The 72,089-nt window shown below is 35.8% G+C and overlaps 1 protein-coding gene across 2 annotated transcripts; it reads left to right on the forward strand.

Moving 5' to 3' along the window:
* The first annotated feature begins 6,757 nt into the window (after positions 1–6,757).
* Positions 6,758–54,118, forward strand: LOC150099466 (mitochondrial ribonuclease P protein 1 homolog). Of its 2 annotated transcripts, none has more exons than XM_090403973.1 (4): positions 6,758–7,698; positions 16,054–16,153; positions 42,145–42,305; positions 53,882–54,118. In XM_090403973.1, exons 1-3 carry the CDS (start codon positions 6,846–6,848, stop codon positions 42,281–42,283), a joined length of 1,092 nt encoding a protein of 363 aa, XP_090260099.1. In that variant the 5' UTR covers positions 6,758–6,845; the 3' UTR covers positions 42,284–42,305; positions 53,882–54,118. The 2 variants fall into 2 exon arrangements, with proteins under 2 accessions (XP_090260099.1, XP_090260101.1); XM_090403975.1 differs by having other exon boundaries at positions 53,906–54,118.
* Positions 54,119–72,089: the final 17,971 nt, after the last annotated feature.

Raw genomic sequence — 72,089 nt, forward strand, 5'->3', positions numbered from 1 at the left:
CTTGAACTTAAGTCTAAATTCGAACGACCAAGCACAGAGGAAGCAAGCGCTACTTCCACTGAGCTACACAGGCCTTTGCGTTGATACAAAATGAAATTGTATATATTTCAAAGCGGATATTTATAACATGAAGTAGTGACCTGCTAGGTTGACTTTAATGGTTTCTGGTATAAATAAGCTTTCTTTGGCATTGTAAGCTATGTAGGAGTGCACTCTACTTTGGTTTACTGTACCTTCTCTAGCACAGGATAAAACTGTTGCTGTTGACTCAAAGTTGTATATATCTTAGTTGTATTTAGGTTTGTTGTGTTTAGAATGTTACTGTGTTTCACAATAATGTTAAGTAAGTAACTTATAATATTAGTAATAATAAGCTAAAAACTTTTATTCCTTCATACCGAATGGTCAAAGCCTTTAAACCCTATCTAGCTTTTGGAGACTGAGTGGGCAGTTCAATCTCCACTGATAGCCAATCAGACATAGCTGGCCCATGTTTCTCACTAATTATAGGCGCACCGATGAAGAGATGAGCAAACAAGTGCTGCCATCTCTTGATGTCTAACCCTAACAGGATATGTTCCTGTCTGAAATAATGTGGGTTCTACGATAAATGCTCATAAGTTTACAGGATGAAAAATTCGAGTTTACGGGAGAAAAAAAAAAGCTTGCGAGTGCCAGGGATCAACTAACTCTGGGAACGGGTCAAAGAAAAGCTTAGAAAAAGTTCCTACAGTCAGCGACTAGACTCGAACTATAAGCGTGTCTTCGTGAGGCCAATCGCAGAGGATGCAAGCGTCACTTCTACTGAGCTACACAGAAGTAACCTTGAAATTTATTTTTTGTCATATTTCTTACTTCTTTTGACAGTTTAGGATCAGTTAAATTATAATCTGTAAATTGAATTGAATATTAGCAGTCTAACTCTCCAGTAATCAGGACTACATTTATGCTTTTCACGACCCTAAACTATAACTTTCAAGAGGCTTCTGTATTGGGTAATTTTAAGTTATCCATATTGAGGATAAGGCCCTTTTAGCGTGACACCCTTAGCTTATGCATGAATCGGACTGATGCTATAATCCGATCCCCCTTAATTACATTACACCCCCAAAGAGCACCACTATCTCTGTTTATGCATGAGACCATTCTTGTTCTCAAAAGTCATTTGATTCAATTATAATTACGGCTATTATAGCCTGTTTTTGTTACCCCCAAAGAGCACCACTATCTCTGTTTATGCATGAGACCATTCTTGTTCTCAAAAGTCATTTGATTCTTTTCTCTGCTTAGTGTGTGTGTGTGTCTTTAAACTGTTCTTGATAATGGCAGAGTGGAGATACTAAGCGTAAATTTAGTTAATAAATTTTTTTATTTCCATTCCAGTTATACACAGTTTTCGTTCTTCTGGAAATTTCAACATGAGTCATCACGATATCTACGAAAATTTAAATATGGCAAGTGAAATTTGGCTTTTTCAATCAAAAGTGGGTTAGCCGATCTCAACCAGAGGTAGCGAAGTTTTTCTCCCAGAAACTTGGGTTTTTTTTCATCCCATGTACAGACCAGGCCAGAAGAATATACACAATTCACAAACAAAAAAATGTTATTGGTTTTGCTGGTGGTGGACAGTAGATGATATTGTGTGTAGTTTAGAGTATTAAGTAAGGAAAACGGGAACCATATGCAACGGAGTAGTGGGACCTCCCACGATTAGACTTTGGGCCCCATAGAAGTGTCTACACAAAGAGACAAACAATGATCTAAGCTGCGATGGTAAGTGAGTCAACTGAAGAAATTAGTATGAATAACAATTTATTCAGTTGATTACAAGGCAGCTTCAGACAATAAACTTGTGCAAAAACACTTTAAACACGGATTTGAGAGAAGGTTTCAAAATAAACTAGTTCATCAATGGCTGTACACTACAGATATGACAAGTATGAGAAAAATAAGCAGAGAGTGCAGATGCAAAAGTTGCATCCTCATACTAAAAATGAACTTGTTGAGAAGGGAGTTGACATTGTTAACATTGAGGAATGTGTAAGCAGAACTTCTCTAAGATCTCACTGTCATTTAAACAGAATATGGGAGAAAAGATTAGCAAAGAAAAGGAGTTTGATTGCAGGACAGAACGTAAAATACTCAAAGCAAGACATAGATCCAAGTCGATTGATGCAGTGAGAAGTATTTTCATGTTGGAGGTTTAATGAACCTCCAACATGATTAACAGCACTGAGAAAGGATTAAAACTAATTTTAATACTTCCCATAATTCGTCTCTGTCATAGAGACATCTTCAGGGATTACTAAAAACTTTTTGTAACAACACTCACACAAAAAGGTTAATTTTGTAATCTCTGAAGATGTTTTGTCTTTATTGGAGACGAAATATTCCAATATTTCGTCTCCAAGTATTAAAATTAGTTTTACTCCTTTCTCAGTGCTGATAATATTCCATTAAGCCTCCAACATGAATTCTGAACAGCATTTAAGCATTTGAAATGCTTAAATGCTGTTCAGACATATGAAAAGTATCTTAGAAGACCAACATTTACGATCACACAATATTGGTGGTCCTGACAGACAACAAAGTAATCTGGAGTCCACTTGTAAAAGGAAATTTGTAAGCATTTAAAGTTTTCATGTTATACTCTCATAGCATTGTGTACATCCCTAAGCATCAGGAGTTAATTATGGTAATAAATATCTTGGTGTGTTTAGGACTACAAGAAGGCAGAGCATGTCAGCTGTATTCTCAAACTTGATTACTACAAAGTTATGGATAGCCTTGGCCTCCATTATTACTGTTGGCCAAGGATGATGATTAGTTGCCTTTGTTATTCAAAATATTAATTACGGCTCTTATAAGAATGATCTCACTTCATTCCAGTCCCCTCTTATGTTAGTCTGATATCTTCAGCCTAAAAAACTGAGTATCGTACCCAAGAGGCTAAGACACTACTTCTTATCTGTATAAAGTCTAACACTATAAAAAAATCTATATTTTTCTCTTGGTGCGGTGCACCCAAAACCACTCAAATCAGATATATCTGAGTTGTGAATCAACCATCTGAATAATAGGTAACTTCTTTTTCCAGCTTAATTTTCATTGCCAATGCTTCACCAAACTGAATGCTACTGTTTCTTAATTGATTCTTTTACATTTTAGTTTACTATTTTAATTATTTTTTGAACATGTAAGAAAACTACCAACTACTAATCACCTTTGGTATGCAGTTAAGCAAATTTGTAGAATCGAACCAGCTTCTTATCCTCCTCTTTCATTCCATCTACCTCTGTGCAGTGAAATTGCCTTTCATACAGATGTTCTCAAGAAGCAACCCTACATCTTCAAGAAACACCTTCACAGGTAGCTTCCATAATCACGTGTCCAAACACACCATTGCTGTGCTATATTTTTGTCCTATTGAGTGTGTAGCACAGATGAAATGGCGCTTCGCTTCGATCGATATTGCACGATTTTCCCAAGAAATACAGTTGTAAGTTCGACTCTAATCGCCGACTAGAGAAATTTTCTAAGCCATTCTTCGACTGGTTTCAGAGTTAGTCAATTTCTGGCAAAAGCAATTGATTCTTTATTGTTTACTTTTCTCACTAAAATTCTGATTTTAAGCATGTAACTCAAGAAAACTAACCATAAAACTAATAGTTTTTCCGACAATAATATATACTCTAATTTATGGTGCGCAAGATGATGGCAGTTATCTACTATACTCTACTCCCCAGATGCCAATTGAAATCAATCGATGAAAATCAATCAAATCTATACCTAGCCAGCTCTCTTAGTGGAGTTTATTTATTTTAATTTTTTTTCCGTAATCACTATCTTTATAATATCGCTGACTATTTTCAATTTTGACTATTTTTCAATTACAGTCTTGAGTACAGCACTTCTTTGCCCGTCTTTTCATTGGCTACCGCTTATAATTAGTGATAGACATGGGCGAGCTGTCTTTCATTGACTACCAGTGGAGATTGAACTGCCAGGTTCAGTCTCCACTGGTCTCCAGGTTCAATCCCCACTCAGTCTCCAAAAGCTAGATAGGGTTAAAAGGCCTTACCTAATACCTATAATAAGGCGATAGAAAAAGAGAGAAAAAAACGACAACAGAATTACTAGTATTTCAGGTAACAATCAGAGTATTTGGGTTTAGTTCCAAACATGAATATATATACTTCTGAAAATCTTAGATTCATTATTTATTTTCTATGACTAAAGGATAATAGAGGATGCCTTCTATGTGTTTTTGGAAACTTTGGGGATAAGGGAGTTCCATTATTTCCCTTGGGGAAGGAACAAAAGGAGTTAAATTTATTTTATGCTGCACTACATGTTTTCCAATTTAGAAATAACTATTTCTGAAGTATGCCACAAAGCATTAGTCTTTACTAGAATAACTACTTTAGAATTATATTGTGATTATACCTGATCTATTTCACAAGCCTTGATGGTTATTGGAGTTCCACGCTATCGCAAATTTCTCCACACTTCAGTTAATTCGAGATAGTCAGATGAGTAAAGTATATCGTTGTAGCAATTGCATTTGTAATTAAATATTTTATATTAATATTAACTTCAGTATTGATTTCATTTATGAATATTTGTATAATTATTAATAGGAAAAATGTTGAAATCGTTCTCTGCAGGGGACACTAGTTTGTAAATGTTTAAATATCTATAAAGCTAAAATACTTTGCGTTTTTGGTGATGCAATAGTTGGGTGTTTTAGTTGAAGTTTTGAAATGTGATTTCTTGATGGAAGAAAATGTGCAGCAGGGGAAGCTCATGCATAGGCACTGAGGAACTGCAGCACCCAATTTTTCACAATAAAAAAAATCAGCTAACGCATTTTTATTCCCGTATAGCGAGTAGGCAAGGCCGTTTTAGCCTTATCTAACTTTTGGTGACTGAGTGGGCAGTTTAATCTCCATTGGTACCCAATCAGAGATAGCTGGCCCAAGGCTATCAATAATTGAGCAGCGTGTAGTGAAGAGGCAGCTGAACAAGTGCCTTCATCTCATGGTCCCTAACCCTGACACAATATACAGTAATTTGATGTTTGAAACAGTGTGGTTCTACTGTCGATGTTCTTGAGTTTGCGGGAGAAAAAACCCGCTTGCCCGTGCCAGAGATCGATTAACTCGGGATCCGTTCGAAAAAAGGCTTAGAAATATTTCCTCTAGTCGCCGACTAGATTCGAAATACCAAATCTTCCTTCGTGCATTTCAGCGCTGTAATGTGCAAACGCCACATCCACTGAGCTACACAGGTTCTATTTTTCTTGATATCTAACTATATTTATTAATTTATTTATATTTGCTTGTAATATTTAATTTTATCATTAACAATCCTATACACTTCTATTTTGTATAAAAAATAATAAAAATCCATCTTGTAGCACTTAGGAGTGTGAAGGACGCTAGCAGCACTGTGTTTACCACAGTCATATTGCTACGCGCGCATGTATATGCACGTCATAGTGAGATGCGAGCTATTAACGTAATGCGGCACTGTCCGTCGCGCAGTTCCACTGTTGTTTATATGCAGTTTGTGCCAGTATTAGTGTTCATAGTGCTTATCATGTTTACTCTCTCTTTAAATATTTGGACATTATAATTAAAGACATAATATTTGTTATAGTTTTTATTTTATAATATTATTGGGGTTATGATAATGCGTTTTATTTTAAAGTAATTTTGAATTATACTAAACTATATAATTTTATCGATAATAAAATCGATTGCCAGCCTGGCTGACCAAGCGGTTATCATATCCGCCTTCCAGCCATAGGGCTGCGTGTTCGAATCTCGCCATAGGCATGGATGTTTATGATTGTCGCGGGAAATACCAGTAGTAGTGGTGGTCGGTAGTAGATGGCGTTGGTGTAGTTGCGGTCAGTGGTGGAGAGAGAGCTGTAGAGCAGGTGCCCACCGCCCACCTTCGATGAGTCTTTGGACTCCCTGGAGGTGTCTAATAATAATAAACAGTGTTACTGAGATAAAGAGCCAAAAAGGCTTCACTTCAGCGATGCAAAATTATACAAATTAAGTGGATATTTGTATAATTTTGTATCGCCGAAGTGAAGCCTTTTTGGCTCTTTATCTCAGTAATTCTTGGTGCACCTGTTTGCAAATCGTATGGTAAAGAATAACTTCTGCATCACTTAAACCTCAGTATTTACATCTGGGTCTAACTACTCACTGATGAAACCTCAATAAGGTCGAAACCGGTCTGGGTAGTGACTCCCCCGCCATAATGTATAGCGTCATACATGTCCGTAAAGAGATGTGCTTTATATTATAGAAAATACTAAGGATAGTGATCAGACTTACTCCACCTTTACTACGAGTCGCTCTAACATGAACCAGGTGTTGGCTTACGCTTGGATCTGCCGAAACGTTTATAGTTTCTATATATTCGACATGAAACTCTTAGAGTCTCTATCTTAGAGTTTCTATATTCTTCTTGGAAATAATGTTGTATCCACTTATTTTGTATAAATAAACAGTGTTTTTTTTTTCATGAAACAAAACAAGAATATATTTTATTTTTAAGTAATTTTGAATTATATCAAATTGTATAATTTAATCGATAATAAACAATATTTTTTCATGTTTACCATAATTGTGATATTTTATCCAAACACGTATAAACTGTACTTACGGTATGTATGTATATTTCGAAAATTGCAGCACTCCTATGATTTCAAGCCACGAGCCGCCACTGATGTGCTGTGAATATCAATAAGCCCGCTGTCTATTATTATTATTACATGACACCTCATTTAAATCATCTCAGCTGTTATATTTATGTGAAGTTCAAGTATGCATTTATATCATAAAACTTATGGGTGTTGTTTTAATGCACTAAACCGGCGTGGTTGGGATTTCTATATTTTTAGTTATAAGTGGTCTTACCGTGGAAGGCGGCAGATATCAGATCTGAAACATGTGGAATGTGATCGTTCAAGTGACAAAGATTGCGGTATAGATGTTTCACGCTTTGATGAATTGAGTATCAACGATGTTGATCGCCAAAATAAAATAAGGCAAATATATAGAGAATTTCATGAACACAAATTGACAAATAGAGGACTTCCTCCACAGTTAAAAGTTAAAGATGTGATTAAGTTGTTATCTTTCAATAGCCAAAGTTTGCGACAGCGGTATTATGCATATCTTAGCAAGATGGAATATATAAGGTTAAGGAATGAACGGCACGCTGAAAAGCGTATACGGGCAGAATTGAATAGCAAGCAAGATGAGAATGGATATAGGTTATTTCTCTCGCCATCACAGTTGCACTTTCTTAAACTCTGTGACCATAGGCTAGCAAAGGCAAAATTGTTTGGCCCAAAACTTGTAATGGATTTTGACTATGACAGATGTATGAAATTTAATGAGAAATTAGTATGTGCAATGCAAATTATAAAATTGTACACACTGAATAGACTCAATCCGTACCCATATGATATACATATATGTAATTTACATCCAAACAGCATGACGTTAAAATACTTAGAAAATAATTTTCCTGATTTTTATCACAGCAATAATTTTTTAACAATAACTGACAAAAGTTATCTGGACATCTTCCCTAACCACAATATTATTTACCTTACTCCTCATTCGTCTGAAATTTTAGAACACTATGAGCATGATGCAGTATATATAATAGGTAAGTTTTTGTTATTATTAAAATACGACTCCTACCCATGAAAGGGTGTAAACTTACTATAGTACATTAGGCTGTGGGTAGGCTAATTTTTTTTTAAATTAAATTTTTACTCCAACCTTTCATTTTAACATATGAAATTTTGAACTGTACGAGCTTTTAGGTATGTCAGGTTCCCTTTAATTACATTTAATAAATTACGGAATAGTAAGCCAAAAGCAGTGACAATTAAGAATTTTAGTCTCCCTGTTGCAAGTTTATAGTGTGTTCCCAGGTCAAGCTGGACTTCCTCAGCACTAAAGGGGATGGGAGTACAAGCAGGAGAAACCCTGTGAAACTATGCATTGTAGGGTGTCACAGTAGTCGTCATTTTTTTAATGATCTATATGCTTCTGCTTTCAATATACTAAGTACAAGCAAATGCAGTGTTGAATTTAACATGCACAGCAGCCTAAGCATTACAAGAAAGGCAACCAAGTACTAATCCATATTTTATGGATTAGTACTTGATCATAAATGTTTGTTTATTAAGAATTTCTTTTTCTTGCCACTAATGGCAGACAAGAAGTAACAGTATTATTTAATAAAGAAATTTTCTTTAGCATCAGTTTCCAACATGCATCTTCAAAAGGTATACAAAATTTCTATGATAGTACTATATAATTAAGTTCATGTAGAATAATATCATCATAACAGTTAAGAAGGTGTTTTTCAACCAACTGAATGAGTATATTTCTTCAAGTAAATTCTTTTATGGATAACACTGTACAGTACTGAAATTTGTTTAGGAAGAAGTAGGTAATTTTAACATGCATTTATATGGACTTTTTCAATTATAGATGAATTATCCAATTTCATTCAGAATTTATTTTTATTTATTCATTTTTTTTATTTTCTTTGGAAACTCAGATTTTTTTTTATCCTCCATACAGGCAGATTGGCCAGAGAATACACACAAATTAGATCTCAGGGAGATATTTCATTTATGACCATCTGGTTAGAGATATAGGCCAATAGGACAAAATGTTATTGGTTTCTGCTATAGACGTGGGAGTCCAGAGAAAGATGTTGATACTCTGCCTCAGCAGATTAAAACAATGAGTGCAAGCCAAGCAATTGTTGTAGAGGGTGGGGACACTTCATGTATGGAAATATAGATTGGAAGGAGGAAAAGACACATAGTAATATGGAAATGGAATTTATCTAAGGGGAAATTACCTGAAACAGCATATGTTAGAGGGGGATGGGGTTTGAGGATATTGAGTCTGGTAATAACATCAGAAGGTCATCTATAACTACAGTAGTAACTACCTTTCATCAAGAAAAGTGACAATGCAATTTTATAAGTAATTATCCAACATGTGGAATTCAGTCAAGAGAGGGTTTATGAGATATGGAACTACAAAGCTGTTGATTATGACAAAACTTAGGTGTTAACTTGGAGTAATGTCATGGCATAAGAAGCTACAATGAAGGAATATCAGTAGTGCATGGGAAGTGGACAGGAATTATTTGAGAGAGAGAGAGAGAGAGGTGGTATCAGACTGCATACCCAGGATCAGGAAGATAAACCAAATAGACATTAAGTGGATGAATAGCAATATAAAGCAGGAGCTGGAAAAAAAAAACATTGTATAAGGAATATAAACAAAAATGTGATCAGCATGCTCACGAACAATATAAAATGCAAGCAAGAAGAGTGACTAGTATCTAAGGATGGCTGAATTGGATTATGAGAGAAAATTAGCTAAGCAGACTAGAATAAATCTGGAAAGTTTTTTCACTATGTAACGAACAAGAGAAAGAATGATTATAGAAAGATAACTTTACCCAGTGTTAATGGCAAGAAAGTGATAGAAGCAGAAGAAATAGTTCAGCAGTAAGTGATCACTTTGGAAAGGTGTATCATCTAAATGGAGACTTTCCAGTTACTGATGTGAGAATTGAGGTAGAAGAATAGAGGTCTTTAGCATGAAAAATATCAATGAGAATACAGCATTAGGACTGGATGGCATGTTGGCCAATCTGTAAAAGAATTGGCAGTGCCTCTGACAAATTTCTTTAATCTAAGTCTCAACTCTGGCAAGGTTCCAAGGGAGTGGAAAAAGGGTAAGATAGTTCTATTATGTAAATACAGCTATAAGACAGAAGTATAAATAAAAGATGCCAAGAAATTATATTCTCTTGGTTTCATCCTTTATCCTAGTTGTTTCTGAAAATAATTCAAAAAAGAATATACAGAAAATGTGAAGACACCATCAGTGATAGCCAATTCGGCTTTAGAAATGGTTTGGGAATGAGAGAGGCTCTTTTCTTTTCTCAAATCTTATTTCAAAAATTTAGTGACCAAACAAGGAAATATTCATTTGCTTCATCAACTTCAATTAAGCATTTGACAAAGTCCAACTTACTAAAATGATTGAATTATTAAAATGAATTTGATTAGATGGTAAAGACATCAGGATCATCGAAAACATATTGGAACCAACAGGCATCTGTTCAAGTTGACGACATTATTACAGACTCCATTAACATCAAATGAGGAGTAAGGCAAGGATGTGTGCTGTCACCACTTCTTTTTAACATATACTCAGAAGCCATATTTCAAAAAATCTTAAAAGGAAGAGAGGAAGGGATTAATGTAAATGGTGAAATCATCAGTAACATCTGATATGCTGATGACACAGCTCTCCTGGCTGTGTATTCAAGATCTTCTGGAACTAGTGAATGAAGAGAGTGAAAAAAGGGGATTAAGAATAAATATCACCAAAACTAAATTCGTGGTCATAAGCAAGAAACCAATTCTTAATTCAACACTTTCTCTAAACGGGAAACAAATAGAGTGACAAAGTTTAAATATCTTGAATGATGGTTAAATGAAGAATGTAATCCAGAAATGGAAATAAAAGAATTGAAATGGCAAGAAAAAATTTTCTCCTAATGAAATCAACACTGTAATCGCAATTTAAATTTATGACTTAGAGTATACATGGTTTGTACTGCTGTACAGTGCAGTGACCTCGAAGACAACACCAATAAAATAAACTTGAAGCTTTTCAGATGTGGATATACAGACAAATGTTAAAAATCCCATGGACAGCAAAAATGTCCAATCAAGAAGTACCGAAACAAATGGAGAAATCACATGAAATTTTAGATGCCATAAAAAGAAGGAAAACTGCATATCTTGGTCATCTACTTCATAATGAAAAATAAATGATTCAATTGATTATAAAAGAAAAGATAAATGATAGAAGAGGACAAGGAAAACAAAGAAAATCTTGGCTGGCAGACGTCGGACAGTGGACTGGCACGAGTTCTCAGTGACTGTTCAGAGTGGCTGAAGAGATCGCTCAAATTTTGCCAAGGTGGTCACTGACCTTCGATAAAAGATGACACCCGAAGAAGAAGAATGTATGGAAATATGACTTCTGCATTACTTCACCCTTGGTATCACTTCTGGATCTGGCTCCCGCTGATGGGACTTCAATAAAGGTCGAAACTCATCTGGGTAGTGGCCCTTCTCATAATGCAATGATGTCTGTAAGGATATGGGCATTGCATTATGGAATACTAAGATAATTGATGTGAAGTCATTAGTATCTATATACAAGTAGCCCAGCCATGAAGTGACTTCACACACAAAGTTGTTTGCTTACACTTGGATAAAGGATGAAACCAAGAATATAATTTCTTGGCATCTTTAATTTATAATATCACCAAGCGATAAATCTTTTAAGATAGAAGTAGGAAATTACAGACCAAATAGCATTTCAGGAATGGTGGTTCAAGTATTTGAAAAGTTGGTTAAAGGTAAAATTCTGAACTAGGTGGATAGGAATATCATACTTTACTTTGGACAGCACAGGTTTTTAAAAGGTAGGTCCTTTTAGTCATTTATTTACATTTTATGATAGTGGCAACAGGATTGGATAAAGGAAACAATTTACACCATGATATTGCTGAACTTTGGAAAGTCATTTAACAGAATATTGCATGAAAATCTATATGAGTTGGAGTAAATTGGAATGGATGGGGGTTGCTGACAGACATTGAATCTCAGTATATTGTGCATTGAAATCGAGACGAATGAGGACACCTACTCTTTAATTTGCATATTAATGTTATAGGAAATGATTTGGTATGTGTGGAAAAGATATGCAGTTTATGTAGATGTCCTGCAAGATGATTTAAATAAACTGTCATCATGAGTAGAGAATAATGACTGTCATTTCAATGTTGCTAAATGCAGGGTTATAGACCTTGATTATTATTATTATTACGTGACATCTCTAAGAAGTTCAAAGGCTCATCAAGGGAAGGCACCTACTCTACAACTCTCCATCTCCAACTCAATCCATCAACTACAGCAAGCCACATCGTATACACCAACACCATCTAGTGTCCACCACCACTAGTATTTTCACAGACAATCACAAACATCCATGCTTATGGCAGATTTGAACCCACAGCCTTATGGCTGGAGAACGGGTACGCTAACCACTCGGCCAATGAGGCCGGCACTTAAGGATGAAAATTATTATTATTACGTCACACCTCCAGGGAGGCCAAAGACTCATTGAGGGAGGGCACAACTCTCTGTCTCCACCAACTACAACCAACCGTAATTACTATCATCATCTATGCCAACAGCATCTACCACCCTCCACCACTAGTATTTTTACAGACAATTACACACATTCATGCCCATGCTTGGATTTGAACCCGCAGCCTTTCGGCTGGAGAGTGGATATCCTAACCACTCGGCCAACCAGGCTGGCAATCACAAACATTGATGATACTGGAATGAAATTAACAAAGCTAAGGATTGGTGGTGATGGTGGACAGAGATCTGAAGTTCAGAGGGCATATTGCAAAAGTTAGCAAAAGGGATCAAAGAATTAATTGGATGTGGAAGAATACATCGAGAAGATAGGGAGGTTTTTATCCATCTTTATAAGGAGACCATGGAGATCAGAAGGTGGTGGAGAGTATGCATTGATGTGTGACCAAGCTGGTTAAAGTCTGTGGAATGCTCAATATGAGGAATATTTTGAAAGTATGTGTCTTACAGAATTTAGTTGACAGCCAGGGACACTATAGAAACTTATAAACTGTTAAAGGGATTTTATAACATTGGCACAAAAGAAATTTTTCAGTACATGACAAATAGGGAGTAAACAAGTAGTCATCCATGAAAGTTGTGTTACGTACCCATATAAGAATAATATATGCAAATAACATAAATGCTATTAGCGGACAGTAGGCATGGTGTGTAGTTGTTGGATGGGGTACGTGTAATGCATAGTTGGTGGGTTGTATGGTGTAGATAAGTCTGTCTCTGTAAGTTGTTTTACTCCTTTGGAAGTGCCACATAATAAAGTTTACAGTATTGTTAACTTTTTTTCTTCCTCTTTCAAATTAGTCTGCTAGATTGGGGGTGATTTGTTAGTTTTCCAGTGTTGTCAAATCATTATTTTGTCTTCTAAGATACTACTAAATGCATCAATCCAGATCTTGATTTCCTTCTTCTGGTCTTGCTGTCTTGGCATCATACACCTCTTTTGCCAATATTTCTACTTTCATTCTCTCCTCCTCCTTTGTCTGTTTTTTAATATCCGTTTTTTTAACAATAATATCACAAAAACTATAATGCACAAATGTATGGGGTCAAATAGAAAGAAATAACTGATTGATGTATATGTCGAGGAGTGGAACGTCATTATCTTTGGGGAAAGACTTTTCCAAAGAGCAAAGGTAGATAGGTAGTGCAAAATTTCCCATGTGAAAGGCATAATGCAGAAACAGCACATCTGTTTGCGCATTATGAGAAAGTAATTAGAGCGAGGTTGTGGAAAAGAGGTCATCCTTGAATCAGAGTGGTCTTTTCTGAATAGCATCAGAAGATAGTGATATCTTATTTCTCGTAATAAATTTAGTTTATTCCTTTATCCAAGTGTAAGCTAACAAAGTTTGCACTTGAAGTATCTTCAGGACTGAGGCAACTTGTAGTAAAGGTGGACCAAGCTCTCATCACTCCTTGTCTCAGCATCTCCCATAATGCATCCCACATGTATAATGCTGTGCATTAAGGGAATGGCCATTACCCAGACCGGTTTTGACCTTTATTGAGGTCTCGTCAGCAGGAGCCAGACCCAGAAGTGGTGATACTAAGATAGAAGCAATGGAGAGGTTATATTTACTTATACAAGTTGCCAAAAGGTGTACCACCTTATTATTAAATTATTCTGGATTTAGAGAAAGATGTTGGAAGTTTATTTTCTAGTCTTTTTTTTTATACATAAGTTTTGGTACCTCTGATTGGATTATATTCTTTATTTTAATAAACGTGTTATATGTTTAGAAACATATCGTCTCAGTATCCAAAATTAACTGAAGAACTGTTAAACCACAGAAATATTCATATTCATTTAATAATAGTGGCTGTCAGTTCAGTGAAGTAAGTATAATGTTATGCACTTTGATATGATGAGATTTTCCATTGGCATATCATGTTGATGGGATTATGCTTGGAGGATCTGATGAAGCTAGGTGTTCGAATTTATGGGGAAAAAGAAATAAAATTTCAAATATCACATAGCAAAGATCATCAATACAGTTTGGAGGATAATTGATGCTGAAACAAACCGTAATGTGTGAGGATAAGATCATTTTGCCTCTCTAAAGGCCTTGATGTGACCTCACCAAGACCACTATTTGTAGATTGGTTTACTGGATTCTGTGGCTGGATGGTTATTGATGGAAGTGGAGAAATATTTCGAGTCATTAAAACAGACAGCTGACATAAAGAAAATGGAAAAAGTGGTTCTTGTTGGAGACCTGAACAGCAGAGTAGGAAATGAATCTCACCAGGCATATAGAAACATTTGGGGAAAATTGGTATGGTAATAGTAAGTATTTACTGGACATGGAGAGTTCACATGGAGAGAAGACACGAGAAATAAAAAAAGCCTCATTGACTATGTCATTGGGATACAAGAGTATACAGATCATTAGTTAGTACTAAGCAGAATAAAAATGAATATCACATTAAAATGAACAGTATATAAGAAAGTTTTAAAAAGAATTAAAGTTGAGCAGCTTTTACAAGTAAATTATAGACTTGACTATACAAACATTATTTAAGAAAAAATGAAATAAATTAAACAAGAACCAAACCTTGGAATCTCAGTGGTAAAGAAAACATTGATTTCACAAGAGAGGTATGCTGTTAAGTTGTCTGCAAGGATAGAAATATAAGAACACTATGGTGGACACAAGAAGTTAAAGAAGCAGTCCTCGAAAAAAAAAGAAAGCATACCAAAAGTTCCTAGCAAATAGGTCAGCAGATGCCCTAAAAGAATACAGAGAAAAATGCAGTGACCAAACTGTACCAGAAAACTTTCAAGAGGAATGCAAAGAAGAGTATATATATATATATATATATTGATACTTGAGGTAGAAAAGGGCATTCAAAACTTGAAATGTGGAAAAGTTTATGAGTCATGAACTCTGCTTCTTTTATCCCTAAACTCTGGAAATATTCTGAAATACAGTAAAATCTCAACTGTGAAATGTTATGATGCAGCCTCAAATCATAGCCTCATAAAGAGGGTAATAACTTCATTTTTTCTTGTTAGCATGTTTTTCAACATCCAATTAATCCTTTGAGCTATTTTACGAACTTTGCAGCATGTCCTCATGAACTTCAGTGCTGTCCACCATCATCGAAGTCCCTAGCCTCATCAGTTTTCCTGATATGGAAATGTTGGATAGCCTATACACCCCCAAGGGGTATTCAGGTTACTATGACAGGACTATATGCTTAAGTTTACACCATTATTAATAAACAATTTTCCTCCAAATCATTCTATTACTTGCAAACACAGTCCAATATTGTCATATCTAACATTCTGTTCTTCTAAAGCACTTTCGACCAAATCAATTCATTTAGACCTTGGTCTTCCTCTGGGTCTCTTGGTATCAAACACCTGTTTTGCCCAGTTACAGCCTTTTGAAATGCGAACTTTAATTATAATCACCCTATTATGTGTATTATTTAGCACCCAAGCTTTTCAGTTTAAAAGCTGCCTAACACTACAGACCACTACACCCACATCAGTATTACTTCTGTGCCAGTGTGCATCAGCAAATTCAGAAGTTGTAGTTTCAGATGTTTTATATAATGTCCCATAATGATTATATATTAATGATAATAAAATTTGGCATTTAACTTTTTTTTTTATTTTAGATAAATTATTTAAAAAAAAAAAAAAGAAAAAACATACAGTATCTAAATATATTTTCACTGAAATTTAAAAAGTATATTTTATTCCTCTTTTTTTTTTTTTAAATTAGGTGGAGTTGTGGAGTTATATTCTTGTAAGGAGCATTCATTTGATAAAGCTTCAAGAGAAAAAGTAAGAGCACTTGCATTCCCTTTGGATAAATATCTGCCGTGAGTATGTTTATGTTAACCATTATTCAAAACCTGTATGATATGCCCACCTGATTAGCCAAGTGAATAGTATTTCAAATCCTACTCTGGACAAATCCACCTAAAGACTCATATTTATAAGTCTTTAGGTGGAACATATGGAATTTCTATTTTCATTAGTCAACATGAGATTGAACTTTCTTTTTTATTGGAAACTTCAAGTTAACTTGGAAAATACTGCATTTCATTTTTAGAGTGAGCCTTCTATATTTTCTCACCCTAACATACCTGTACTACTAAATGTACAGTGGGTTAACATTTCATGGATGCAATTCACATAAAAATAAATAAATGCACACTTTTCACTCATGCAGCTTACCTTCTAGAGCAGACTTTGTCAAAGAACCCTTGAAAAATAATTTTTCAAGTCTAAGGGGAATACCTTCATTCTTTGTTTATTTCTATATTATATGATAAAAAACTATACCATAGATTATTATTATTATTATCCCAAGACCCCATGTAGTCAAAAAATCATCTAGGAGGTCATTTTGTCATACACACAACTCATCATACCATGCCTTAAACACACTCAAATTTCCTGCAGACACTACACTCTCAGGCAAGGCATTCTAATCATTCACAATTCTACATGCAAAAAACCTGCTTCTCACTCCCCTGCTCACACCTTCCTTATACAGCTTCCAGAGATGTCCTCTGGTTCTCCTCTGATCTCCCACTGTTTGCTGTAAAACCTCTCCAACATCGATCCTATAACAACCCCTTGCTAATTAAAATAAGATATATGGAAAAATCTCATCAATTCACTCAGTTTAGCGGAACTACAGTACGTGAAAAATCATGTAACGCGTTCTCATACAACACTCATCCATGATACTGACTGAAGAATCTCAACACATGCGCAGATTGTCACATGAATGTTCAAACTTAGCTCCCTAACAGTTACAAACGTTTCTGTATTCTTTCTTAATTTTTGTGTGTACCGGTAGAGCCTTGACAAAGTTAGACAGTAGCTAGCGAAACTGGTCTGCGTTTTTATACTAATATATCATCATCATCAAATTCCTGCCATGTACCCTCAAGGGGTGTACAGGATATGATAGTACCACATGAAAAAATTACATCATTACTAACTTCCTATCTACAATTTTCCTCCAAATCAGTCTGTTGCTTGTCAAGACTCCAACATTATCAGATCTTATATTTCTATCGTCTAAGGCACTTTGTACGTATCAATCCACCTATATCTTGATCTTCCTCTGGGTCATTTTCCTGCCAACCTGGCAGAGAACACTTGTTTTGCTAATCTTTTCTCTCCCATTCTATTTAAGTGACCATACCATCTGAGATTAGCTCTGCTAACGCATTCCTGGATGCTGACAATGTCAAGTTCTTTCCTAATATCCTCATTTTTAATATCATATTGCCATTGATGCCATCTGTTCACGCCTCTAATCTTTCTCAGGACTCTCATATCTGTGGTCTCTAGTCTTTGGTCAAGTGTTTTAGTTCTGACCCAGCTCTCAGATCCATAAGTTAAAACTGGTTTGAACACTGCCTTGTATACAGCTAATTTAGTGCTCTGACTAATTTCTCTCTTATTCCATATGAATTTATTCAATTGACTTCCCACATACCAGCTTTGCTGATTCTCTTTCCTATTTCTATATTTAATTTACCATCTTCAGTAAAAATCGTGCCTAAGTAGCCGAAATGTTATACTTGTTCCACAGGTTCTCCATTCACAACACAGTTGACATTTTCAATGATTCTGCCTATTTTCATTGTCTTTGTCTTTTTATTGCTGACCTTCATACCATATCTATTACAACAGCTATTCAATTTAGTCAGAGAATCTTGCATACTTATAGCGGATTTATTTAGAAGTATAACATCATCCGCATAAAGCAAAGAACTGACATTACCTTCTCCAATTTTGATATCACGTTTAATACCACTTTCCTTCATAATGTGATCCATATAGATAATGAATAACAGAGGGGATAATGTACATCCTTCTCTCACACCAGATTTAACATTAAACCATCTTCCTGTACTTCGTTCAATTCTAACTGCTGACTTACAACTCAAATAAAGACTAAGTATTGCTTGATATAATGCCCCATTGACACCATATAACTGCAACGTATTGAATAGCTTATCTCTTGGCACCTTGTCATATGCCTTTCCAAATCGACAAAACTTTTTTTTTTTTTTTATTATTATTATTATTATTACCACGGGCTACTCCAGGAGTCCTTAGACTCATCGAGGGAGGCCCTAAACATCATGTTCACGCAGCTGTTCAACATTCTCACAGTATCTATCATACCTTGCCTTGAACTCGCTCACTGTCATAGCACCCACAACAGACTCTGGCAGCTTATTCCACTCATTTACCACTCTAACTTAAATACAGATCTTTGTCATATTCCCATGCTTTCTCGACTATTCGTCGTAAAGTGAAGATCTGATCCTGACAGCCTCTATTTGGCCTGAATCCAGCTTGTTCTTCACCCAGCTTTTCTTCCACAATTCTTCTCAACCGTTTCTCAAGTATACTTGCATAGATCTTCCCAGGAACACTCAGTAGGGAAATACCTCTGTAATTCTCACATTCAATTTTATTTCCCTTTTTATATATGGGTACTATGAGAGCTCTACTCCAATCATCGGGAATTCGTCCCTCTGTCCAGGCTTTCTGAACTATGCAGTGCAGCCACTGTAAGACTTTTATACCACCATACTTCAGCATTTCTGGTCGAATATCATCTACTCCTGCTGCCTTTCCACATTTCAAGCCTTTGATGGCTTTTCCTACTTCAAGTATGGATATGTATTCCTGACTGCATGAATGGTCAGTGTTTTTTACCACTGCGCTGTCATCACTGCTTGTTTCATTTAGCAGTTTTTCAAAGTAATTACTCCATACTTCAAGGATATCTTTTTCTCCTGTTTTCATGTCATCTTTATCATCTCTAACTCCTTTTACAGCACTCTTTCCACCATTCCTAAGCTTCTTCAACAACCTCCAGAATATTTTGCCACCTTCTTGATATTTATTTTCTATATTCTTGCCAAAGTCTTCCGATGACTTTTGTTTAGGCTAGTTATACACAGTGTTTGGCTTTCTTACATTTGTCTCTGTATTCTGTAAGAGTAAAAGCTGACTTATTTGCCAGGAACTTTTGATATGCTTTCTTCTTTTCCTTCACTGCCTCTTTAACTTCCTGTGTCCACCAGGGAGTTCTGATTTTTTTATCCTTGCACACAACCTCACCACATGCCTCTCTGGCAGAATCAATCAATGTTTTCTTCAGAGTTTGCCACTGAATCTCCAAGGTTTGATTCCTGTTCTCAAACTCTTTCATTTTCTTTTCAATAATCTTTCTGTATTTTAGTCTACAGTTCACATATGAGAGCTGCTCAACTTTTATTGGCTTTAAAACTTTCTTACATGTTATTCTTTTCATTATGAAATTCAATTTTATCCTGCTCAAGACTAAATAGTGAACACTTCCAATTTCAAATCCTCTGTACGCTCTGGTGTCCTGCACCAGGGAGAAAACATCACTATCAACAATAACATAGTCAATGAGACTTTTCTTATTCCTAGCCTCTTCTCTCCATGTGAATTTGTGCACATTTTTATGTTGGAACATGGTGTTAGTAATAACCAGTCCTTGTTCTGAGCAGAAATCCAACAGATATTTGCCATTATTATTAGCTTTGCTCTTTTCTCCAAATTTTCCCAAAATATTTTTGTATGTCTCACAATCATTTCCTACTCTGCTATTTAGATCCCCAACAAGGACCAACTTTTCCTTTTTCATTGTGTCAGTCGCTTTTTCTGAAGCTTCAAAAAATTCCTCCACTTCTATCTTAGTAGAGCCTTCTGTGGGACCATAGGCATAAATAAGTCTCATTGTCCAGTTCCCCATTCTCATATTTGCCCACATTACTCTACTTGAGACTGACTGCCATTCAAGAAGATTAGCCTCGTATTTTGTGTTGAATACTATGGCTACTCCTTCTTTTCCTTGATTGTCATTGCCTGAATATAACATTTTGTATTTATTGCTCAGAAAGATCTCACCAGTTTTGATCTTTTTTGTTTCAGTCACCCCTATTATGTCGATCTGGTACTTATCTAATTCCTCAGCTAGCTCTATTTCTTTGCCATTCAGGCTTCTTACATTGATAGTACCGATCTTTAACTCTGGTGATGTTGAGTTGGGGTTTGTTTTCAGATTTGTTCCAGTAGCTGACTTTTTGCTGTTCACCCTGGTTCCCTGGCGAAAACAACGGGGGCCTTGTTTAACTGGGCGACACCCCAGCCGGCATGAAATTTTGTCATGTTTTACCATCATTTTTTATTTTGGTTTAACCAATAAGAATACAATTTGGTCGGCTAAATCCCAAATTGCCAGCCCATCCTTGTTCGTTCAGTATCAAAGTAGATACCCAACAGGGTGCACCACGAGAAGGTGAGGATTGGACATTAGGTCAGAAGCCCTGGTCGGTTCTCCGCATATGGTCTTATAACCACAAAAAGTTGCGTTTTTAACCCCTTACTAACTTGTAGGTCTCTGTCATATCACCCCCCCCCTTCCTCTTATCCATAGACTCTGTAAATTGCATCTTCTCAACCTTTCCTCAGACATTCCAGTGATAAGAAACTACCTTAGTAAGTGATCTCTGAATCCGTTTCAACATCTCTTCATCCTTTTGAAAACCAGGTGACCAAATTTGTGCACAGTAGTTCATGTGTGGCCTAATCACAAAGCCTTTGGAACAAAAATTTCCTTACTTCTTCAGGTCAGTGTCCTCCACATCATTTCCAGAATTCTTTGTGTTGTCCTCACAATTTGGGCAATGTGTCCCCTAAATTTCAGATCCTTATCCACTATCACCCCAACATGTCTTATTTCCTCCACCTCCAACAATAATCCTCACCACATAAATTCTACATTCCCATCTTTGTTTCCCAAATTTTAAAACCTTAAATTCTGCATTGAACTCACATCCCCATTTCCATGCCCATTCACTCAATTTATCCAAGTTTTTGTAAGGCCACAACATCTTCTCTACTCTTTATAGTTTGTCCCAACTTTCTATCATCTGCAAACAACTGAAAATCCCCTTCCAAATCTTTGCCATTATCATTAACATACAGGTTAAACAGCAGTGACCCTGAAACAGATCCCTGGGGCCCCCTACACCCCACTAGTGACTTTCTCTTCCTGGATATTGCTTCCCCATACACAACTTGCTGATACCTATCAGATAGCCAGTCTCCAATCCATTAATGTAAAATCTAACCCCATCCACTCTAATTTGACTATGAACTTATCATGTGGTAATCTATCAAAAGCCTTTGCGAAATCTGTGTAACCCTCTCCTCTGTCCAAGGAATCTGTCACCTTATTGTAATAATTAAGTAGATTATTAAAACATGACTTCCCTTTAGTAAATCCATGCTTTCCATCAAAGATAATTCCATTGTTGTCAACCCATTTCTGGATCCTAGTTCTCACCAGCTTCTCCAACAAGTTAACCATATCTGACACTTAGATAGGCCTATAATTTGATGCCTGAGTTCTATCACCTCCCTAAAAAAAAAAATGTCAAGGCAGATGTCAACTCCCTTGCACATTCCTTCAGAATACTTGGTGATATATTATCAAGTCCCACAGCCTTATTAACATCAAGTTTGATTGACTCCCCATACACCTCTTGCTTACTTGCAGTCTGTCTCTCCTCCTCCTCATCAACTACTGTCAATCTCTCCATGATGTCACATTCACAAGAATGAAAGACCTTTATGAACTGCTCATTAAGTATCTCCACTATATCTTCTGCAGTAGTAGTTGTCCTTGTACCATTTTCTCCAATTAATGTCATCTTTCCATAATCATTCTTATTTTTGCTGGCTACATATCAAAAGTACTCCCTAGGATTTTTTTTTTTTTTTGACTTCATTAGCTAACTGCTACTCATACTTCACTTTTGCTACCCTCACCAACCAAGTCACTCTTCTTGCCTTGTCTTTGTAATCCTCATGGAACATATTACTACTTCTCTTATGCCGCCTCCATAATGTCTTTTTATCTCTGTATTGCATTCTTAATCTCCCCATTCATCCATTTCACACCTACCTTATTTAACCTTCTGACACTTGGAATACATTTAGACATTGTTTCTGCTAGATAGTTCTTGAATATTCCCCAAGCTGCATTGATCTCTTTTCCAGCTAACTCCTCATTCCATGTTACACCTGCAAACTGTCTCCTGAACTCTTCATAATCACCAGCCTTGTAGTTTCACATATACCCTTTTCTCACAGAGATCCTCACACTGCTGGCAACCACCCAGGCAATCACTTCATGGTCACTCTCACCAACTGGAGGGATTATAAGAATATTATCTATTATTATATTCTTATAATAGATAAGAATATATATTATTCTTGATAAGAAGAATATATATATATATATATATTCTTCTCATCAAGAATTAGGCATTTGCCTGTTTTGGCTTCACTGATCTTTCCATCTTACAGCTTCTCTCTCTCTCTCTGGTCTATATTTATCCACTTCTTTTAATTGCCGATTGCTAATTTAACATATAGTTTGGATGTGGTGGGAAGGCTATGTTTTATTAGTACTTTGGCTATCTCTGATACTTTATCTGCCTTGGAGAACATAAGGACATTCATTACCATTATTATAACAAGTGAGCAGAAAGATTATTTTTAGAGTCAGCCATAGCTATGAAGAATTCTGCTTACTTGAATAAGCATGGTTTATTAATTTGTTAAAAATTTAAGAGACTGTTATATTAAGATCAACTCCTACATAGCTGTAATACTTCTTTTTTACAACATTAGAGGGTGCCGATATAGTACTGTAGATTTTTTTTTTGTCCATTACAATTTGAATTGTTTCACTTACTCATTGTCACGTGCAAACTATAACATGGTGGTTTGTAATCCAGTGAAATGTAAGCCATTAATAAACAACTTTTTTTTATAAAATATTTCATTTGGTGTTTAATTAATCAATATCATTAAAATAAGTTACAAAATTTTTCAATACATAAGGGGGGAAGAAAACAAGGGGTTACACTTGGAAGTTGTCAAAGACTGTGGTTAGTAAGAGTGTATGGACTAGGTTCTTTACTTGGAGAGTGGTGAATGAGTGGAATGGATTGCCAGAAGTGGTTGTGAGTGTCCCAATAGTGAATAAGTTTAAAATATATGATAGATAGTATGAGTCTCCTGTAATGAGTCCTTTGCCTCCAGAGTACCTGTATAAATAATAAGTTCAGTAATAACAGTACAGACAACTTTCAACATCCACTACCACCATAACTGTTTCACTTCTTCCTAGGGATGGGTCTACTTCTCCCATGGTGATCTACTCCATCTTGGGAAAGCGTGTGTGTGTGTGTAGTTATATGAATGAATGTATGAAGGTGAAAGACATTATGAATATCCATGCCCACAGTGGGACTTGAATCCACAGCCTTTTCACTGGAGAGCAGATATGCTAATCACTCAGCCAATCAGGCCAGCTAACACTGTCTTGCTATAACAACCCAAATTACCAAATAGTCCCATAGGGATAATTGCTATCCAAGTTTGCTATTCATTGTTGAAAACTACAGTAATAAACTTGTTCATACAGCCCTTATGAGTTTGCTATAGTGAGAGTTGACTATATATTTATTAGCAAAGAACAGCTTTTCATATAAAATATATATTTTGATAGTTAAAATTGTTTTTCTTATGTAAGATAAATTAATACAGATGATTGTGTGCAAATATTTCATGTTTAGATCATGAAATATTTGTTTAAAAATTATAGCCTCTACAGGTTGATTATCCCCTCGTACTTTTTGATTGGCATTTGTATACAAGCTGTATTAATAAACGTTTTTGTGTGAAATACGGCTTTTTTTTGCTCGACGATGCGAGCCCTTTGTTAAAATTTCCATAGCTCACCACTGGTTATATATATTTATTAGCAAGGAACAGCTTTTCATATAAAGTATGTTGTAGTCATTGAAATACTATCCAGATAATAATTGTATCACCAGCAGATGAATAATAAGTGCTATGATAGGAATGTTTTTTGTTATTATTTATCTGATAAAATGCAGTGTTCTAGAACTTGTGGACGTTATAGACAAATAAAATTGAGTGGCTTCAAATTGGTTTAATTTGAAGACACTCACATGATTGCTCTTTTTTGGTTTTTCTATCTTGCAGGATGAAAACCCGAATTTTCTAGAAGGAAAGAGCCTCTTTAGCTAAGTTGGTATCAATAATGCAATTTGGTATGAAAGTAGGGTTGAATCCTATCTAAGACATGAAGAACCTTTATAAGGATTTTTCCATTGAAGGGGAGTGGGCTTTTCATCCCTCACAAGTGGTAAAAACCAACCAGAAGAATATGCTTAATTTGCAGAGTCCACTAGCCTCATAGCAGGGTATGCAACAACTGGGCAACGGTCAACTGGCAATTCACAATGGGCGATAGCCAGGTGGGCGACAGAAATTTATAAATTTTTTGCACACTTAGCAGAGATACAATTCAGTGGATTTTTTTTTTTTTTTTTTTGTAAATATTGGTAAAATATATATCAATATAAATATGGTTAAGACTTATAAGGTATGAGTTATAAGTTATGAATTATGAGTTATTTCCATGTAATTGAAAAAAAGAAAAATAATCCAGACCTAACGACCTAATCTGACCTAAACTTACCTGCGTAAATTTGCCTCTGATGTTCTAATTTTCAATAAGTTAAAAAAATTTACTTTTCGAAGAACTGATCATTCGAAAAACTTACAAAGAATTTTTTTCCGAAGAGTTATATCCAGTGGTGAGCTGTAAGGGCTCGCCTGAGCACTTTGTTAAATTTTTTTCAAATTTGCAAGCCCACTGTTCTTCTTGTTTCCTTTTTTATTTTTTCAAAAAAAAAAAAAAAAAAAATTTTGAAATATATTAAGCGAAAAACTCATATGGTAACCTAACAAACTGATTTTATTAAATAAAATATTATAGTAACTGTTACTACCATTTTACAAATAAGAATTCACTTTTGGTAATCGCATATAAATAAATAGGACTATATAATATTGCCCCTTGATTGGTACCATTCATTATGACTTGAAGTATAAAAACAAAGAGCAACATAACGTACTTCAATATTATTGAATTTAGATAATATTTATTTATTATTTATAGATTGTTTGTCATAAAAACTTCTATTGTAAGCAAATGAAATTTATTTTCTTTATAAAAAATGCGGACTATTTCATATGTGCGATTATAAAAGATTTTATTTGTATTATATTTTGATAGTTAAAAATTGTTTTTCTTATGTAAGATAAATTAATACAGATGATTATGTGCAAATATTTCATGTTTCAATCATGAAATATTTGTTTAAAAATTATAGCCTTTACAGGTTGATTATTGCCTCATACTTTTTGATTGGCATTTGTACACAAGCTGTATTAATAAATGTTTTTGTGTGAAATACGGCCTTTTTTTGCTCGACGATGCGAGCCCTTTGTTAAAATTTCCATAGCTCACCACTGGTTATATCATATATCAAAATTTGTAGAATCATTTAAGAAAGAGATGGTTAAAAAGAGTGGTCCAAAAATGATATAAAAATGAAAAGGTATAATTACACCATATTAAAATAAAGAAAAAAATAGTTTTTTAATTCATTTATTAATATTATTTTGTAATTAACAAACATTTACACATTATATATATATATATACATTAAAACAAAAAAAGTATATGAAATTCAAAACAAAATTTTTATTTTAAATTTATCATTTCATATTATAGTTATATGCAATACCAAGCAAATATTATATTATATTTTCTCTATCATAATTTTTAACTTTTTTCAAAATTCTTTGGTCAGCTTCATCATAACATCTACGTTTTTGCTGATGTTGAAAATCTGCTACTGCTCTTTCATAATCAACATCATATGCTTTTGAATTTTATGTAGTTCATTTATAAAAATTCATAAATTTGGATGAATTGTGCTGCCGCCAAAGCTCATTTGCAATTTTCAGTGACAGGCTTCCGCAAAATTATTTGTCCTCTCACTTCCATTTATTGTTCTTTGGTACTCAGACTAAATATTTGAGGGAAAAATCAGTAGAGCCCTGGTTACATTATTATTCCTTAGACAACCTATGTATGCGTTCTAAAATTGGTTCAAATTCATTGAATAAATAATTCTCAAGTTAAGAAATAGCGTAAATAATATCTTGTTCTGGAACAAAAGCAAGTGAAGTGATCATTTTTGAAATTAAAGCGAATTGCACATCAGAATTATATCTGGTTAAAAGTTTTCATGAAGCTAAATGGTTACAAAGATTTTGTACACAAGATGAAAAAAAGCAATAATTTATGTTAGCTTGCGGAAGTACTATACGTAAAGCTTGATGAATGGCAATTTCAAAATCAGCAGTTATATTTTCGGGATCAAGTAATGGCCACATTTCATGTATCATATAAAATATTTTTGTGTATGTTTCAAGAGTCTTATTAGGTAGTAAACAATACAAAACAGGACCTCCATCCTTTCTAGCCAAAATAACAAAAATTTGAGCAAAAAGAGGGGGAGAAAGTAAAAATGTGCCATTCACAAATAATTCATTTGTTCACACTTCACATTGCATAACTTTCATGACCAAAAATTAATATTGTCATTACGATATAAATGAAAATATTTATTAACTAGCTGACTCATTTTTTGTATAGAAAATTTCAGTATTTATAAGAGAGTTTTTTCAAATTTTATGTTTATACCATTCTTTTAGCTTTTTTTCTCAAAAAAATATTATTTAAATTTATCGGGTAGTAGATCAATAGAATAGAATTGCATATTTGATGTATTATTTTGTCACCCAGACATCCGGCACCTACTTGGCCATCGCCAAGTTGACCATATCCCTCATAGCATTAGTTCCTTTGACTGTAAATCAAAACCACCACCACAAGGACAGCCACAAGGAAAAACCATGCTGCCTTCATATAAGAGCTAACTCACCTTCAGTTGAAAAGCTCTTATAAAGAGTTCTCATTCTCAACTGGATTTGAGCCCATGTATTTCCACCCCAGGAGCATCATTGTTACAGACATCTGCAGAGGCTCCAACTGTCAAGAACACATATATAAAATATTAAGTGAGAATGTTGGCCTCAGATAATTTCTGTGTTGTAAGTAGAGAAAGAGAAGACATAAGAAAAAGACTTAATAAACTGTTCATCATCATCATCATTAAATTCCTGCCATGTACCCTCAATGTACAGGATATGACAGTACTACATGAAAAAATTACATCATTACTAACTTCCTATCTACAATTTTCCTCCAAATCAGTCTGTTACTTGTCAAGACTCCAACATTATCAGATCTTATATTTCTATCGTCTAAGGCACTTTGTACCGTATCAATCCACCTATATCTTGGTCTTCCTCTGGGTCGTTTTCCTGCCAACCTGGCAGAGAACACTTGTTTTGCTAATCTTTCCTCTCCCATTCTATTTAAGTGACCATACCATCTGAGATTAGCTCTGCTAACGCATTCCTGGATGCTGACAATGTCAAGTTCTTTCCTAATATCCTCATTTTTAATATCATATTGCCATTGATGCCATCTGTTCACGCCTCTAATCTTTCTCAGGACTCTCATATCTGCGGTCTCTAGTCTTTGGTCAAGTGTTTTACTTCTGACCCAGCTCTCAGATCCATAAGTTAAAATTGGTTTGAACACTGTCTTGTATACAGCTAATTTAGTATTCCGACTAATTTCTTTCTTATTTCATATGAATTTATTCAATTGACTTCCCACGATACCAGCTTTGCTGATTCTGTTGTCTATTTCTATATTTAGTTTACCATCTTCAGTAAAAATTGTGCCTAAGTAGCTGAAATGTTATACTTGTTCCACAGGTTCTCCATTCACAACACAGTTGACATTTTCAATGATTCTGCCTATTTTCATTGTCTTTGTCTTTTTATTGCTGACCTTCATACCATATCTATTACAACAGCTATTCAATTTAGTCAGAGAATCTTGCAGACTTGTAGCGGATTTATTTAGAAGTATAACATCATCCGCATAAAGCAAAGAGCTGACATTAACATCTCCAATTTTGATATCAGGTTTAATACCACATTCCTTCATAATGTGATCCATATAGATAATGAATAACAGAGGGGATAATGTACATCCTTGTCTCACACCAGATTTAACATTAAACCATCTTCCTGTACTTCCTTCAATTCTAACTGCTGACTCACAACTCAAATAAAGACTAAGTATTGCTTGATATAATGCCCATTGACACCATATAACTGCAGCATATTGAATAGCTTCTCTCTTGGCACCTTGTCATATGCCTTTTCCAAATCGACAAAACTTAAATACAGATCTTTGTTATATTCCCATGCTTTCTTGACTATTTGTCGTAAAGTGAAGATCTGATCCTGACAGCCTCTATTAGGCCTGAATCCAGCTTGTTCTTCGCCAAGCTTTTCTTCCACAATTCTTCTCAACCGTTTCTCAAGTATACTTGCATAGATCTTCCCAGGAACACTCAGTAGGGAAATACCTCTGTAATTCTCACATTCAGTTTTATTTCCCTTTTTATATATGGGTACGATGAGAGCTCTACTCCAATCATCGGGAATTCGTCCCTCTGTTCAGGCTTTCTGAACTATGCAGTGCAGGCAGTGTAAGACTTTTATACCACCTTACTTCAACATTTCTGGTGGAATATCATCTACTCCTGCTGCCTTTCCACATTTCAAGCCTTTGATGGCTTTTTTGACTTCAAGTATGGATATGTATTCCTGACTGCATGCCTGGTCAGTGTTTTTTATCACTGTGCTGTCATCACTGCTTGTTTCATTTAGCAGTTTTTCAAAGTAATTACTCCATACTTCAAGGATATCTTTTTCTCCTGTTTTCATTTCACCTTTATCATCTCTAATTCCTTTTACAGCACTCTTTCCTCCATTCCTAAGCTTCTTCAACAACCTCCAGAATATTTTGCCCCCTTCTTGATATTTATTTTCTATATTCTTGCCAAAGTCCTCCCATGACTTTTGTTTAGCTAGATTTACACACTGTTTATCTTTCTTACATTTGTCTCTGTATTCTGTAAGAGTAAAAGCTGACTTATTTGCCAGGAACTTTTGATATGCTTTCTTCTTTTCCTTCACTGCCTCTTTAACTTCCTGTGTCCACCAGGGGGTTCTGTTTTTTTTATCCTTGCACACAACCTCACCACATGCCTCTCTGGCAGAATCAATGAATGTTTCCTTCAGAGTTTGCCACTGAATTTCCAAGGTTTGATTCCTGTTCTCAAACTCTTTCATTTTCTTTTCAATAATATTTCTGTATTTTAGTCTACAGTTCACATCTGAGAGCTGCTCAACTTTTATTCGCTTTAAAACTTTCTTACATGTTATTCTTTTCAATATGAAATTCAATTTTATCCTGCTCAAGACTAAATAGTGATCACTTCCAATTTCAAATCCTCTGTACACTCTGGTGTCCTGCACCAAGGAGAAAACATCACTATCAATAATAACATAGTCAATGAGACTTTTCTTATTCCTAGCCTCTTCTCTCCATGTGAAGTTGTGCACATTTTTATGTTGGAACATGGTGTTAGTAATAACCAATCCATGTCCTGAGCAGAAATCCAACAGATATTTTCCATTATTATTAATAAACTGTTTGCCTTACTATATCCCTGATAAAAATTCTTTTGTCTTCCTGTGCTTAGTATTGAATCTGTTCATTTTTAGTTATCATCTTGATAACTAAAATCCTTTCTCCTTACTTTAGCATGCTTATTTACAGGGTGCTACCCAAAATTTCAGGGAATTTAATCATTAAAAAAATTACTTACCCTATATGAACACTTTTTTCCATGATTTCATACAACCCTAGAAATCCTCAGGTAAGCACCTCCTGTGATTCTGCCTGGATCACCTTAATTGTGTCAAAATGATGCCCTTTCAAGTTGAAATTTCATTTTGGGGAACAGAAAAAAGTCAAGTGATGAGGTCAGGCAAATATTGGAGACGGGAAATGATTAGACAGCGACATGATGTTCTTTCTGGTCATTACTCAGCACAAATTTTGCAGCATTGTGTCTCATGTTCAAAATGTCCAATAAAATGCATTGAACAGTCCTGTACAACAGTCCTACAATCTCGCTAACATCATGGATAGTTTGTCAATAACCAAATAACTTAAGATTGCAGCTTCTCAGCTTTACTGGCTGTTGGCATACTTATGGAAGGCCATACTACAATCTCTTTGCTCATGATATTCAAATTCATTGAAGTTTAAGGTAGAACCTCATTATTACTATTTTTCCAAATGTTCTATTGTTACCTGATAGATAAATAAAAAAAAATCAAACAGTATTAATAGTAGACTTTATTTTAAAAGTAGTCTGCTTTTTTGTCTGCCACTCACTTTGGCAGTGCTATCTATTCAATTCAGACATTTTAAATATAATATTACTTAATTAAAAAAAGTAAGTATTTTGTAGATGAATAGGAAAAGTTTGAGACATGCCATAGCAAAAATAATTGAAAAAGTTTATTCAATATTATATTAAGATGGCAAAACAAATGAAAAAACTGAAATGCCAGAAATTCTTTCAGAAGAAATCATGGGGAGCATCTAAAGTATGCAAAATGGAAAAGCTGCACGAGAGGAGTCACAGCTGAACTTTTAAAAGCTGGTAGAAAAGTGGTCTACAAAATCTTGGCCAAATTTTATCCTGTCTGAAGAAAAATTATGCATCAAGAACATGGACTACTGTTATCCTGATGCACAAAAAAAGTTTGCCTGTTCTGAGGGACAACCCGAGTTTCCGGGAGAAAAAAACCTCTACCTTCGTATGAGACTGACTAACTCACCTTTAATCGAAAGAGACCAGATAAGAGTTCCTCATGTTGTGGATGGGAATTGAACCCAAGTCTTTCCAACCAAAGGGCTTTGTCTGTACTGACTGAGCTACGGAAGCTCTATCAGTTATATACAAAGTGTATACAAAAGTCTTAGCTAATAGGATTTTTACCACTCAACCCTTCACCTCCAAAAACACACCTAGGCTTTAGCACAATGGACTATATTCAATGTACAACTGATTGAATGATCCTTTGAGATTTAAATCTTTCCAAAACATGAGCTGAAATCTTAGGGTCTAGGCAACATGGTTAGAACCTTAGAAGAGGCATAAAGAGTGTTCTGAAAACATCAGTGAAATTTAGATATTTTGAATAGCTGGTCATCACTTTATGATTTGCAGATAATATTGATGGTAATGATTGTCAGACATACAAAAATATTTTGGGAAAATTTGGAGAAAAGAACAAAGCTAATAATAATGGCAAATATCTGTTGGATTTCTGCTCAGGACATGGACTGGTCATTATTAACACCATGTTCCAACATAAAAATGTGCACAAATTCACATGGAGAGAAGAGGCTAGGAATAAGAAAAGTCTCATTGACTATGTTATTGTTGATAGTGATGTTTTCTTCCTGGTGCAGGACACCAGAGTGTACAGAGGATTTGAAATTGGAAGTGATCACTATTTAGTCTTGAGCAGGATAAAATTGAATTTCATATTGAAAAGAATAACATGTAAGAAAGTTTTAAAGCGAATAAAAGTTGAGCAGCTCTCAGATGTGAATTGTAGACTAAAATACACAAAGATTATTGAAGAAAAAATGAAAGAGTTTGAGAACAGGAACCAAACCTTGGAGATTCAGTGGCAAACTCTGAAGAAAACATTGATTGATTCTGCCAGAGAGGCATGTGGTGAGGTTGTTTGTAAGGATAAAAAAATCAGAACTCCCTGGTGGACACAGGAAGTTAAAGAGGCAGTGAAGGAAAAGAAGAAAGCATACCAAAAGTTCCTGGCAAATAAGTCAGCTTTTGCTCTTAGAGAATATAGAGACAAATGCAAGAATGCTAAACACTGTGTAAAACTAGCTAAACAAAAGTCATGGGAGGACTTTGGCAAGAATATAGAAAATAAATATCAAGAAGGTGGCAAAATATTCTGGAGGTTGTTGAAGAAACTTAAGAATGGAGGAAAGAGTGCTGTAAAAGGAATTAGAGATGATAAAGGTGACATGAAAACGGGAGAAAAAGATATCCTTGAAGTATGGAGTAATTACTTTGAAAAACTGCTAAATGAAACAAGCAGTGATGACAGCACAGTGGTAAAAAACACTGACCAGGCATGCAGTCAGGAATACATATCCATACTTGAAGTAGAAAAAGCCATCAAAGGCTTGAAATGTGGAAAGGCAGCAGGAGTAGATGATATTCGACCAGAAATGCTGAAGTATGGTGGTATAAGAGTATTACAGTGGCTGCACTGCATAATTCAGAAAGCCTGGACAGAGGGACGAATTCCCGATGATTGGAGTAGAGCTCTCATAGTACCCATATATAAAAAGGGAAATAAAACTGAATGTGAGAATTACAGAGGTATTTCTCTACTGAGTGTTCCTGGCAAGATCTATGCATGTATACTTGAGAAACGGTTGAGAAGAATTGTGGAAGAAAAGCTTGGTGAAGAACAAGCTGGATTCAGGCCAAATAGAGGCTGTCAGGATCAGATCTTCACTTTACGACAAATAGTCGAGAAAGCATGGGAATATAACAAAGATCTGTATTTAAGTTTTGTCGATCTGGAAAAGGCATATGACAAGGTGCCAAGAGAGAAGCTATTCAATACACTGCAGTTATATGGTGTGAATGGGGCATTATACCAAGCAATACTTAGTCTTTATTTGAGTTGTAAGTCAGCAGTCAGAATTGAAGGAAGTACAGGAAGATGGTTTAATGTTAAATCTGGTGTGAGACAAGGATGTACATTATCCCCTCTGTTATTCATTATCTATATGGATCACATTATGAAGGAAAGTGGTATTAAACATGATATCAAAATTGGAGATGTTAATGTCAGCTCTTTGCTTTATGCAGATGATGTTATACTTCTAAATAAATCTGCTACAAGTCTGCAAGATTCTCTGACTAAATTGAATAGCTGTTGTAATAGATATGGTATGAAGGTCAGCAATAAAAAGACAAAGACAATGAAAATAGGCAGAATCATTGAAAATGTCAACTGTGTTGTGAATGGAGAACCTGTGGAACAAGTAAAACATTTCAGCTATTTAGGCACGATTTTTACTGAAGATGGTAAATTAAATATAGAAATAGACAACAGAATCAGCAAAGCTGGTATGGTGGGAAGTCAATTGAATAAATTCATATGGAATAAGAGAGAAATTAGTCGGAACACTAAATTAGCTGTATACAAGACAGTGTTCAAACCAGTTTTAACTTATGGATCTGAGAGCTGGGTCAGAAGTAAAACACTTGACCAAAGACTAGAGACCACAGATATGAGAGTCCTGAGAAAGATTATAGGCGTGAACAGATGGCAACAATGGCAATATCATATTAAAAACGAGGATATTAGGAAAGAACTTGACATTGTCAGCATCCAGGAATGCGTTAGCAGAGCTAATCTCAGGTGGTATGGTCACTTAAATAGAATGGGCAAGGAAAGATTAGCAAAACAAGTGTTCTCTGCCAGGGTGGCAGCAAAACGACCCAGAGGAAGGCCAAGATATAGGTGGATTGATACGATACAAAGTGCTTTAGACGATAGAAATATAAGATCTGATAATGTTGGAGTCTTGACAAGTAACAGACTGATTTGGAGGAAAATTGTAGATAGGAAATTAATAATGATGTAATTTTTTTCATGTAGTACTATCATATCCTGTACACCCCTTGAGGGTACATGGCAGGAATTTGATGATGATGATGATGATGACAAAAATTCACTGGAGATGAACATGATCCCAGTGATTTTCACTGCTTGATATCAGGGCATAAGACTTTGCTGTTTTATACCTGGAAATACATTTTCCTGTATCTAGGAGTATATGCTACCCATATCAAGTGATTCTGTGAGAATATGGCATTGTTCTTAAGCACATTAACTATGAAGAATACAGATGGAACATTTGCAGTGACAAATTCATATCAATTTTAATGAACATGCAGCTTAACTTTATGAAACATTTGAGATAAAGATGACCATTATATTATTATTAATCATCAATGTCATCTCAGCTGTTCTAGTTATTTTAAAAAATCTGTCAACTGTGCCATTTATGTTGTATCTCTGTAAAGAGATTGTTTTCACTCTGTTAATTAATCACACAACAGTTCATCCTTGTTGGTGCAGTGACTTTTAACTCTATTTCTTTTAAAATCTGGAAAATTGACTTCAGACCAAATACAAAAATATACACACATGAAACTTAAAACATTATATTACATTTATATTTTTACCTCTCACAGTTCAATATGATGCTCAAATTACCAAATTTTTACCAGAGAAAGACTGTTTCTTCCTATTTCATAAACAACATATCCAAGGAGAGCTCATCATGTTAAGCCACTTTGCAGTTTCAGATTTTCCTAATTTCCATAGCTTTTTCTAGTAGAATAACAAATAGATTCAGTGTCCTTTAGACAGAAGATGTAACTTTCCATTTAGCGTTTCTTCTAATGTTGAATTCGCTCCTCAGATATCTTCACTTATTTACTAATCACTTGTTGACAGTCTCAACTCTTCCAGTTAAAAGATCCACTTTGCTACGATTCCCTTTCGGAATCTTCCATCAATATATTTCCAACTGTCACGTTTTCTTGAAAACTTAACTTTCTAAAAATAAAATTCTCTGGTTGCTGTTTTCAAGTTTTCATTCTGTCTCCTGTCGTTTCCTTGTTACCCTGGTACTGAATGCTCTGTGTTAGCTGTCAATCACCTATCAATCTCCTCGGTGAGTATGCGCACTTCATGTAAATGGCTAGCGAGAAATTAGGTAGTAATGGTTGACACATTGTTTTCGTTAGCATGAAGAGAATGTGTTTACAAAGAATGATATCTAAACCCTTAACAATTATGAAACACAATAAAGAAGATTTGAAATTATTACAAATATTAGAATCAAGTTAGTACATCAAATCTTAAATGCCTTACATCTTATGTTAAAGATACCAAGTAATTTTAAACCATGGTTTACTCCATTTTTTCCAAGTAAGCAAACAGACAAATGTCAAGTTTGCGCCTGCAATTTATGCAGGACTAGCTGATCCCACAGGTAGTGCAAGATCAAGGCAACTCGTGGTAAAGGTGGAGCAAGCTCTGATCACTAATCTTAATATTTACCCTTAATGCCAAAACACATCTCCAAGAAGGGGATGTATGATGTTTTGTATTAGAGGCAAGGAGCCACTACCCAGACCGATTTCGATCTTTATTGAGGTCTCATCAGTGGGAGCCAGGCTAGAAATACCAAGATTTAGTAATACAGAGCTTGTAAGTATTTTACCAAAACAAGTTACCATAAAGTGTTATAACCTTATTAAATAAAAATCTCAGGAGGAGATATAGATGTAGAAAGTATTTTTAACTTGGGTATAGTTATGTTAAAGATACCAAGTAATTTTAAACCTGGTTTTACTCCATTTTTACCAAGTAAGCAAACAGACAAATGTCAAGTTTGCGCCTGCAATTTATGCAGGACTAGCTGATCCCACAGGTAGTGCAAGACCAAGGCAACTCGTGGTAAAGGTGGAGCAAGCTCTGATCACTAATCTTAATATTTACCCTTGATGCCAAAACACATCTCCAAGAAGGGGATGTATGATGTTTTGTATTAGAGGCAAGGGGCCACTACCCATACCGGTTTCGACCTTTATTGAGGTAGAATGGGAGTTGATGCCTTTCATCACTGGCCTCTTTAGATTTAAAAAAAAAGTTGTGCTGAGAGTCAGCTTGATAGTGAGAGAGGAGAAGGAAGATAGAGTGGATAGTAGTAGATAGTTAAAAGAGGCCTCAGTCGATCTACTTGGCCTGACTTAAATGCCAGCACCAAGCAGATCTCCGACATTATCTCCCTCCATCTGTTCTCCTCCACGTTCTCCGGCCAGCCACCTCTTCAGATGTCTGGCCGATGAAAGAAGTGAAAAAAACAAATGCAGGAAGACACACATAAATTGAAAAAAAGAACTAAGACACACATAAACAGAAACAACAAAGGAGCTAGAACACGCATAAACAGAACAACAAAAGTCGGTGAATTAACAGAAAAGTACTGCAAGAACGGGGGAAGAGCCTGGCCCGAGTGATGCAGCGCCCAAGGAGCTGCACCGCCTCGCTGTAAGCCTTCACCGCTCGGGTTCTCAGGTCTGCCCCCTCCTATGTGGATTAAGCGTGAACATACAGAAACAGAACCAAGAAACTTAGAAGGGGCTTTTTTTTTTATTTTTTATGTCATATTTGCCCTGCTATCGCTTACCGCTTCCTCATAGTCTTTTACCACGTTTTCCATCACTGTGAGTACGTGTACTGACTCTTCATCATTAAGTTGCCATATTCCCTTCAAGCATTCATTCCATTCCGCTCGGTCGTAAGTGACTTTCCCAAACTTGAGCCATATTCTAAGGCTCTCTAGCTCACCTTCACATTGCAAAGCCACATCTCCCTTTTCCTGTACAGCTGTGTGGACTTTGTTTTTTATCTCGGGTTTATTCCTAAGATAGAATAGGATTCGTTTTGTTACATTCCAATTTTCATATAGGGGTTCTTTTCTTTTTACCGGTTTTGTAATGGGGTGAGAAGAACCGGTGTTTGTATCTACTGGTAAAGTTCTTTTTTCAAATTCCTTCATTATCCATGGGTATCTCTTTTTCAAATCTACTCGTGTCAGCGACTTCAATGTGTCGCATAAGTGTTGTTTTTCTTCCTCTGTTAAGTCCAGGTGACCGTCCAGTTGATGGGGCTTGACCTTGGTTATATCTTTTACTTAGAGTTCTCCCCATATGAGTCTACTGCTCCTCTTAAAGAACAAGAAAGTTGGCTCTCCTTTTGTGGTCATTATCTGAAATAGTTTTTCTGCTGTTTTAAGAGATCCCTTAAAGTTCTTCAAAATGACAGCGCCATTTGGAGTATTGCTTTTAACCAAGTTTGTTCCTTCCTCAGTTTCTGGATTGTTTCCTTGCTCTCTGTCTTCTTCTTCTGATGAGGTTTCTTCCTCATTTTCTGTGTTGTTTCGCAATATTATCTCATTTCCTTCCTCATCCTCATCTGAACTTGAGGCGTCTATTTGGCTTTCAGTGTCCTGTTTATTTCGTTTCATTTCTCCTTCTTCCGGCATGATGGGTCGTTTTGTTGTACTGGTGTTGATTTCCATTTCCTCTGTTTCTGTGCTGTTATTGTTGCCTTCCGATTCATTGGTGTAAGATTTCTTAGTGTTCTGTTTCTTTTTCTTCCTAATTCTCCCTTCTGCGTTCCTCCCAGTTATTGCCTGATTTCCTAATGTAGTCGTTGCAGTAACTGGCGGTTGGAGGGCTGGAAACTCTTCTGGTTCAGTTGTTTGTGGTTCGTTTACTGTTTGGCCGGTAGCTCGAGAGTCCTGTGTTGTGAGCTTAGGAATGGCTACTGCCGCAGGTGTTATGGCGCCTCCTGCTCTTTCTGCAAGGGTCCTATTAGGACAAATATCTATTTTATGGGATGTGTTCCCACGTTTACGGCACGGTGACTCACATTGATTCAATGTGTGTTCTGTCGATAAGCAGTTGTGGCATGTGTTGTTTTTCGGGCAGTGAGCGCTAAGGTGACCCAAAGCGGTGCACCGAAAACATTGTTTCCTTACGCCTGGATAATTGACTATTACTCTTGCTGAGCCTAAAAAAATCAAGTTGGGGACCTGGGTTTTCATCTCGATTGAAATGCTCACTTCCCCTGATTTCCACTCTGGGATATCCGCGTCTTGTCCGATTGTTACGTTTCGGACAGTCCCCCACTTGGAGAAAATGGTTTTAATGATTTCCTGCCCTTTCTCTAGATATTCGAGTGGAAACCTGTCAATTTTTACGGATTTTAAAATACTTCTGACTAGGAAGGATAGGTATTTTTTTCCTTCACATTCTACGCCCTTAAGGAGCGTTTCTCTTGTTTCTATGTTGTTTGTTACTATTTGGAATCTACCTCCCCCGTAAGGGGTAAATACTTTCTGCCCGTAAATACTTTCTGCTTTGACGACTTTGAGAAGAGCTCTCACAAACGTCGCTTTGTCGATGTTTGGGTCAATTTCGATCCCGAGAGTACGCACTCTTGGCAAGAATTTCGACATTGTTTAAAAGCAAATGCCTTACCAACGGAATAGCAAATTTCAGTCCCCAAAAGGAAATACCCTAAAACGGACCTGCACCGATTGGAACGAGGCTTTAAAAAATAAAAACCAACAAAAGAAAAACTAGAAGGGTTCTTACCGAACAATACTGGAATAGGAGCTCTCTCTCGGGATCTGGTAACTGGCAACTGGAATCCAAAAGAAGACTGGAACATGGAGCTTTCTCTCGGGGCAGGTTTATTGCTTTATTGAGGTCTCATCAGTGGGAGCCAGGCTAGAAATACCGAGATTTAGTAATACAGAGCTTGTAAGTATTTTACCAAAACAAGTTGCCATAAGGTGTTATAACCTTATTAAATAAAAATCTCAGGAGGAGATATGTGTTGGTAAAATACTTACAAGCTCTATATTACTAAATCTTGGTATTTCTAGCCTGGCTCCCACTGATGAGACCTCAATAAAGGTCGAAACCGGTCTGGGTAGTGGCCCCTTGCCTCTAATACAAAACATCATACAACCCCTTCTTGGAGATGTGTTTTGGCATCAAGGGTAAATATTAAGATTAGTGATCAGAGCTTGCTCCACCTTTACCACGAGTTGCCTTGGTCTTGCACTACCTGTGGGATCAGCTAGTCCTGCATAAATTGCAGGCGCAAACTTGACATTTGTTTGTTTGCTTACTTGGAAAAAATGGAGTAAAACCAGGTTTAAAATTACTTGGTATCTTTAACATAACTATACCCAAGTTAAAAATACTTTCTACGCCTTACATCTTACTTTAACAATAATGATATCAATAATGGGCACATTCTAAGTGCCAATCATACGTGTTATGAAACCAAAACTAATAATATATTAGAATAGAGAAACAAGTGTAAAAAGATTCATGATTTTAAATGACGATTATTTTTATAATATGGTTAGCCACAGCCATTTCAATAGAACTTATTATCAGAGGAGAAATGCATTTTGCATTCTTCCTTGGTAAAGTTGAAATGGTTTTCTTGTCACTGCTGAATATTAAACTGGATTTGATGAAAAACTTCAAATCACATTTTAAACTTTGAATAAGAATGGTCTTGATTTCTAGTATTTTAAAGAATAACTTTTTCCTAAGAAAAAGTGATGCAAAAATGAAAGCATTTTTATTGGCAAGCAACAAATTTTTATATCAACTATAGACAGTTCATTCCACGATATCTTAATTTATACTGAAAAAGAGCACAGAACTTTCAAACTACCATGTTTTTAAGGTATGAAAGGATAGTTATGGAAATCTTATATTATTATTATTAGGATGTGATAAACTGTGTGTATGGAGTCATACACACACAGTTCATCATACCATGTCTTAAACACATTCAAATTCTTTGCAGATAACATGCTCTCAGGCAGGGCATTCCAATCATTCACAGCTCTCCATGAAAAAACCTGCTCACACACCCTCCTTATACAGCTTCCAGGGATGACCTCTTGTTTTCCACTAATCACCCACCATTTTATGAAAAACCTCTTCAACATTAATTCTATAACAACTACTTACCAGCTTGTATGTCTTTATCATATCACCTCTCTTCCTTTTCACTAGACTCTACAAGACATATTCCAGCCCATAGCTTTTAAGTCATTAAGTATCCATTTCCTGCATTCCTATTTGGATTTCTTTCCTCCTAATTTAGGTAGAATCAGTGAAAAAGCATGGTTAATGATTCCATCAGAATATATCTTGAATAGAACAAGAATACTTGGGTAAGCAAAATTGCAGTATACTTATTGATTTTTTGCTGATCTTCTATTGAATAAGAATTCAGAGAATTCATTTATATATATATATTAAATATATACATGTATAAGTTCATCTTTATCGTTAAATTCCTGATATATACCCTTGGGATGGGAGATGTATATGGAACATGAAGTACTACAAGATAAGTTAACATTATCAATTTCCTATCATGAGTTTCCTCCAAATGAATCTATTATCTGTCAGGATGCCAATAATTATCAGATGTTATATTTTGGTCTTCTGGAGGTACATCTTACTGTATCAATCATCCTTGATCTTTATCTTCCTCTGAATCTTTTTTCATGCATCTTGACAAAAAAATAAATAAATAAATAAAAAATTGTCTTCCATTTCCCATTCTGTTTAAGTGAGCAGAGCTTACACATTTCTGAATGCTAACAATGTCAAATTTCTTCTTAATATCGTCAATTTCAATATGGAGATGCCATCTGGTCACTTCACTAATTTTTCTCAGAACTGTTATCTGGGGTCTACGTTTCTTTGATCAGGTGTTTTATTTCTAACTAGCCATCAGATCCATAAATTAAAATTGGTTTTAACATTCTCTTGTGTATAGCTAGGTTAATGTTTTGACTAATTTTTCTTATTTCATATAAATTTATTCATTTTATTTCTTACCATACCAACTTTGCTAATTCTCTTGTTTATTTCCATATTTAATTGCAATCGTCACTAAAAATTATACTTAAACTCCTGCTGACATTTTCAGTATTTTTGCCTATTTTTATTGCTGATTTTCATACCAAATTTATCACAGTTATTATTCAATTTTGTTAGGAAATCCTGCAAACTTCTACTGAATTTGTTTGGGATTTCTTTATCATCTGCATAAAATAAAGAACTAAGTTGAATATCTCCAATTTTGATACTATGCCTAATATTGCTTTCCTATGATCCATATAGATAATGAATAACAGTAGAGATAACTTGTCCTTGTCTCACACATGATTTAACATTAAGCCATCTTCCTATACCTCCATCAATTCCAACTGCTGACTTAAAACTCAAATATAGATGTTCTTCTCTTGTAAGTTCATATGAAATGTAATTAGTATGTTCACACTTACTTGATATTCGTGAAAAGATGGACGTTGAAAACATTCAGGTTTAGCATGTTGCTCAGTGTAATCATTCTAAAACTAGTCTAGAAAGGTTATAAAAAAAAATGAATGTATATAGGAATGCTTAGGACCACAGGATTACATTGTTCCTAAACATAAAGAGAACATTTACTGAATTATATGCTGATTTCAGGATTAGTTATTAGGATATTCCATAGTTTTTTTTGTTTTTTTTACAGCTGTTTCAGTTTTGTATTATAGCTATTGTTATTAAAATATGAGTGGCTACAATTGGTGTTGTTATTATTATGTGACACCTCCAAGGAGTCCAAAGACTCTTTGAGGGAGGGAGGACACCTACTGTACAACTTTCCATCTACACCAATGCCATCTACTGCTTACCACCATCACTTGTATTTTTTGTCTGTATATGGGATGAAAAAACCTGAGTTTCTGGGAGAAAAAACCCTGTTACCCCTGTATAAGATCGGCTAACTCACCATCAGTTGAAAAAACCCTATAAAGATTCTTCTTGTTATGACAAGAATCAAACTTAGGCCTTTTCCAATTGAAGGGTGCAATGTACCATCATTCTTTCAGTTGCACTACAGAGGCATTATTGTGAGAGTTTAGTACTCAAGTGTATTTCTTTAATGTGTTTTAAGTGAGATGAATAATTAAAGGATAAGAAATTTAGAGAATATTCCATGATATGTCCAGAGTACAAAAAAAAAAAAGAAGAAAAAAAAAAGATTATCAGTATAACATTAATTTTACTGATTCCTTCATTTAATATGTATTTTCTAATTTCAGGTATGGTTCAGAGGACAAAGTAATAACAATGTGTGAAGTTATCCAAGTACTGCTAGAAATGAAGAATACTGGAAACTGGAAGAAAGCTCTTTATTATCTGGATAGCAGAAGATTTGTAGAAAAATTTAAAGCATTATGAGTATATTTATGAAAAGGAATAAGTAAGTTCATTTATTTTTGTATTGTTATGTGTCTGACCATCCCTGTGATAAATGAGCATATGTACAGAAATTTACTTAATTCCCTTAAATTCCAAAACTTGATTTAGTTTGCACATCTGTAGGAATTTTTTTTTTTTAAATTATTTTAAGAACTTTTTAATACTACTACTACGCTTTTCAAGAAGTAAAAAAAAAAAAAAAAAAAAAAAACCGAGGATAAATTTGGAAGTTATAAGGAGACATTCATTTATTGGTTGGAAATGTCTGGATTTGCATTCTGTCAGCAATATAATCAAGGGCTTTTTAATTAAAATTAGTCTTTCTCTTTCAATATAATTTTTAAATAACAGTTTTACACATGTAAGAGAAAACTAAATATAATTTATTACTCCTATATATTTCATTCTATATGTCATTTGCTTCATTCAGGAAGAAGGCAGAAGAACTGGTACCGACATTTAAACTCTGAATACAAGAATGAGCCATACAGCATGTGTATAATATAACGTGTCTCAGTCACAATTGTGCTGTACAGTAGGAGGAAAAACACTATTACAGTTCAGAGATGTGGGAATAGATGTATAATTAGTTCATTAAAAATTACTGTTAATTGCTTATAATTTTTAAATAAATCATTGTACATATCTATTCCCATGTTTCTTCCTGCTGTACAGCTGCAGGAGACATCTGATATTATGACTCATTCTTGTATTCAGAATTTAAATGTTGTTACCTGTTCTGCATTCTCCCTAAATGAAGCCCATAACATATTGAGTGAAATGTATAAGAGTAATAAATCATATTCAGTTTTTCTTACATGTGTGAAGCCATTATTTAAAAATTATATTATGTCTAACATACATGTCTCTATCAGGTTTCATATCCCACATAACATACAAACTGGCCAGAAAACAGTGAAAGGGTTAAGGAGCTTAATCTGGTTTATACTTCTTTATCCTTTCTGATTCTCTTGAATTATAGCCACCAGCATCATAGTGAAGTAATGGATGCACCTAGTATCAAAGGGGAAAGTGGGGGGATGAAATACCAGTTGCCACTGTTGCCATTTGGTATTTCATTCCCCTTCCCGTTTGATATTAGATGCATCTGTTACCTCACCATGATGGTGATTTCATGAGAATCTTAAGAAGTATAAACCAGATTAAGCTCCTTAACTCTTTCACTGCCAAGCCTGAGTATTCTCACATGCAGAATATTGGTCAAAATATCCTCTCATTGTAATCCTCCAATTTTCCTAATATATATCTGAAGATATTTGTAGCATTTGCATTTGTTACATTTTAGTGACAATGAAAAATCAGCCTAAACATGAAGGATTTCATGAACAGAAACCTATAATTGATCATCTTAGGAAGGCTATTAGTAAAGTGTTTTCTCTTACATGTGTAAAGCTCCTTTGTAAACTTTTGCATAGATAAAATTGTATTATTTAGGGATTGTCTCTTTCATTCAGTTCGTCCTAATAGACTTTTGTATTATGGATTTGTTAAACAGGATATATAATTGACTGCATTGTGCAAATACATAGTTCTAGAGCAGTAATGCAAACATTTATGATAAACTCTTTACAATAATGCCATAGTTTGTACGTGGACAATTGGTATTTGAGCCCTCTCCTTTCTGATTAGCTGCATAAAAACACTACCACCATTATATGTGGGACAGTTAGGATGAACCAAAAGAAGATGCTGCCAGAATTCACTAAGAAATTAGAAGACTGTTGACTAAACTTCAGGAAAATTGCACAAAACCCTAGAAAGAGAGGCAAACCATTTAGCCAAATAATAAAGCCTCATTGTGTAATAGAATGCCAGAATATGAGAGTAGTTGACAGGTAAGTTCTGTTGAGTGTGTGTGTGTATAAAAGGACTTGGTGGTACAGAAAATTCTTTCTACACCTTCTGGACATAACATTTCTCTTTAATGATTGGGACGAACCAAACATTAAAGATAATGAAAGAGCATGAAAAGTACAAATCAAACAATAATGGGTGACATGTAACAAAGAACTAGAAGAGTGTGAAATTATAAAGTGAAGATGCAAAATTATTGCTTAAATATTAAATTTTATGTTAGCTTAAATTAATGGCACTCACCTGGATAATAAACTAAATATGTACAGTCTGCACCATTAAAATCAAAATAACCTGAAATCCTCAGCAGTTATTCAGCTTTATAAGTGTGTGGGGGAAGGGGCGGTGAGCACATTTGGTATGAAAAAGTCAGCTTCTAAGTTGGACAGCGATCCAATAAGGGACAGCTGGAATATTATTATTATTATTATTTCGGACAACTCCAAGGAGTCGACAGACTCATCGAGAGAGGCCCTAACATCATGTCAAGAACAACTATTCGACATTCACACAGTGTCTATCATACCTCACCTTGAACTCATTCACGGTCATAGTACCCACAACAGACTCTGGCAGCTTATTCCACTCATTTACCACTCGCCAAGTAAAAAACATAGCTCTAACACCCTTGTTAACCACATTCTTGTCCAGCTTCCATGTATTGCCCCTAGTCTTCCCACCACCAGTCCTATTCTCAAAAATATCTTTTGAATTAATCTTATAGAAACCCTTCGGTAATTTGAATATCTCAATCATATCACCCCTTTTCTGCCTATCAACCAATTTTTGCAACTGCAAATCTTCAATCTGTTCTCATAAGGTTCATTCCACAGACCTGCCACCATCTTGGTCACTCGTCTCTGGATCCTCTCCACCTCCTCCCCATCAAGAAGAAACCCTGGCTCCCATATCTGGGAACAGTAGTCCAGATGAGGTCTTATCAGGGCTCGACATAGAGGAACAATAACATAACTTGTTTGTCTCTGCTTGTTAAACTATTTTTCAGTAACCAAGTGATTTGATGAGCTGATTTAGCCACTTTTGCAATGTGCCCCCTAAACTTCAACTTCCTATCCACTAACACTCCAAATCCCTGGCCTCATCAATCTCCTGGAGTATGGTTCCACCAATGTGATATACTGCTGCTAATCTTTTCACTCCAAAATGCATAACCTTACACTTTGCCACATTAAATTGACATCCATTTTCCCTAGCCCAGTCCTCCAAAACTATCCAAATCATTGTGCAAAATTTTGACTTCCTGAGCACTCACAATTGCTCTACCCAACTTTGCATCATCAGCAAACAAGTGAACGCTTCCTCTCAGATCCTTTTCTATATCGTTAATGAACAAATTGAAAAGTAGTGGTCCAAGAACAGAACCCTGCGGCACACCACTAGTCACAAGCTGTCTTTTGGACTCCACTCCTGAATAAACCGCTCTCTGGTATCTCTCCATCAACCACCCTCCTATCCATCTCACCAACCCTATATCCATCCCCATTTGCTCCAGTTTACTGATTAGAGTTCCATGTAGTATCCTGTCAAAGGCCTTGGCAAGGTCCAGTAGAATCACTGTAAATAAACTCATTACCCTTATCCAGTTCAGCTGTCACTGTGTTATAAAACGTGAGCAAGTTACTCAGGCATGATCTACCCTTCACAAAACCATGTTTCCCCCCCCCCCCATACATTATCCTATTTACATCTATCCAAACCTGTATGCTTCTCTTGACTAGTTTCTCCAAGACCTTAACAACGATTCCTGATCTACTAATCGGTTGGTAATTTACTACAGTAGTCTTGGAACCTCCTTTATTCAGTGGAACTATTTTCACCTCTTTTCACCCCCTAACCCAGACCCGAGACGCAGATTAAACAAAATGGTCAAGGGTACTGACAATTCTTTAGCCTCTTCACATACGACACGAGCTGGTATACCATCCTCCAATCCCACAGATGTATTAACATTGAGATTTTGCAATAGACTACTCACCTCCACCTCATTCACCACAATTCCCATATAATCTATTGGTTCATTCATTTCTGCAGTGTCACCAGCAAAGTGCTCGCTCAGTAATTCAATTATATCAACTGATTCGGTTACCTCCCTACCATCGGCATTCTTTAAAATCATTCTGCCATATACATTTTTTCTTTTACTTGCAACATATCGAAAAAACTGTTTAGGATTCTCTTTAGCCTGCATGGCCAATGTTCTTTCGTAATCCTTTTTTGCTTTTCTTACCACACTCGTTACTCTTCTGGCCTGGGCTTTATACTGTTCATGTGCCTGCTGGTCACCTTTCTCCTTAAATTCCCTCCATAGTTGTTTCTTTTTTTTGCAGCTCAAGCTTGATGGTGTTGTTCATCCATTTAACTCCTACTTGATTTATTATTCGGACTCTAGGTATACAGTTGGCCATTGCTTCATGCAAACACTTTTTCACTGCCTCCCATGCACTGTCAACTTCTAGCCCTCAGTTGTACATGCCATGGCTCTGTACCAATCAATCTCCTAAGCTTGTCATACTTACCAGCCCAATAATTCCTCATGTACCCTGTCTTAATTGTAAATTCCACACCTTTAGCCATCTCCCAAGTCAAGACCCCATGATCACTCTCACTAATTGGTGGCAATGTGGTCATATTCGTTACAGCCAAATTCTCAGATGCAATTACATGTCAAGCTCTCTAACCCCTAGTATTTTCCATTACATGCTGTCGCAGATAGTTATCCCGTAATAAACCACATAAAATCCAATTCCTTCCTGCCATGTGTCCTCTCCTCACTCCAACAATGCGACCATAGTTAAAATCTCCCATAATAATTACCCTCATTCCACTCATTTCTTCTATTTGGTTATGCATACTATCTCCACCATCTATTCCATCACCTGGTCAGTAGCAGCACCCAACTGTATATTTTGTTCTGCTAGTTTCAATCTCATACCAAATAGCCTCAAATGTGCTCTTATCTCTATCCTGCAGTTCCACTTCTATTCTCCTTGGCTGTAGCTCATCCGCTATCATCAATAACACACCTCTCCCCCATTTTATTCTCCCTGTCTCTCCTGAACACACCATACCCCTCACATTTAGTCCCACTAGCTGTGTCATCTTCTGTCAGCCATGTTTCACTAATGCCAATAACCTGTGGTCTGAAAGTGCCAACCAAGGCCAAAAATTCTTCCCTCATGTTCCTAATACTTCTGGCATTTGTATACATGAATTGCAGAAGCCAATTTGTCCCATCCCTATTTTGCTGCCTTATACTAACTATCCCATTCTAATTTATGGTCTTTCCTGCTCACTTGGGCGTGTTACACACACTCAACACTCTCCCTAAATTCTGCATATCTGCTTCCCCCAGCCCCTTAATAATTCTAGTTTCCCTGGTTCTGTACATTCACTTCCACTACATTTGACAACACCTTTTCAAGTCTCCGTACACCAAATCCATTCAAATGCAAACCATCCATTTTATATAACTCCTTTTGCCCATCGAACTCATTCCACACATCCACAAATTCCACACCACTCATCAAACATAATTCACGCATAAAGTCATTGGCAATTATGGTCCTCCTTCTATACTCTTCACTGTCATACCACGGCAACAGACTCTCCATCCTAACTCTCTCACTCTTTTCTTTTGCTACCTCAAGCAATTCCTTCACATCCTCACTCATAGCCTTTTTTGTTTCCTTTCAAATCATTTGTACCTGCTACCACTATCAATCCCTTCACCCGCTGTTTTTGCATTCTAATCGACTCGCTTATGTTCTTTACGTTCACACCGGGTTGGTACGATTTGTTAAACTCTCAACTAACACACCTCTTACTAAGGAATCCCCATACAACACACACTCTTTCATTTTGTTTACACTCACTTTCGTACCCTTATTTTTCCTTTCATACTTTTGACGATTATTAGTCAGTATGCTTGTTAAATATTTTTGCCAATGCTCCAGCTGCTGATTTACTCTATTTATCGCTCCGCGTAATAGTGTGCTATTTCACTCAGTGTCATCGTTTTTATTCTCTGATGATTCATTCAATCGTTCTGTATGCTTAACTTCATTTTCTCTTTCAACGCCACTCTCACAGCTATCAGGTACTACCTCGCAAATATCATCATTCATACCTCGAATATCACTGTTATCTAGATTCTCACTTCCGACAACGATATTACTCACATGACCTGAAACACTCTTTAAATCCTCACATTCTTTACACTTTTTGCACACATTCACCATTCATTCCACTATCGTTGTTTAACCAGACTCCAACAGTTCTCCTCAATGCATACATTTCGCAAATGGTACATTGAATCAAGTCTTTTAAGTTAAGATTTTCAGACAGATATGGCGACCTGGACGTCATCTTTGTATTCCTCTTTGTGGGAGCCATGTGCACAGATAATCATATCTATCAGTTTACTATTAAAATACTCGAAAAACACACAAAAATCTCCCAGACACGCTAAAATACTAAGAGTAAATAATACTATGCAAATTCATCCATTTTTACTCGAAATATCACTTGTCTGGGTAGGAGCTATCCTCAGACACTACATACCATATTGCTCTCCTAACAAATTGATATTTGTTCTCATAAAGCTTTAAATTAAAGAACCATAGCATCATAAGTAATATTTCATTCAAAGTTGAATATTTTTATTAATTTTAATTTATAAAAATTTAATTAATTTTAGTTTAATTGATGAAGATGAGGCAGTAGATGAAGCAGATGAAGAGAACTGTAAATATGTGTGGAAGAGTGAAGAAAATGAGAACAATGATATTGGAATGAAGAATATAAAGAAAAACTTGAGTGACATTGTATGGGGATTCAATTATTAGAGGTGTGGTAAATGAAAAGATGCACAAGGTTTGTTTTCTGGGATGTAAAATGAATAGTGATTGAAGTGTTAGATATAAGGAGTAAGTAAGCAAAAGAATTTGTAGTGGCAGTAGAAACAAATGACTTGACTGGAAACAAAAAAATATAAGACTGGATATCAGGAGGTTATTGATAAGGATAAAAGATAATAGTGTGATGGGGAAAGGTAGTCAGTATTGTTGCCCAGGTATGACAGTGATGATGATGAGATGGAGAACAAGGATTATGAATGATATGTTAGCAGAAGTGTGTGAAGAGAAAGGAGTTCAGTCTGTTAATGTATGGATGAGTTTGAAAGATGAATTGAACTGTATAAGAATGATGGACTGCTTTTGCATGGCTTTGGTGTAAATCATTTGGAGAGACTTCCTGCTAGAAGAAACAGTAATAAGTGCAGAGAATGAATCTGAGGAAGTAAGAATAATAAGTAGTATCACTGAAACTTGTTATAGATCCAGGAATGAATGGTTATGTTTGTATATGAATATCAGAAATGGTTTTGTTGGATGAGTCCGTTCACCCAAAAATTGTTATTATAAGTAAGATGTGATTGGATGTATATGATATCTTGACAGGAATAGAGGTGGAAGGGTATGATGTTTTTCGTGAAGATAGAAAGGGTAAAAAGAAGGTGGAGTAGTACTGATGATGATAGAAATAGTTATGCCCATACAAGGTAGAAATGCAAGTACTTGAATAGTAGTAGTAGTTTTCAGGCAGTATGGTGTGAGATAGAGGTGAATAGAATGAAATATTTAGTCGGATGTTGCTATAGACCTGGTAATGTCGAGGATATTGACCATGAAATATATAAACAAATTAGCCAAGCAAATAGGAAAAGGATGATCATTTGTGATTTCAATTATGGCAATATAGATTGGAATGATGAGATAGCAAATGAAATTCTCAAGTTTTTGAGGGACAATTACCTCAGACAGCATGTAACAAAAGGATTGTGTCTTGGATTTGATCATCTCATCAGAGAATGTCATTATATATGAGGTGTCAAATCTCTCTCCAGTTGGAGAGAGTAACCATGAAGTGATTACCTGGGTGGTTGCCAGCCATGTGAGGACTTCTGTGAGGAAAGGGTATATGTGGAACTACAAGGCTGGTGATTATGAGAAGCTCAGGAGAAAGCTTGCAGCCGTAGCATTGAAGGAGGTGTTCAGTTGGGTGCTATTTAAAAACTTAGTAGAAGTAATGTCTAAATGTGTTTTGAGTGTCAGAAGGATAAATAAAATAGGTGTGAAATTATTATTATTACCTGACACCTCTAGAGAAGGCACCTAATCTACAACTCTGTCTCCACCACAACTACCAGCATCATCTATGCCAACGCCATCTACTGCCCACCACTACCACTAGATTTTCACAGACAATCATAAACATCCATGCCCATGGCGGGATTCGCACCCGCAGCCTTTTGGCTGGAGAGCGGATATGCTAACTACTCAGCCAACCAGACTGGATGGAATAAAGATTAAGCATGCAATACAGAGAAAGAAGACTGTATAAGCAATATAAGATGAGTGGTAATAATCAATTCTATGAGGAGTACAAAGAACAAGCAAGGAGGGTGGCTCATTAGCTAAGGGTAGCAAAAGTGCATTATGAGCAGTAGTTAGCTAATGAAGCCAAAAAATACCTAGGGAGTTCTTTCAGGATGTAGCCAGCAAAAAATAAATAAATAATCATAGTAGAATGACATTTTATGGCAATATAGATTGGAATGATGAGATAGCAACCAAAAGTAAAGCAAATGAAATTCTCAAGTTTTTGAGGGACAATTACCTCAGACACTATATAACAAAAGGATTAAGTCTTGGATTTGATCATCTCATCAGAGAATGTTATTATAAATGAGATGTCAAATCTCTTTCCAGTTGAAGAGAGTAACCATGAAGTGATTACCTGGGTGGTTGCCAGCCATGTGAGGACTTCTGTGAGGAAAGGGTTGGAGAAAATGGTTTGGACAACTGCAGCAGAAGATATAGTTGAGATATTTAATGAGCAGTTCCTGAAGGTCTTTCATACTTGTGAATATCATGGAGAGGAAGATGAGGAGGAGAAGAGACTGTGAGTGAGCAAGAAGTATATGGGGAATTGAGGAAACTTGACATTAATAAGACTGCGGGACTTGATCATATATCATCACATGTGACTGTCTGGTAGATATCAGAAAGTTGTGTATGGGAGGGGGGGGGATATTCCAGAAGAGAAAAGTCAGTAGTAGTGTGTCTCAGTGGTCTGTTTTAGGGCCATTGCTGTTTAACCATTCTGATTTCATTGTATAAAGCTCTGATTAAGCCACATATGGACTACTGTGCACAGATTTGGTCACCTGTATGTTAATGATATTGGGAAAGATTTGAATGTGGATATTCAGTTATTTGCAGATGATGCAAAGTTGGGAAAACTATGAGGATTAGAGCAGATGTTGTGGCCTTAAAAGAAGACCTGAATTGACTGAGTGAATCAGTATGGGATTGGGGATACCAGTTCAGTGTTGTGAAATGTAAAGTGAAAAGAATTTTCTATCCTTCTTTTACATACAAGAGAATAATTTAGCTAAGCATGTCTAATAATCCTTAAATCAATTTTATTTCAAGCAATTCCAATTACCACGAATTACTCAGTAATGGCTGTTACTTTACTTAGGTTACACAGGTTTGATTTGTTTTTATGAGATAGTGCATTGGCTAACAAAGATCAGGCAAGTTATTAACAAAACCAAACATGTTTATTCTAACTTAGACAGTTTATATACAAAAGTAAATAGGACATATCACGTGTCTGATTCTCCACACATTCATTGGATAGATTTCATAGACACGTGGATAGATTTCAGCACACATAACCTTACTCTCATTACAAATAATATAAGGCCAAATTATACCATACACGTTCTAAGCATTATGTAACACAAGTACTATTCAAGATTACAGTATTCTTTTAAGCACATTCAAACTCACGTTCGGCTCTCTGACCTCTTCAACATATTATGCCATAAGTTAAACAGAATCAATATCTGTTGTCTGTACACACAATCCAGGCTATTGACATGAAGTAATTTATTTACAAGCTCACTAATATCATGTACAGTCCTGGATCCAAAAGAGTTAAGGGTGAATTCTACTGGTTCCTTTCTTAATCTTGCGTGAGGTCTGTGATCGGGCACTATCCGATGGTTGTTGTCTGGCAATTTCCTCCCTTGTATCAGTACCGCATTTCTTTGGCGATGTCAGGAACTGGTTTGGCTGCGACAAATCAGCACACACGTGGATCAGTACACTTGTCGAAGAATTTCATGGAAGGCTACCTTGAAATACGCCTCTTCTACTAGTGAATTCCCCATGATCTCCAGAACTACTGCTCACGGGATCCAACTCTTCCCCTCCTCAAAATGCTTTCCACAGGAACAAAAAATAGAGAGAGAGCCCTTTACTGGAGGCACCCACATTTACCATCGTTTCAATTTCTCTTTTGACAAATTTGTTGAATTCTGCAAATTTAATCCTATCTCTCGATAAATGCAGTCTGTTTTTCTTAAGTATTTATCTGCCGTCTATTAATATAAGAATAAGAGATCTTATCAGTCTTCCTGCCAGTAGAATTATTTAGAGGTTTAATTCAAGACTTAATAATAGTTTCAATAAAGTTGCAAAGATCTTGAACATCAGTTTCAGATTTTGAGAAGCAGTTACTTTTGTCAAATTTTCTTTGTATTTTTCTTTTTGTTGGTCTATTTACATTAACATTTGGCTTGTTTGGTTTGATACTTTATCCTATTGTTTTGATAATGAGATCATTCCTTTCACCATTCTGTGATCTGTACTCAATCTAAAATTATTGAACATCTGTACAGAAGTAAATAGGCTTATATTTAGGCAGAGAAAGAAGTCTATCTCTCTTTTGCTATTTCTATCAGGATAAATACAAGTTCACCATTTGTTAAATCTCTTTTTGACTACTGAATTCATTATTGTTAAATTAACTTGCTGCTAAGTTAAATAATAATTCTCCTTGTGCATCTTTTAGAACCGTAACCATATGGTTGCAGCCATTACTCTTAGCTCGTGTGTTTTTCTCTTTGGAAACTATACTTGATAGATGATTATAAAATTGTTCTATTTCTAACTTTTCTAATAAAAATGTATTAAAAACTGTTCTAAATGTGAAAAATAAATGTTACTCAGGTGGGGGTGCACCAAATATACATTTTCGCAGCAGGAGATGATGTGATTCACCTGTTAGGTGATAAGCAGTTTCAAATTTCATATCCTCTCTCCTGTCTCTCACTCGCACGCGCGCACACACACACTTCTGCTCTACAGGCTTTGCATATAAGTTGCAAGTTCATGAGAATGTTTTTCTTATGTTAATACTGAGCATTTTGTGTTTGAGATTAACATTTAATCCATAAACCTTGGTATGTGTGTAAGAGAGTGCTGGAAAATAAAATTAGCAATATTTAAAAATTAAGAATGCATACATCTTCAAGGCCCACCTTTCCTAATTGGGTTGTGGGGGCAACAGCTGCAAGAGGAACTTCCAATGGTCACCATCCTCTGCCACCAAGCTCGTGTTCTGGTGGGATTCTCAAAAATTAAGAATTTCTCTTTTTTTTAATTAAAAAGTTTTTTAAATATTACTGATAATAATGAATGGTTAATATTATTAATAGTCTCATTATTGGATAAAATCTATATGCATTATTACTATTATCCAACTACATAAAATTGTTAGTGACTATAAGTCAGCCTTTTTATCAGATACTGTTAATTTTGCACTTAGATGCCAGGCCATTCTCTTTCTTAGGCCAAGAAAGCATCATCACTGAAATTGTTTGCAGATTTGAGATCAATGGAATGGACCAGCTGCAGCATCTGAGTATTAACTGTGTACAAGAAGCAGTATAAGATTTACCTTTTAGTGTTCTAATTTTTGTTGTATTTTTTTCTCATAAGTGCAAACATATATTTGTATTTAAAAAAAAATAAATTTGTATTTAGCACAATTTTATTTATTAAATTCAAGAGAGAATCAATAATTTTTTCATTGAATCTTTCTTTATGAAAAGCTGAATCACCATCACATAATCTACATTATACATTCTAATGCTATAGCTTTCCAGTCTTTTATTGATAGATTATCTGTGAAAATTTTTTGCTGAATGATAATCACATGCATTCTGATGCATTGATTTGACATTGTATCAGAATTCTTTACATGTTACCGAATGGACAGCGTTGTAGTAGTTTAGTTCCACCACATTGAATGGCACAGAGATTGGTCACATGAGCACAGCACACAAGTAGTTTGTGGCAACTGTGTTCTGGAACAAAGGTGAGAATCTTGCTTGTGGACTTTCTGGAGAGAAGCATTGCAATCAATTCAGAATAGCATGTTGAGACATGACAGAAAGTGAATAAATGCATCTGTAGTTTGGCCCACCAGAAACATGAATAAGGTCCTCCATCTTTGCAACTTCACATCAAGTTTGCACATAAGTGATACAATTGAAACAAATTGGCTGGACTGATCTTCCTAATCTTGTTCAAAAGCTGGATCTGGCACTCAGCTGCTGTCTTTTTTATTTTATTTATTTATTTTTTATTTTTATTTTTCCCCTCTAAAGGATGCACTCAGACTTATATGGGTATTGAGGAGCTGAAATAAGTTGTTCATGACGAGCTTTAACATTAGAGTAAAGACTTTTGCATTGAGCACCTCGATGATGGCAAAAAGTACATGGGAAATAATGAAGACCTTGTTGAAAAATTACAGAATGCTTGAAAATGATAGCGGATTAATCCATGTAAAAGCTAATGATTTTCAGCATCTGAGACTACTACTTGAGCAAGGGTAGTGGTCAGTGCCGCCACTAGGGTCTTTGCTGCCCGCATGCAGTTTCTATCTAAACGTCCCTGTAACGATTCAGCATGTGTGGTTCTTCTACGATAATAAAAATTTAAATTATTTGAAATTTCCTAAATTTCAAATAATTTAAATTTTAAAACACAACATCCCCCCCCCCCAGTTCGTTACATTTAGCGAACACGTTGGTTCGCTAAATGTAACGAACTGGGGGGTGTTGACTAGGCAGGATAATCATTAAAAACCCGAATATTCAAAAAATTCTCAAAAGTTAAAGTAAATTTTGATAAAGTCACTTCACTTTAATCGCTGAATATAATGACACAGGGATTATAGCCTTCTCACTGACCCGAATCACTAACAAAATTAAAATGAATTTTAATTAGAGTTAAAATTTATTTGAACTGAAGTTTAAAAAATACTTGCATTTTACTGAAATGCAGAATTTTAGTAAAATTCTTAGTAACTTGTAAAACTTTTTAATAATTTTTATAAGTGGAACTATCTTTTAGGAAAATATATAAAAGAAACTCAAGATAGATGAGAAAATAAGAAAAGAATTCAGAAATAATTAGAACATTTAATATAAGTATTCAAAAAATAAAATCTTTACAGAATAACAGAAAATAAATTAATTGACATAAAATATACTTGAAATTTTTTTATTAAAATTTTAGGATGCTTGATTTCATATTCACAAAATTAGAAATAACGGTCTTAACGTCTAATTCCGCACATATATCATTTTCAATAGCTATTAATGCCAAACTAACAAGCCTTTTTTGTGACATACTCGTTCTTAAGTAGATTTTAATCAATTTCAACTTGGAAAAGGAACGTTCACCACTCGCTACACTAACAGGTAAGGTTAATGGTATTCTTAAAGCAATTGAAAAGTTAGGGAAAGATAAATTATTGGACACAATAAAATTAAGAATATCGAAAGGGTTTTGAATAATTAAATTGTCCTTCCGAAAAATATCCTGGAAAGCATGTAACTCATCATATAGTTCTCTTGCATTTGCGTTATTGTTGCCGTCCTTCAAGAGAATCTATGAATCGTCAAAATTTTTTCGTAAATCTTTGTTATTTATTTGTAGTAATCTATACAATAAATTGAAATTATAATATGTTTTTAGTTCAAAACGTTCTATTAACGAATACATTGCAACGTCTAGAAGTGTATAAAACACATTCACTCTAAATTTATCTTCTGGCGATTGTGGCGTTTCATCATGATGCTTGTAGTCAAATAATCGTGTCTTCTTTCGTCATCGAACTTCCGTACCAGTTTTAAATTCTTGTTCTCCATGCGGTGCGATTTAAACGACACTTACTCTTTATTGCATTGTTTTATTATGAGTAAACAGTAGTGTATTGTTAACTAAATAACTCAATTTAATAAGGCTCTCGAAGGAGCATTCTTACAACTCCATCCACCTCTTCACTCAGTTCTTTTGCCGTTTTCAGAACTTCTTTAAAATTTGTATCTGATCAATACTCTTGTAAGAATATTTTTAAGTTTTCGATAGATTCTAAAGCAAGTGTAATGTTCATATTTTTGTTTTGAAGCATTTTACTCACAGGCTTTATTCTGTTAAGTAAATCATGCCAAATTATAAGAGAGCAAATAAATTTGTAGTCCTTTATTTTAGCACATAATGTTTGTGCTTCATACTGAGTTTCTTTATTAAAATTTTCATTATTTAAAATTTCAAAAAGTGCATAGTCAGTTTCTCCTAACTGATATCGTAGAGGGCAGATTGCATTACTTTTACTTTTTCATCGCGTTTCTGATGGCTGTTTCAATGTTAAATTTTTTACAAACTTTAAAATTGATTGCGCAACATTTGTAAGAGAATGAAAAGAAATTTTATATTTCTTGAATAATTGCAAAGAAACTAATTGTATCTTCATTCACTTTGGCTGCATCATTAATGATTAAATTTAGAGTATGAGCAGCACATGGCATGTAAAAAGCTCGAGGACTTTTGTTCAAAAGCAAATTTTGGAGCCCATATTTTTTTCCTTCATATTTTTCCCATTGTCATACCCTTGACCTCACATGTCTTCAATGGGAATGTTCCATTTTTCAGTTGTTCCATTATTGTTATACATAAACCATGTCCAGTGGAATCTGATATATCTGTAAAACCTAAAATGTTTTCCCTGATCTTGACAATTCCATTGTCACAGGAAACAAAGCGAATAATAATGGTCATTTGTTCTGTTTTACTTGCATCAGGTGTGCAGTCTAAAATTATGGAATAATATTTAGATTTTCGAATTGATAATAAAATTGTATCCCTGATTGCATTACTTAAAGTTTCCAATATTTCATTTTGACTGTCTTTACTTAAATAGTGTACTGTATTGTTTCCTTGTAGGGCCCTTTCAACATGATTTTGCATAACGGGATCAAACTTCGCAAACAGTTTGACTAATTTTAAAAAAACTGCTGTTATTCCTTTCATATAATTTATCAGATGATCTGCGAAAAGCTAAATTTTGGCTACCAAGGAATTTTATAATTTCAATCAAGCATTTTAAAACACTTGTCCAATGTTTATTTTCCATTTCATACATGCTTTGAGTCTGGCAATCAATAGTAGTTTTGTTTTTTAAATTTAATTTTTGTCAAGTACTTTCCATGTTAAGAAATTTTTCATATGAGTTAAACTAGTCTCATGTCTATGCAAAGTTGTACTTACATTTCTCCAGTAGTTATAACCTTCTACAAGACTACTTGATTCAGCAGGTGCGAAAAGTTTGCAACAAAAACAAAAAACAGAATTTAAAGTTTCGGAATAAACGAGCCATGTTCTTGGCACGAGTGCCCCATTTTCCATTTTTCTGTTATAATATGTGTCGCCAAATTTACAACCATATGTATCTCTGCGATATATTTTTCTTTTGACCAGGCCCCATTTCAATTAAAACAACTTGTAATTTTTCATCAATATTTCCCCATTCATCTGGATCTTCTAAATTTACAGAAACTAACAATGTGTTAGTCTCTGTAAATTCAGCTATAACTAAATCTTCTTCTAACTGTTTTTCACTTAAATCCCGCATCTTGTTATCTTGTCCAATAGTTGCAATAGTACTTTCATGCAAACTGGATGATGTATCAACTCTGATTTCTGATCTATCGGGTTGGTTACAATCTGCATCAGAATATTTTAATATCTTAACAAATTTATTAAGGGCCCCAGTTTGTTTCTTAATATCTGCTTCTTTTGCAGCATGATGCTTATGATTTTGTGCACTGGATAACTTTTTAATTTTTGATTCCATTTCTATTTTATACCCATCTCTATTTTATACCAAGAAATTATTACACAACACGACACAGACGAAACAATAATCCGCACTGTGCTACTGTCACTAGCCTGCTGAGATGCATACTGTTATATATCTATTGTTGCTATCCTGTCATTACTGCGACATTGTAAACTTTTATTATTATTTAACTTTGTATACTTGTAATTTTTATTAATTACTGGTGATGTCTTTTTTCTCCGTTATTCTAATGTAGCTGTGCGCACTTTCTCTCTCTCTTTCTCTCTCAGTATCTCTCTTGTTTATATTATTACGTACTATGTTTACAAGAAAGTCAAGTAGCATTTATTTACATTACTATGAAATGTACACGAATTTAAACATTAGGGAGATTGCTTTCTCTATCCTTCTATAAAAACTAGTAAAATTTAGAACCTTTTTTTCTTCAACTTTAAATACTTTCTTTAACACAAAAAGTTATCTATTCTCAGTTTTCAAATTTTACTTATTAAACTCCAAGCTTACTCGCAAAGAGGTTACCTAAATCTCTCTGTTATCTTTACAAATTTGATATCAGCTTCAAACATGCCAATTGATATATCTTAAAAGTCTTTCTAATACACGTATAAGAGAAATTCTATAAAAGTTTTGAACTTACAAAGGCTCTATATCTCACAATCAGTCAAGTCTTTCACTAAAAGTTCTATGGCAATTCTTTCATCTCGGATCTTCATCTGGCATTTTGGCTTCAGCTATATCTCATCGGGAGCATAGTGGGACTCGTACAGATCTGGAAAAATGTTATTCTTACACAGTGAAAAGAAAAACTTACGAGTGAAGGTGCTTCGGGAAATTTGCCTCGCCTTTTCTCCTCTACTTGGGCTCACTAAAAATGCCTGGACAACTGTTGTCTCAAGTAGCTTGAATTGCTGCCTCTAAGAAACTGAAAATGCCGCCTCCAGGAAAAAATGAAACTGCTCTCAACTGTTAATCAGCATCCCTCTCTGAACTGGAAACTTTTCTACGGTGTTTGGGAGTTTGGCAATTTGAAAGGCTTGTCTGTGGCCTAGAAGTCATTTCTCTCTAGCAAAGTCTCAAACCGCGAAGCTCCTTTCTGGAAGCATAAAACTCCTCTCTCAACTAATGTCTGGATCTGGGATGCTCTCTGGCAATGTCCGGACCTGAGCAGCTCTCTCTCTCTTCGGCAACGTCTGAAACCGGGCAGCTTTAGCAATGTCTGGAACCGGGCAGCCTTCTCTTTGACAGTGTCTGGAACTGAGCAGGCTCTCTGTGGACGTCTCTGGACTGGGCCCCCCCTCTACTTCTGCAGCAATCTTTAGATCTAGGCAGCCCCTTCTGTTTGCTTCAGTTCCTTTTTATTATTCTTGCTCTGAGACCTTGAAGTTTGGCAATCACCCAAAGAATCGGTATGATTCTTTCATCTTAAATTTCAAGTTTGGAATGTTTTTTTGTTCTCCTCCGCTTTCTTTTAATTGTGAGTTGCTGGCCATCGGAAAGTCATTTAAACCTTTCTGACTGACTTAGCAGATGTTTACACTTAGAGCCTGCACGCCTTTCTCATACAAACAAATTTTAATAACAATCTTTCTAATGTCACCATGTAGATCTATTACATGCAGCTTTGTCGATAAAAACATTGCCTTTGCTTTTAACACTCTAACATATTCTTATTAAAGCAGTATACACGGTTAACTTTCAGAGTGTTATTTACAATAGCATCCAAAACAAACTATACATGGACAAAGTTTATTTATAAAAAAATATTAAATATTCACATGGGACTTAACCTAAGTAAACAATCGAACGTAATGTGCTTTGGAATATTTAAGCTACAATCGAGTTTTTACAGTACCATATGACTGGTTACGTAGCAACAAAAGTTTCGTACGAAAATTCGTCTCTGCACATAAAAACCGTTCACAGTTTCACTTTAGATTCTGCAGGCAAGCATTTAGCCTGCTCTTGATGCAAAATTGTAAGCAGCTGGCAATATACAGTTTTTTTTTTTATTCGGTGTATCTGGCCTTATTTATTTTAATATTGATCATTCTAAGAATTTTTTGTTTTTAAGATAAAATTTTGTTTCTTAAAAATGAACTGTGCCTCTTCGTAACAATGCCCGCTTCTGCCGGCCCTGGTAGTTGTCTCACAGTAGGTGATAAACAATCTACTACCTAAATACATGCACGAAACCCATATTCCAGTTACATTCAAACCTGCAGCCTATTGGAAGGCTGCAGGTTTGAATGTCACTCTCAGCCACCAAAGCCAGCAGTTTTCTTTATTGAATAATTGCCATTCAAATAGAACTCAGTGAAATATTGTTACTCTGATTTACTGAACAAACCTCATTCTTTTCAAGGATGTTTTTTATGACAAACTCTTTAGCAAGATTTTTTTTTTTTTTCTAGTATATATATCATCATCATCATCATCATCAAATTCCTGATATGTACCCTCAAGGAGCGTAGAGGATATGATAGTACTACATGAAAAATTTACACCATTACTAACTTCCTATCTACATAACTGATAATTAGCTTACGGAATTAACAATGCATATGAAGGATATTAATTAAAGGCAACTTTAATGAATAACTTCTATATTTCGGCAGCGTCACGTTGCCATCTTCAGGAACATAAAAATATGGTATGTTCACACAGGCACTAACAAAAACAAATGAGGAAGAAGGCAAGAAACTAATATTGTTCCTAAAGTACCAATGGTGCCCTCTAGCGGGCTAATTTTGTTGTCTTGGCAATTGGGCTGAAGTTCTCATATTGTAAGTCTCCCAAATTTGGGGTAGTTTCATGCACCCAATTTTGTTGAGGTTTGGAACGTTGTTTAGAGCTGCTGATGATTCCTTAAATAATCTTGCTGCAGCGTATTATTTTAGTTTTCTTCCAATGAATTCTATGGTTGGTATCTAAGGTATGGTCTGCTGGCCCAGAGTGGCTGTACTGGTGAAACCGGATGTAGTCTTTGTGTTCTGAAATCCTGATATTTGCTGTCCTGCCTGTTTGGCTAAAGTAGGACAATTTGCAGCTGCAAGGGACCTGGTATACACCAGGTAGGTCTAGGGGAAGTGTTTGGTCTTTGGTAGAGTGGATAAGGGATGCCAACTTTTTATATGGTCTGTAACAAGAAGTAAGGTCATATTTTTTGAAGATATTGGTGATTTTCTCAGAGGTGCCCTGGATGTACGGGATGGTGATAGATTTGGTGTAATCTTTATTGTGGAAGGGGAGTTGTGGTTTACTGGTTTTTAGTATTTTTGGGGGGTTATAGCCATTGGCTAAGAAAGTGTTGTGGATGTGGTTTAGTTCAGTGGTTTGGGCCTTGTCATCTGAGCAGATTAATTTTGCCCTGTTATATAAGGTTTTTATAACCCCATATTATTGTGAGGGGGGGGGGATTGCTCGTGAATCTATCTGCCAGTATGGGTTGGTTTTCTGTAAACAGAGAAAACCAAACATCTATCAAGCTGTAAGTAATTAAAGTGTCTAGGAAGGGGAGGGTGTTGTTTTCCTCGTTTTCGAAGGTGAACTGGACTCTGGGGTGTTGGTTGTTTAAGTGTATTAGGAAGGAGTGAAATGTATCTGAGCCATGTGGCCATATAGCAAACAATTTATCCACCTATCGAAGCTAAACAGTATGTTTTTGTGCGGTGGAGTTTAAGGCTTTCTCTTCAAAGTTCTCCATAAAGAAATTGGCCAAAGGTTGGGAAAGTGGTGAACCCATGGATCTCCCCTCTATCTGTTTGTAGAATTTTCCTTGCCAAACAAAATAACCTGAGTTCATTGTGAACTGAAATAGGGCTGAGATATCGGGAGGAAACTTGACTTGGATGAGCTCTAGGGTTTCTTTGAGTGGGACATTAGTGAATAGGGAGGAGTAAGTCAAAACTGACCATTATGTCAGTGTGTTGGAGTGTGAGGTTTTCTATACTGGCTTTAAAGTGAGCCGAGTTTTTTATGTGTGATGGTGTGTTGCCAGTGTAGTGTGTGAGCGTTTTGGCTAAACGTTTTGCTAATTTATATGTGGGGGAATCAATGCCATCCACTATGGGACGCAATGGCACATTTTGTTTATGTATTTATGGGAGTCTATATAATCTGGGGGTGTCTAGAGTTATAAGGTTTTAGTTTGTTAGTGACTTCTACAGGCCAAGAAGTGACTTTCTTAAGGAGTCTGTGGAGAGTTCTAATCTGAGAGCTGGTAGGATTATATTCAATAAGGAGGTAAGTAGTACTGTCTAGTACTAAAGCATTAAGCTTACCTTTGTAGTCCTTTTGATTGAGCACCACAGTGGCGTTTCCCTTATCCGCTTTGGTGATTACTATTTTTTTTGTTTTTCTTCATATCTAGTAGGGCTGCATATTCATCTTTGGATAAGTTGGTTTTTGGAGGTTTTGCTTTGGTGAGAACACCGGCTACATCCAGTCTGACGTTGTTGGCGATATGGTTAGGAAGGTTGCGAATCCCACATTCTATTTGGATCATAATTTCTTCAGCAGGTATTCTTTTTAGGAGCTCGGGTGATATTGTGGCCACGTGATAGTGCAGTGAGTGCTTCAGGCTTTAAAACTACGGATGAAAGGGTGACTACAGTGTTGAGTGGTGGCTGTGGTAAGGAAGTAGTGTTCTTTATCACGTTTTCATATTTTTTCAAGTGCCAACTACTTGTTTTTTCGAATTCTTTTCTTGCTGAAGCGCATGAGACGTCATAAAGAATCGTCCAAAGATCATGGCCAAGTGTATCTGAAAGCTCTTCCTCTAGCGCCCATAATATTTTGTTTTCATCGGCAAGGAGAACACACGTCACGATAATTTGTTTTCTTAATAGTGCGAAGCTAGTGCGATTATAAATACGCAGAGTTTTCTGTGAAGGTGCTCCAATTTAACTCAATTAGGGATTACCTTGTTATCCCAACAGTGTTTTAGGAACGTCAGACGATTTAGTTGTCTCGATAACTTCAACCTCATTTTGCCTTATAGATGGGCCTTTCGTGCGATGCAATCTCTGTGGAGGATCGTAATTCTAGTAGCAAGGCTGGTCATACGTTGGTCATACATAACTGATAATTAGCCTACGGAATTAACAACGCATATGAAGGATATTAATTAAAGGCAACTTTAATGAATAACTTCTGTATTTCGGCAGCGTCACATTGCCATCTTCAGGCACTAACAAAAGCAAATGAGGAAGAAGGCAAGAAACTAATATTGTTTTCCTAAAGTCCTAATGGTACCCTCTGGTGGGCTAATTTTGTTGTCTTGGCCATTGGGCTGAAGTTCACATAACATAAATCTCCCAAATTTGGGGTACTTTCATGCACCCAAATTTGTTGAGGTGTGGAACGTTTTTTAGAGCTGCTGATGATTCCTTGAATAATATTTCATACTTAAACTTGCTGAGGTGTATATTTTAGTTTTCTTCCAACAAATTCTATGGTGGGTATCTAAGGCATAGTCTGCCAGCCCAGAGTGGCTGTACTGGTGGAACCAAATCCCTAATTGTGTTAAATTGAAGCACCGTTTTATTTCACAGAAAGCTCTGCGTATTTATAATCGCACTAGCTTCGCCCTATTACCATAACACGTGTTATCCTTGCTGACGAAAACAAATCGTTACGGGCGCTAGAGGAAGAGCTTTCAGATACACTCAGCCATGATCTTTGGACGAATTCTTTATGACGTCTCATGCGCTTCAGCAAGAAAAGAATTCGAAAAAAAAACGTACTCAGAACTTGAAAAAATGCAAAAACCTGATAAAGAATTCTTCTTCCTTACCACAGCCACCACTCAACACTGTAGTCAACCTCTCGTCCATAGTTTTAAAGCCTGAAGCACTCACCCCCACTATCATATGGCCACAGTTTCGCCCTAGCTCCTAAAAGAATACCTGCCGAGGAAATCATGATCCAAATAGAACGTGGGATTCGCAACCTTCCTAGCCATATCGCCAACAACATCAGACTGGATGTAGCCAGTGTTCTCCCAAAGCAAAACATCCAATAATCAACTTACTAGAGACAAATATGCAGCTCTACTAGAAATGAAAAAAAACAAAAAATTAGTAATCACCAAAGCGGATAAGGGAAACACCACTATGGTGCTCAATCAAAAGGACTACAAAGGTAAGCTTAATGCTTTAGTACTAGACCGTACTACTTACCTCCTTATTGAATATAATCCTACCAGCTCTCAGATTAGAACTCTCCACAGACTCCTTAAGAAAGTCACTTCTTGGCCTGTGGAAGTCACTAACAAACTAAAACCTTATAACTCTAGACACCCCCCCCCCCAGATTATATGGACTCCCAAAAATACATAAGTAAAATGTGCCATTACATCCCATAGTGGATGACATTGATTCCCTCACATATAAATTAGCAAAACATTTTAGCCAAAACGCTCACACACTGTACTGGCAACACACCATCACACATAAAAAAAACTCAGCTCACTTTAAAGCCAGTATAGAAAACCTCTCACTCCGACACACTGATATAATGGTCTGTTTTGACTTCTCCTCCCTACTCACTAATGTCCCACTCAAATAAACCTTACAGCTCATCCAAGCCAAGTTTCCTCCTGATATCTCAGCCCTATTTCAGTTCACAATGAACTCAGGCTATTTTGTTTGGCAAGGAAAATTCTACAAACAGATAGAGGGGACATCCATGGGTTCACCACTTTCCCCACCCTTGGCCAATTTCTTTATGGAGACCTCTGAAGAGAAAGCCTTAAACTCCACCCCACAAAAACCCACTATTTGGCTTCGATAAGTCTATGATGTGCTTGCTATTTGGCCACATGGCTCAGATACATTCCACTCGTTCCTAATACACTTAAACAACCAACACCCCAGAGTCCAATTTACCGTAGAAAAAGAGGAAAACAACACTCTCCCCTTCCTAGACACTTTAATCACTCGCCAGCTTGATGGATCTTTGGTGAATTTTTGGTGATTTCTTGATGAATCTTTACAGAAAACCCACCCATACTGGCAGATACATTTACCAGCAATCCCCCCCCCCCTCACAATAATATGGGGTTATAAAAACACTATATAACAGGGCAAAATTAATCTGCTCAGATATGACAAGGCCCAAACCACTGAACTAAACCACATCCACAACACTTTCTTAGCCAATGGCTATAACCCCCAAAAAATACTTAAACCAGTAAACCACAAACCCCCCCCCTCCACAATAAAGATTACACCAAATCTATCACCATCCCCTGCATCCAGGGCACCTCTGTGAAAATCACCAATATCTTCAAAAACTATAACCTTACTTCTTGTTACAGACCATATAAAAAGTTGGCGTCCCTTATCCGCTCTACCAAAGACCAACCACTTACCCTAGACCTACCTGGTATATACCAGGTCCCTTGCAGCTGCAAATTGTCCTACTTTAGCCAAACAGGCAGGACAGCAAATATCAGGATTTCGGAACACAAAGACTACATCTGGTTTCACCAGTACAGCCACTCTGAGCCGGCAGACCATGCCTTAGATACCCACCATAGAATTCATTGGAAGAAAACTAAAATAATATGCTGCAGCAAGATTATTCAAGGAATCATCAGCAGCTCTAAACAACGTTCCAAACCTCAACAAATTTGGGTGCATGAAACTACCCCAAATTTGGGAGACTTACATTATGAAAACTTCAGCCCAACAACCAAGACAACAATATTAGTTTCTTGCCTTCTTCCTCATTTGCTTTTGTTAGTGCCTGTGTGCACATACCATATTTTTATGTTCCTGAAGATGGCAATGTGACACTGCCGAAATATAGAAGTTATTCATTAAAGTTGCCTTTAATTAATATCCTTCATGTGCGTTTTAATTCCGTGTGCTAATTATCAGTTATGTATGACCAACGTATAAGCATTGCTACTAGAATTGCTATCTACAATTTTCCTCCAAATCAGTCTGTTAAATGTCAGGACTCCAATATTATCAGGTCTTATATTTCTGTCTTCTAAGGGTGTTTTTCCTGCCAGCCTTGCAGAGAACACTTGTTTTACTAATCTTTCCTCTCCCCCATTCTGCTTAAGCGACCATACCACTTGAGATTAGCTCTGCAAATGCATTCCTGGATGCTGAACAATATCCTCATTTGTAATATGATATTGCCATTGATGCCATCTGTTCATGCCCCTAATCTTTCTCATAAAATCCATAAGTTAAAATTGGTTTAAACATTGTCTTGTTATACAGCTAATTTAGTGTTTTGGCTAATTTCTCACTTATTCCATATAAATTTATTCATTTGACTTCCTACCATACCAGCTTTGTTGATTCTGTTGTCTATTTCCAAATTTAACTTACCATCTTCACTAAAAATCATGCCTAAGTAGCTGAAATGTTTTACTTGGTCAATAGGTTCTCCTTTCACAATGCAGTTAATATTTTTAATGTTTCTGCTTATCTTCTTTGTCTTTGTCTTTTTAGTTATTAACTAACTTAAGGAATTCACAGCGTACAGTAGAATAAAAATCAAACTTTAATGTATATCTCCAATATTTCGGCAACATCACGTCACCATTTTCAAAGGAACTTACAATAAAGACACACGCATTCAGGTACTACACACAGTAAATGAGGACGAAGCAGGAAGCTATTGTTTTTCCTGAAAGTCTTGGTGGTGCCCCTAGCGGGCTGTGTAGGTATTCTTGGCTGTTGGGCTGAAGGTCTCATGATGTATGTCTCCCAAATTTGGGGTAGTCTCGTGCAACCAAATTTGTTGAGGTTTGGTATGTTTCTTAGGGCTGAGGCTGATTCCATGAAAAGTCTTTCAACCTGCAACTTGCTATGGTGTATTATTGTGGCTTTCTTCCACCGTATTCTGTGGCATGTATCCAGAGTGGCTATACCGATGAAAACGGATGTAGTCCTTGTGTTCTGAAATTCTGATATTCGCTGTCCTGCCTGTTTGGGCAAAATAGGACAGCTTACAGTTTCAAGGGACCTGGTATACACCAGATAGGTCTAGGGGAAGTGGTTGGTCTTTAGTGGAGCAGATAAGGCATGCCAATTTTATATATGGTCTGTAACAAGAGGTTGTCATGTTTTCTTAAGATTTTGGTAATTTTTTCCTAGGTGTGATGGATTTAGAGTAATCCTTCTTTTGAAGGGGGCGGGCTATTGATTTCACTATTTTTTGGGGGAGTAGCCATTGGCTGAGGAAGTGTTCAGAATGTGATTTAGTTCAGTGGTTAAGGCATTGTCATTTGAACAGATTAGTTTAGCCCTGTTGTAAAGTGTTTTAGTAACTCCATATTGTTGTGAGGGTGGAGGATTCTTGGTGAATGGATCTGCCTGTATGGGTGGGTTTTCTATAAACAGAGAAAACCAAGGTTCCATCAGGCTGGCAGGTGACTTGTGTGTCTAGGAAAGGGAGGCTGTTGTTTTCCTCTTTTTCCAGGGTGAATTTTATTCTGGGGTGTTGGTTGTTTAAGTGTGTTAAGAAAGAGAGGAGTGTATCAGAGCCATGTGGCCAAATAGTGAACACATGATCAACGTAGCGAAGCCATATGGTTGGTTTTTGTGGATCAGAGTTTAAGGCTTTCTCTTCAAAAGTCTCCATAAAGAAGTTGACCAAAGGTGGGGAGAGTTGTGAACCCATGGCTGTCCCCTCTATTTGTTTGTAGAATTTTCCCTGCCAAACAAAATAGTCTGAGTTCATTGTGAACTGAAATAGGGCTAATATATCGAGAGGAAATTTAGCTTGGATTAGCTCTAAGGTTTCTTTGAGTAGGAAATTTGTGAATAAGGAGGAGACGTCAAAACTGACCATTATGTCAGTATGTTGGAGTGTAAGGTTTTCTATGCTGGCTTTGAAGTGCGCTGAGTTTTTTATGTGTGATGGTGTGTTGCCAGTATAGTGTGTGAGCACTTTGGCCAAATGTTTTGCTAATTTATTTAAGGTTAATTAATAATCATGTATAACCAGCGTATAAGCTTTTCTACAAAATTGTCTTTTTAATGCTGATCTTCATACCATATCTATTACAACAGTTATTCAATTTAGTCAGGAATCTTGCAGACTTGTAACGGATTTATTTAGAAGTATAACATCATCTGCATAAAGCAAAGAGCTGACATTAACACCTCCAATTTTGATATCAGCTTTAATACCACTTTCCTTCATAATGTTTTCCATATAGATAATGAATAATAGAGGGGATAATATACATCCTTTTCTGACACCAGATTTAATATTAAACCATCTTCCTGTACTTCCTTCAATTCTAACTACTGACTTACAACTCAAATAGTTGCTTGATTGCTTGATATAATGCCCCATTAACACCATATAACTGTAGCGTTTAGAATAGCTTCTCTCTTGGCGCCTTGTCATATGCCTTTTCCATATCTACAAAACTTAAATACAGATCTTTGTTATATTCCCATGATTTCTCAACTGTCTGTCGTAAAATGAAAATCTGATCCTGACAGCCTCTATTTGACATGAATCCAGCTTGTTCTTCTCCAAGCTTCTCTTCCGCAATCGTTTCTCAAGTATACTTGCATATATCTTACCAGGCACACTCAGTAATGAAATGCTTCTGTAATTCTCACATTCAATTTTATTTCCCTTTTTATATATGGGTACTATGAGAGCTCTATTTCAATCATCTGGAATTTGTCCCTATGTCCAGGTCTTCTGAACTATGCAGTGCAGCTGCTATATGACTTTTATACCTCCATACTTCAGCATTTCTGGTTATATATCATATACTTCTGTTGCCTTTCCACAATTCAGGTTTTTAATGGCTTTTTCTACTTCAAATATGGATATGTATTCCTGATTGCATGCCTGGTCAGTGTTTTTTTACCACTGTGCTATCATCACCGCTTGTTTCATTAAGCAGTTTTTCAAAGTAATTACTCCATATTTCAAGGATATCTTTTTCTCCCGTTTTATTTTCACCTTTATCATCTCTAATTCTTTTTACAGCACTCTTTCCTCTCATTTCTAAGCTTCTTCAACAACCTCCTGAATATCTTCTCACCTTCTTAATATTTATTTTCTATGTTCTCGACAAAGTCCTCCCATGACTTTTGTTTAGCCAGTTTTACAGTGTTTAGCTTTTTTACATTTGTCTCTGTATTCTCTAAGATCACAAGCTGACTTATTTGCCAGGAAATTTTGATATGCTTTCTTCTTTTCCTTCGTTGCATCTTTAACTTCCTGTGTCCACCATGGTGTTCTAATTTTTCTATCCTTGCACACAACCTCACCACATGCCTCTCTGGCTGAATCAATCAGTGTTTTCTTCAGGACTTGCCAGTGAATCTCCAAGGTTTGGTTACTGTTCTCAAACTCTGATTTTTTCTTGAATAATATTTTTGTATTTTAGTCTGCAGTTGTTATCTGAGAACGTTTCAACTTTTATTCTCTTTAAAACTTTCTTACATGTTATTCTTTTCAATATGAAATTCAGTTTTATCCTGCTCAAGACTAAATGGTGAACACTTCCAATTTCAAACCCTCTGTACACTCTGGTGTCCTGCACCAGTGGGAAAACATCACTATCAACAATAACATAGTCAATGAGACTTTTCTTATTCTTTGCCTCTTCTCTCCATGTGAATTTGTGCACATTTTTATTTTGGAACATTGTGTTAGGAATAACGAGTTCATGTCCTGAGCAGAAATCCAGCACGTATTTGCCGTTATTATTAGCTTTGCTCTTTTCTCCAAATTTTCCCAAAATATTTCTGTCCATCTGACAATCATTTCCTACTCTGCTATTTAGATCCCCAACAAACCATTTTTTTTCTTTTTAATTGTATCAGTTGCTTTCTCTGAAGCCTCAAAAAATTCCTCCACTTCTACCTTAGCAGAACCTTCTGTGGGACTATAGGCACAAATGAGTCTCATTGTCCAGCTCCCCATTCTCATATTTATCCACATCACTCTACTTGAGACTGCCTGCCATTCAAGAAGATTAGCTTTGTATTTAGTGTTGAATACTATGGCTACTCCTTCTTTTCCTTGATTGTCATTGCCCAAATATAACATTTTGTATTTATTGCTCAGAAAGATTTTACCAATTTTTGTCTTTTTTGTTTCAGTCACCCCTATTATGTCGATGTGGTAGTTATCCAGTTCCTCAGCTAGCTCCATTTCTTTGCCATTCAGGCTTCTTATGTTGACAGACTGATCTTGAACTCTGGTGATGTTGAATTGGGGTAAGTTTTAGGATTTGTTCCAGTAGCTGACTTTTCACCGTTTGCCATCGTTCCCTGGCGAAAACAACAGGGGCCTTATTTAACCAGGTGATGCCCCAGCCGGCATGAAATTCTGTCATGTTGTACCATCATTTGAAATTTTGGTTTAAGCCAATAAGAATACACTTTGATCGGCTAAATCCCAAATTACCAGCCCATCCTCGTCCGTCCAGTATCCAGGTAGATACCTAACAAGGTGCACCACAAGAAGGTGAGGATTGGACATTAGGTCAGAAGCTCTGGTTGGTTCTCGGATTCCTTTGAAGGCTATGTGGAGGTCTCCTCTCAGTTATATAGCTTTCACCCCTTGACCCTTAAGGACTATTCATTGCTGGAAATTTAATCATGGGGAAAATCAATCGCACGAAAATTCATTGCAGATATAGTATCATCATCATCATAACACTAAATACAGGTATAGACCATATTGGTCTATTCCGGTCTCTTTATCCATCCAATATCCTTTTTATTTTTGCTACTTGTTTTTTCATATAATTATAGTTTTTAATGCCAGTGCAAATAAGAGATCCTTTCATATTTCTTCTCTTAAGATTGTATCACTCTGGAGAACAATGCCACTATGTTTTTTTTTTTTTTGCTGATTACAGTATCTTAGTTGCCAATATATTTTATTCTGTGTTTCTGTATTATTTGGTATTTATTTATTTTCAGTTATAATCTAGAAATTATTGAAAAAAACAAGCAAATAAAAAAAAAAAAAAACTAAACCAATACTATACTGACATCGGAGTTCGTGGTATCTCTCAGATACAATTTACTATCAAATATCACTTTCGCATTCGACTCTATCATTCTCATCATCAGACTCGAGTAACATTCTCTGAATCTCTTCAACATATGATGCATTATCTTGTCGATATATTTTTCCAGCCATTTTCGACACTAAATAAAAAAAACTAAACGAATACTATACTGACATCGGAGTTCACTGTATCTCTCAGATACAATTCACTATCAAATATCACACACCTCTACATACCACATGTTAAATCAAACTGACTTCAATTTTCTAGTGAATAACGCTTTCAGTGAATTTTTCTGGGATGAATTTTTCCTGCAATGAATTTTTCCCCGCGATGAATTGTCTGTGAACCAGCTGTATCCATTTATGTGCCCTTATATTTTTGTCTGATTTCACTAAATTCTCAATGTGGTTTATCTGTCTGCAGTATGAAAATAGATTGTGAAAATAAATTGATCTATATGTGAGAAAACTTGCAAATCTCCAGCTAGAGGATGCCTATTTCATCATCCACCTAACTGTGCTATGGATGTGCTTTATCATATCATTTTAGATTAGCTCATCTTTAATACTAAGTCATCTGTTTTATTTCTAAGATTTGCACCCAAATATCAGATCCATATGTTAAAATTAGTTTGAACAGCATCTCATACCACTTGCTTTGTGTTTTAGTTAGCTTCTCATGATACTAGTTTCTAACAAAAATTCATTGATTTATATACTAAATTTTGAAATGCATAAAACTCACATTCTGTAGAAAAAGAATGGTTAAATGGCTTATGATTGTTACATTTTGCATTAA

The sequence above is a fragment of the Typopeltis vanoorti genome, chromosome 14 (assembly GCF_054136105.1).
Source record: "Typopeltis vanoorti isolate ZY-2024b chromosome 14, IOZ_Tvanoo_1.0, whole genome shotgun sequence".
Classification (NCBI taxonomy): domain Eukaryota; kingdom Metazoa; phylum Arthropoda; class Arachnida; order Uropygi; family Thelyphonidae; genus Typopeltis; species Typopeltis vanoorti.

Bases quoted from the DNA above. Each gene is read 5' to 3' on its own strand.
- LOC150099466 (XM_090403973.1), top strand. From the start codon at position 6,846: ATGCATTTATATCATAAAACTTATGGGTGTTGTTTTAATGCACTAAAC. The intron at 7,699-16,053 runs GTAAGTTTTTGT...TTTTTAAATTAG, and splicing joins TGATGCAGTATATATAATAG to GTGGAGTTGTGGAGTTATAT. The intron at 16,154-42,144 runs GTGAGTATGTTT...TTCTAATTTCAG, and splicing joins CCTTTGGATAAATATCTGCC to GTATGGTTCAGAGGACAAAG.